Source organism: Haemaphysalis longicornis, unplaced genomic scaffold, assembly GCF_048455015.1.
Source record: "Haemaphysalis longicornis isolate Haplotype H1 unplaced genomic scaffold, Haemaphysalis longicornis Haplotype H1 scaffold_7, whole genome shotgun sequence".
NCBI classification, from domain to species: domain Eukaryota; kingdom Metazoa; phylum Arthropoda; class Arachnida; order Ixodida; family Ixodidae; genus Haemaphysalis; species Haemaphysalis longicornis.
Genome location: NW_027526422.1, coordinates 98,120,428 through 98,192,516, shown reverse-complemented (window position 1 = coordinate 98,192,516; position 72,089 = coordinate 98,120,428). Strand labels below are relative to the sequence as shown.

The 72,089-nt window shown below is 46.2% G+C and overlaps 2 protein-coding genes across 2 annotated transcripts in view; both read right to left on the bottom strand.

The window, feature by feature from the left end:
* Positions 1 to 12,608, bottom strand: part of LOC144146153 (scoloptoxin SSD14-like) — a 17,846-nt gene extending 5,238 nt beyond the window's left edge. Inside the window, exons 1-7 of the mRNA XM_077678119.1 lie at positions 12,419 to 12,608; positions 10,607 to 10,915; positions 6,192 to 6,314; positions 4,598 to 4,695; positions 3,742 to 3,931; positions 2,497 to 2,660; positions 268 to 472 (exon numbers count right to left, since the gene is read on the bottom strand). Of these exons, the coding sequence (XP_077534245.1) occupies positions 268 to 472; positions 2,497 to 2,660; positions 3,742 to 3,931; positions 4,598 to 4,695; positions 6,192 to 6,314; positions 10,607 to 10,915; positions 12,419 to 12,447 (1,118 nt within the window). The 5' untranslated portion in view covers positions 12,448 to 12,608. The remainder of the gene's footprint in view (positions 1 to 267; positions 473 to 2,496; positions 2,661 to 3,741; positions 3,932 to 4,597; positions 4,696 to 6,191; positions 6,315 to 10,606; positions 10,916 to 12,418) is intronic.
* An 11,949-nt stretch (positions 12,609 to 24,557) lies between these two features.
* LOC144144671 (scoloptoxin SSD14-like) lies at positions 24,558 to 70,132 on the bottom strand. Its single transcript, XM_077676199.1, has 11 exons — positions 69,865 to 70,132; positions 66,175 to 66,297; positions 43,065 to 43,162; positions 42,333 to 42,543; positions 40,864 to 41,027; positions 38,824 to 39,028; positions 35,511 to 35,586; positions 32,534 to 32,724; positions 29,699 to 29,936; positions 25,939 to 26,052; positions 24,558 to 24,860 (listed from the first exon to the last, which is right to left on the bottom strand). Exons 1-11 carry the CDS (start codon positions 70,020 to 70,022, stop codon positions 24,714 to 24,716), a joined length of 1,725 nt encoding a protein of 574 aa, XP_077532325.1. The 5' UTR covers positions 70,023 to 70,132; the 3' UTR covers positions 24,558 to 24,713.
* Positions 70,133 to 72,089: the final 1,957 nt, after the last annotated feature.

Genomic DNA, 72,089 nt, shown 5'->3' with positions numbered 1-72,089 from the left:
TCGACCGCCCATCGTTTGTACATATATTAATTTTACAAAGTTAATCAGTAATTTAGGATGAAAGTCCCTCCCATTATTTATGAGTTAACTTTCTGATTACTGAAAACAATAAAACAGTGGCGCTAGAACGAGCAGGCTGACATGCGAAACAAACAAAAACAAGTTTTTTTTTATTATTATTGATTGGTTGTTAGCAAACCATTTTTCAAGTCTCCTCGAAATTTATTTGGCTCAGGCAATTAGTTTTATCAAACCCTTCACCCATACCTATGCAAGGTTAGCCCATCGTCAGGGAGCAGGTCATCGGGTGATTCCCGGAATCCGTCCATGATACCGAGGATGTAGGCTAGCACAGCGCCGCTGGCTGGCGCTGGCACTGAGTACAGCGTCCGGCCGTCTTGGAAACTTCTTCGCACTGGCGTTTCCCACGAGACGGTGTAGCGCTTCAGGTCGCTCATTGCTAGCACTCCACCTGCAGTCAAACAGAGGGCTCGCTTACGCTTTGTTGGGTTTTAGCTCATTATTATCGTCATCCTGTCAATGCCTTTGCAGGGCAGATGCCTCTCCCATGTATCTCTAATTATCCCGGTCCTGTTCTGAGTGCTACCAATTTATCCCCGCAAACGTCTTGATCTGATCTGCCCATCTAACTTTGTGCCGCCCCCTGCCACGCTTGACTTCTCCAGGGACCCACTCTGTTATCCTTAACGACCAACGGTTATCTTTCCTTCGCGTTACATGCCCTGCCCACACCAATTTCGTGTTAATTTCTACTACTATGCCCTTAAAACGCATTTATTTCCTGACCCCATCCACTCTCTTCTTGTCCCTTAATGTTACACCTATCATTTTCGTTCCATTGCTTGCTGACTCGTCCGCCATTTAAGCTGAACCCTTTTAGTGAGCCTCCAAGTTTCTCCCCGTAGGTGAGTACCGGTAAGGTGCAGCTGTCATACACTTTCTTCCTGAGTGACAATAGTAGGCTACCATTCATTAGAATGCCTGCCGAATGAATGAATGAATCATTTCGGCTAGTATACATCAATTGGCGCCATCAGTTTGCTTTGGGTGTCGCGAAGGTTAGAAACAAAACATAAGCAACACTAAAGCTTCAGATTGCCTTCGTTTCAAGAAAGTCTAACCTACTCATGCTATCTTATCTTTTATAAGTTACATGCTTGGTAGGGAACATTTCGAACATCATTTCGCGCTTGTTTTCTCTGAATTTATGCGGCAATCTAGGATTACTACACGTCGACAATCTAGGAACACTACACGTAGAATCAAAGAAATGAATGATGATGTTGCATAGTTGTTTCTGTTATGTGTAAGCGCCTACGGTTTTTTATAAACCATCACACTAGTACTATTCTTGACCGCCTTAACTACGGTGCTGTGGCCGTTGTGTTCCTTAGCTTGTTTTTCACAAAACTGTTACTGTAAAATTGCCTAATTACTGCTACAGGCCTTTCCGAATCTATCTGCAAAATATTCGGGTGCATTGCTCACTCTTTCTATTTTAGATATGCGTGTATCAAGCGACACAGGCCACGTCAATACTTCATATTGTAGCTTTCTGTGTGTCCCTAAATTTTGTAACACCAATGATGAACAAAGTTTGAATTGGTTTTATTAAATACATTACAAATTTTCTTTATTTCTGTATGCCCATTCTTACTTCCCCCAATAAAAGTATTCTTCCCTGAGCATTTCTAGTGCTCGCTGAAGATCTTACGCTTGGAAATAGGACCGAAGTATTTCGCACGTATAGAATCCCTAGTGCGCAATCAGCTTGTGCAATATTTTCTTGCGATAGTAATTTTATCGCCCAGAACGTTATGCAGCCTGAGTAACACCACACTCACTAAACCAGGATTTCTTTTTAAATATCGACATTTGATATCGCATCCACAAAAAAGGTGCTATTGCATTCAGTGTCACAGCTGTGGCACCAACGTGCCAGTGTGCGTTTTATTTGAATATTACCAAACAGAAAGAATAATGTTTCTTGGCTAGGCAACGTTTGAAGTTATTGAAATTAATGGGCATTTTTTGAACACGCTCAAACAAGGTCAAAATCTCATATGTGTGAATATGACAGTCATGAACTACGACATCCTTCGTTAAAGGGTTTGTACCGGGATCATACTTTAGATCCATTAATATTTTCAATATTGCAAAGTGCATACGCCAGTATTGCTCGAGCACTTATTTATAGCGAATGAGGACTTGCACAGACATAACATCTGTGCCGCCAATGCAGATGTGGTGATGTGAGCATGCGCAACATAAATAGTTCCGTATTCCCTTAAGAAAACGTATATTATGCAGAGCGTTCGTATAGACTATCACTAACACACATTTGTACGGCTCTCTCAAACGCTGTAATGGCTGCTGCTCGATATGCGTATGCGAAACTTTTATCTGGCCACGTACCCACAACGGCTAAGCTAGATAAAGCATGTTTGTACAGTTCTTGTACTAAATGTACCTTACCGTTCTGCTGAATTTCTTTCACCGTCGCTTCTGCGAAGTCTCCCTTGTAGAAATAATCGGGGCCTTTGTCGGCTATGGCTTCAAGTGTGTTAGCGAGATCCGGCTGCACCAGCAATTCCCCTTCAGATAGCGTATCATTGGTTTCATCGTTCCAGAACACCTTTCTGAAAAATCGAAATATATTTTTGGACAGATCCCAAGCCTCAAGTCAGGGCTTTTCAAGTGCAATGTCATTCCGAACTTTTGAGTATATTCCAATTTAGCGCATCAATTGACTGGTTTTTTATAGCTTTTATGGTTTGCATTCTTTTAGAATAGGATAAAATACAAGTCATTGGAATGTATGATACATTTAGGTGTGTGCTGTCAGCAAACTAAAAAAAACTACGAGTCCTCTCTCATCTATCTTGAAAATAAATAACGTTGGGCTATGTTTACAAAAAAAAACGCAGAAAGCTCCATACAACTTTTTATCCGCTATAATTGCGCGAACAAAAAGCAACAACTAAACACATCTGACTGCCCATGTGAAAGCCACAGTGCCTCCTGCGCAGCGCCGAGGAAGCAGTGAGTGCTGTGCCACTATAGGAGAGTAGCAGAAGAGGTGGGAGAACTAAGCTCTGGGCAAGTAGAGGGGTGCCCTAACAGCTGCCACAGCTGCCTTTGCTCTCAAAGCTTTTTACGCGGCTCTGCGCATGTACAGGCGAAGAGCCGCGTAGGCTCTCCGCCTGTACATGCGCAGGCCTGTACATACCTTACACCGTAGGCTCCTTTTCATGGCCTTTCAGTCGAGAAACACGCATATTAAAACATGTCGTAGCCAATGGCACATGTGTGCCACGTCAATGGGACGGGGCCTTTGTCTCTAATATAGCCACTTTATGCGTAGGCATCCGGAAGCACAAGTCGAAGCCATATAGCTAACGATCTGCATCAAACCTTCCTCCCGTTTTACTGCGGCCACAGGCCATGAGTACACAAAATCTCAGCAGGTTTTTTCGCCCAAGCAATGCCTAGGCTATTACGACGTCGCAGTGAAGCCCTCGGCATTTCCTTAAATGGCTGAGGCTTATTAAAGAACACGAAAAACCTGCATCATTTACAGGGATTTTGATATTCCGGCTTTAACCAAATACTGTCATCGCGGCCGTAATGAATGGAGAAGCGCTTAACCTCATGGTAAGCAGCCGACCAAGCGGACATCACAGTGGCTGTGGGCCATGTCTTGTGGCAGGCAACTCTTACTTGAGGCTTTCTGAGAGGTCGTCCTTGCTCTTTTGCAGCGCAGCCGCCAGGTGCGGCCCCACGGGGAAGCCATGCCTGGCCAACCGGATGGCGTCGTCGAAATGCTCTCGCCAAGAGAGCGCCCCATGCAGTTCCCTCAGCAGCGCCTGGTAGCCGCGAAGCTCTCCTGGTACGGCCACGGACAGACCACCTGCCGATGTAGTATGCGCACAGATAAGGCAAGGACGTGAACAACTGAGTGCCGTACCCGGGATTCGTACAAGGAGGTCTTACTGAGCCTCCAAGAATCACTACCTCCGGAGTTTCAAACATTTGTTCTCCGCGGCCTTAACATATTGTTTCGTCCTATTACTACTAATAAAAATGCTACTACTACTACTACTACTACTACTACTACTACTACTACTACTACCACTTTTAGTTTTACTACTACTATTACTATATACAAGTATTTCGTAGCATTTCGTTTGTAGGTACCAACAATAAAACCAATAATTTCTCGGTTGGGGAAAAGAACCCTTGGAAGTTAGACCGCGCGCTCACAGATCTAAAAGGCATTGTTTGCCTGAATGCAGGCTCCCAACTTATTATTATACTACGTGAGATGCTCATATGGTTCAATGGAGGTAATAAACGTAAGTTGGCTGAGAGAAGAGGTCAATATATGCTAGTACTGCTTTTATTTATGTTATTTGGAAATTTACAACACCACGGAGACACTTAACTCAACAATACTATGCTGGGGAGCTACAAGAAAAGAGTGAGAACTAGTAACAGTTTCGCACAGTAAAAATGTAAATGGTGCAGATACTTATAGTCTAATGAAACAGTAGCAAGGTATGGCGGGCTTTATTGCCTCTGGTTGCCAAAGTCTTGTTGTCCACGAACATGTCCCTCGACGCTGCTGCCGGAGCTGATTCCCTGGCTATGAGCGTCAGAGCCTGTCTCGTGCACCTGAAAGGTAATTAGAAGATGTGAGTACGCATATTGGTATTTTGTTTCAGATTTGGCCTGGCTGGGAAAGGATCGCTTTGAAACATGTTTTGGAAAAGCACAGATACTAAGCACTGTTACCGGAATGTTATAACTCCCGCCAACTTTTCTATGGCTCGTCGTTTTTGCGGTATCCCTACTTCTCTATTTTTTCGAAGGGACGTCGTCGTTACAGAATAAGATTACACTTTTTAGTATTTCATGTTTTTGTTGATGAAGGAAGGAATTTGTTTTATAGCTTCTTTAGTTACGAATGCACTGAACACCACGTAGTTTTTGAATCTAATCACGAGACGTACACCATCCAACCAATTTTTAGCGTTAAATCCGATTGTTTCATCTGTTGTGACGGCATACACTTTTTTATAAACACTCAGCATTAGCTGATAGGGTTCATTACCCTACGGAAACGCTGAATTCACATCGTCGTTGCACTTTTGCGCGTAAATATTATCTAATATTTTGGTTTTGATTGACGCTTCTTTTTGTCTATCTAATCTGTACAACCCCTTCATTTCTGTCATTTGCTTAACACTCAGCCCTTTCATGGTTATACAGGGTGTCCCAGCTATTATTCACCAAGTTTTTAATAAAGAGCAATGGCGTTACTTGAAGAATTCCTAATCCATAATGCTTCTAGTACAGAGGAGTAGCGGCCAGTAGTTTTTTTTCTTTTCATTAGTGAGATGTAAATGATTAATTGTAAATCATTATCTAACTTTAGAGTTACTGCCTAATCTAGAACGTGTCAATGAGGCACAGGTAGGTACCCACGAGAGGCACCTGACTGCGGTATTTTCAGCAACGAACTGATTGTGTACTCATTTATTTTGCTCACAAAGAAACCCCGCGAAATAGGAAAAGTACCACGTTACGACGCCCCCGACCCCACCATAAAGTAGTGTCCTCGAACAGGCTGACTGTGAGTAAGTCAGAATGAAATGAAGCAAAGAAAGAAAGGAGAAATGGCGACCAATTTTGTGCCTTACCATCCACACATGCCTCGCGAAATTTGCTGCTGCTTGCATGCACGTTATCAAACTGATGCGCTGTCTCTTGGGGCGTGTGACGGCAAACGCAGTTGCATTCAATAAGCTTATTTGAGGACGCTGCTTTATGATGCGGGCTAGAGTGTCGTCACGTGGCATTTTTCATATTTCGCGGGGCTTCTCTATTAGCCAGAAAAAATGAATACGCAGTTAGGTCGTCGCTGAAAATACCTCGGATAAATGCCTCTCGTGGGTACCTACAAGTGCCTCATTGACACTTTATAGAAATTGCAGTACTTCTAGAGATAGATAATTAATCTCAATTAATAACAAAATCTCATTAATGAAAAAAATACTGGCTGCTACTCCTGTGTACCAGAAACACTATGCAATGGTGTTTTTTTCGAGTAACGGCATCGCACTTTTTGAAAAAGTTGGTGCATAATGGAAAACGTCCTTTATCAGTACCTGAGGTAGACGGTGGCAACAAATCCTCCCCCGATGCCCATTGAGTGCGGAATGGTCACCCCCATGCACAACAAGGTGGCCACAGCGGCGTCGGCAAGGTTTCCGCCCTTCTCATAGATATCTCTGAAAGTCAAAGAAAAAATGGGACTCAAAATGACAGCTGCCTACAAAGAGGGCTAATGATCGTAATGTCATTCTCTTCACACATATGACATCACCGCCGCAAACCTCAATAGCTTCAGCACTGTCATGAGAATCATCATCATTATCATAATGATCATCACCACCGACTGCCGCTTGATATTCACTTCAGGACTAAGAGCTCTTGCGTAAACGTACCAAACGCTCATATCTTGTTACACCCAAATTCTTCTTCTTCTCGACATTTTCTTAGCTTTTCTATCCAACAAGTTAGCTATCCGCCCTTGCTTTTCATACAGTTCATTTTGTGGCCGAGATTTTCGGTCTTTATGCTGTCCGTTTCCCCAACACATATCGTTACCAACTAAACTTTTTTGAAATTTCAGCTGAAGTGGCTTGAATACAAGTTAAGAGCACTGTGATAATAACACTTCTCTGCTGCTTTGGTGACCCGGGTTCAAATTACACAAGAACCCAATATGCTTTCGCTTTAAAGCGGTGGCCATTATTGTACCTTTCGCGTTGACGCCAACGCCAACGACTACGACTACGGCTTTTTTTGGTCATTGACGAGACAGCTTAAAACACAAGGCAGCTTGTCGTTAACACGTGACTAAACATTCAAAATCGCTTCACAGCCTTTGAGATGTAGACTGACATTCCTTTGGGATTCCTTCGAATTGATAACCTTCACTTCCAATGTGTACAGTTCAGCGAGTGAGTTTATAGCCCATACGGGGTAACAACACCATGAATAAAATAAGAACCAGTAGTCCTTGTACTGTCTATGACACTGTGGCCATTAGGGCATCGATGAAGTTGTACGCTGCATTCAGATTTTTATTAAGGTGAAATGAATAGTTATCTCATTAAATGCGAAATGCAACCGTGTTCGTTAACACCAGTGGTTCCAAAATTGCCGCTGCTGTAAAAGCAAAATAAATAAATACAAGCACATCTGGTTTCGAGTGGGATTTGAACCCACGTCTCCGGAGCAGGATCCATATGCATTACATATGGCAATAACGTGGCAATAATGTTGTCTCTACTCTAGCTGCTTTTCCGGGTAACGCTCAAAGCATAGGTGACGATTTCAACAACTTTTTTTCCCGAGTTTCTGCTGTTGCAAGGCCAGATGCGCAGCGCTGCACGCTATGAAAGTTTGTTCCAATCTGCTTATCTGCCCTTTTATCACACAACAAGAGCTTCAATCACTTTTAGCTGGCATCCACCCTAACAAACGCCCAGGCATAGATAAAATGTTGATTTCGGAACTTCGCCGGAATAATGACGTCATAAAAAATGTGCTGCTGTCTCTCTTGAACAACATTATTGCTACGGGAAACATACCAACTGGTATGAAAGCAGTGATAGTTACTCCTCTTCACAAAGGCGGGGATCGTAGCAAAATAGAAAACTATAGGCCGATATCTGTTCTATCATGCCTGGCCAAGATACTCGAAAAATATCTGTTTTTAATTATGACAGATGGTTTAGACACTCACAATGCTATCTCACCTCACCTAAACGGGTTTGTTCAAGGAAGAGGCACTCAAACTCTGCTTGAAAACTTTTCTGACTTGTTAAATATAGCTTTCAAGCATAACCAAGTTGCCTGTGCTCTGTTCTTAGATATAAAGAAAGCTTTTGACAGTGTACCGCACCTGCTACGTAAACTTTGCTTGCTTGGATTTACAGGACCGTTCTTGCAGTTGCTTCAAAATTTCTTGTATTGGCGGCGTCAATGTGTCTCCCTAGGAGAGTCCCGTAGGAGCTTTTCACCGATAAAGTCTAGGGTACCTCAATGCTCGATACTAAGCCCCCTGCTGTTTAATATTTTTGTTAACAATCTTTGTTGCAGTTCCACTCCGCTTTTCAATACGCTGGTGACACTTTGATAGTTTCCTCCGCTTCACACGTTCGTCACGCCATTGCACCGTTGTAGACTGCACTAACTCATGCAATGGACTAGTTTGCTGTTGATTTAATTACGGTTAATACTGTTAAAACACAGCTTGTGTGCTTCCACAATTCTTTAAAAATGTACTGGTTAATGGCCCGTTAATTTTGCATACGTCTTCATGTTCTTCTTGTACGTGCGAACCGTGAAGTATGTTTCGTCTGCAAAATATCTCGGAGTAATTTTTGACAATGACCTGAAATGGAACTCTTACCTAGCCCACGTCTGTAAAAAGCTGCGTGCGCTTTTGTGCATTATGTACAACTTGCGTTACTTCATGCCGTCATCAGTGCGGAAGATTGTTTTGCATGTGTTGGGCTACAGTGTTCTTTGTTACGGCATTAGAGTCTATGGTCACTGCGCAGCTCGATGGCAGCAGAAGCTGAATTTCATTCTATGCTCTCTGCTAAAATTGTAGCCTATTATTTATGCCTTCCCGGAAGTGCAAATATTTTCACGCGTTACAATTGCCCAATTTTGCAATGGTGTTAAGGAAAACAATATTGTTAAAGCATTTTTGGGCGGGTGACTACAAAGAAAAATACATTCCTACGCGTAGCCTTAGACCCAGAGATCTGTATCGGGTACCACGGTGTCTTACAAGGTATGGTAAAAGAATGCGGCGCTGCTATATTCCGTCGTCCTTCAATAAATTGCCACCCAGTGTATTTGAAGTGAGCAGTCGTTGAAAACTGACAAATCGCCTTCGTGCATTTTGCTGTCAAGTTGCCTAACTCCGCTTGCTGCTGATGCCCACCTCTGTTGGCTTGTTTTCTCAGTTTCCCGCCACTCTGTGGAAGAGTGTAGCCTGTAATGGCTTTACAGTTCACCATTTTTTGTATTATAACGCAGGTTTATGTTGCATCATCTTGAATAGCCGATTCTGTTACTTTTATATTCAGCTATGTGCACGGATTTCCGCTGCCTGCTAGGCGCTGCCCTTGAAGCCTATTGTAGCTTTGGCAGGCCTCTGACTTTGTACAGTTTTCTGTTCTGTGTGATAACAGTATTAATCTCATTATTAATATTATTATTAAATTGTATTGGGCCCTCACAGGAAGGGCAACAAGAATGAATTTACTGAACAAGAATAAATAAAAGAATTTACTGAATGATTTAACTGAACAAGAATCAGCCTGGTGCATGCAACTGGTCAGGTGAACGCGACGGCACGTGAGTAGAACGGAGTGAAACGGAGGAGAGCTGTGTCCGTGGGCAAGCGGCCCCGGGAACTGCAGCCAGTCTTCCTTCCGAAGCGATTCGCCCCAAAATACGAAGAAACGAAACCGAGGAGACTTAAACCCGATGTATAATCACTAGGCTTTCGGCTTCGAAACGTACACACAGAGTTGAACTCCCTGAAAATTAGGTTTTTCTTTGGGAGACCGCTGCCGTGGGAAGGATAATATTGAGCGGTTTCATACTACTAGCAATGCCAGCCTGGGATTCATTCCGCTAGCTCAGAATTTTTGCGCGAATGAGTGATGAGGGCATATTTATTTCAAAGACAATTGCATTTCTGCTTGTATCTGTTCTCATCCGGCCATCCGCCTTTCTTTGGTGTCACTAACCGCGATTTCCAGCAGCAGCTCCTTTGGTCTCGCAAACAGCCGGTGCTCCTGTGATCCGGGTTTGCTAATGTATATGCATGTATTCGACTGCTATTTCGACCCACTATCCTTTTTCTACGAACTTTGGGCTTCGCAGAAGACCAGACCTGTACTTTCTTCGACACTGCTCTCGCAAACAAAGGAGTCATTGCCGCCACAATGTTTTAAGTATTCCCGCTTACTTAATTGATTGATTGTAACGTTTAGCGCACCGACGCAACGCAGGCGATGAGGCGCGCCGTAGTGCAGGGCTCCAGATTAATTTTGACCTCCTCGGGATGTTTAACGTGCGCATAAATTTCGATCACACGGGCATTTTCGCTTTTCGCCTACATCGTAAAAGCAGCCGCCACGGCCGGGAAGAGAACCCGTATTCCCGCTTACGCAGGAGGATTTTGTGGAGTTCTAAAACGCACTATTTGTATCGCGAGTGGAGCAATACGTGTTGTTAGAGTTGTGCTTTTGTGCCTTCTTTAAGATGTTGTGCTTTTATCTTTTGCTCCGCATTTATTCGTATAGAGCTACGGTGGCCCTCGTTCATGGAGCGAGGTGGGTGACGAGGTACTTGGGCAACATTTTACTCCCCCTTTTGCTCCCTTCGTTTTCTTCCGTACACATAATGCATGCTTATTTACTTTATTCGTGTTCGTGCGTTTAAATAAACGGTTATCCAGACAATGTGCTCCAACCGCATTTCGCCTCACCTTGACACGTTGGCGCATGGGGCAGCGTCCGTGGAGACAGCCCAATGGCTGAAGTTGCCAAGTTCCGAGGTCGACTGTACAGTGTCGCTTGCCGGCGTCGTGTTGCACCCGATGTCGTCCAAACTGTCGTCATCGGTAGTACCAACTGAGCTTGTGGCTGAGTCCGAGGAGTCGACGGGTGCAGAGCTTGAGCTGGCTTCCGGTTCATCCGCCTGAAAACTTGTGATGCCTGTGTCGCTTGTTGTGCTCTCACCATTTGCGGACGCCACCAGAAGTCCAACGGCTAGACTTGCAGCTAGGCAAAGGTACCTATGAAAAAGTCATGCACTCGTCCGTATAACGACGACAATGGTTGGACTCGAAGCTTTCTTGCAATGGATTCTTTGTTTGGACAATCCCACTCTGCAAGTATGTGGTAACCTAGAGGGACGCACGCCTTTTCGAGAATATCCACAGGAACTTTCCAGTGTGCACTCCGTAGGCCTAACGGTTGGGTTTTGGGTGTACGACGCGAATCGGTGCATCCTACTCAACGTTTGCTTTGACCATGTCGAAATGGAGCAATCGCGTAGACGAGGGTTACATAACGCGACGGACCCAGGTTCGATTCCGTCCACGCGAAGAGTTTTCTTCTGTCACTTCACTAACGATCTTTCATCAACATCGTCATTAAAAATTGGCGTTCCTGCAGAGCGTATTGCCATACAGTGGCATCAATGAGGACACTGAAGCTTCGCTTTAATAAATGACAACGTATACAAATGTAAAAACTGAACACTTGCTTCAATTTTGGGTAGCGTATAAATGGTTGCGCAATGATACTCCCTTGACATGAAGATAACTCAGGTAGGTTATATCGCAGCTGCATGCCAACAAAAAAATTTTTGTTTTGGTGCGTATTATCCCGTGCTTGTATTGGAATAGAAATCTGTATGGCAAAAACACTGTAAAAACCAACTAGGCAACAATAAATGTAGCCGTATATGACTTTTGCAGCAGGCGGAAGAAAACACAATATAGATGACAGCAACCAGTTTTTGCGTTCCTTGCCCCGTAATTTCCACTGTTTTAGTTTCCCCCGTAGGTTCCTAGTGTGCCAAATGCTTATTCCGACCAGTGGCACCCACAAAAGAGAAACAAAACAGGCCGAGAACATTTGCATGCCTTGGTTGCAACTACGTTAGATACGGTATATTGGGTGTTATTTCCGTCCTCGTGATTCGCGCGCCTCGACGCAGTTGCAACGCCGTTGTTTTAATCCGAAAGGCCATTGCCAAATATTTTCTGGTCAGTTAGTGGCATGATATTCCGAAAACAGGTTAAAAAATTCACAGGTTCAGTACCGCTGCTTTATGAATAGTGCAACGGTAGCATAACCTGCACGTTGAAATATTGTTGAAACACGATCAAATAGACGAGGGTATGTAACACACATAAGCAGCAGTACCTGCGGATCACTGACGCGGCTGGACCATACCCGAAACGAACATGCGAATAAAAAACTGCGCCGTATTACCAAAACCTACGTAATATTCCTTCTCTTGTACCGCTACTAAACAAAGTATACACAAAATACGAACAATGTACGCGTAGCCAAAGAAAAATACCGTTGCAATTTATGGAATGCCTGTTGAAAGGACGATTTCAAAAATACTACTGAAGTGACCCTCCAGAGTACATAAATCGAATAAAGATTGATTTCCTGACTGTGTAATATGAAGAGAGTATTGCAAGAAATCGAACAAGCGCAAAGGTACGAACTCAACAACTTTCATTGATAGTGTAAACAAAAATAACCTTCGCCATACTTACGTAGGAAACTTGTTCTCCGTTGAAACCATCTTTGCTTTTCCGTATAATGATTTCCTTTTTTCAGAACCCAGGAGCACTTTTTAAAAACAAACGGTGCCTTGGTCTCCTTGCTTGCTGTATGACCCGAGAACCCGGTGCGTCGTTGTTCTAAATAGAGTGATGCTGTGGCAGCGGGCTATGCACAAACAAATGTTGCCATAACCGCAATATAGATAAACTGTCCGCGCTACAGACGTGCTTTGCCGAGATAGTGACACCCCAGCGGCACTCCGGTGTCGGGCATTGGTCGGAGTGTTTACTGCCTAGCTCACTCATATATGTGGAGGATGGGCGCAACTGTGCCATAACAGCTACCTCTTGGGCGGAAATACACCAAGAAACTTCTTATTGCGAATCCGGATATCAAATGACATTATTTGTTATATAGAACTTAAGGGGCTCTCTTGCTGAATATGAGTACACGAGGGTGACGCCGGCCACGGCAGTTCTTTTCCATGAAGCGTAAAGACGAAAATGTCCGTGTGCCGGGGTTTTGGAGCATGTTAAAAATCTTCAGGCAGTCAAAAGCTACCTGTAGCCTACACTACAACACTTCATAGCCGATAGGAAAGCTTGCAATAAAAGTTTAAAAAATTGGTTGCGTATCTTGTCGCTCCACTGCAAAGTCCATGAAAGACGACAGTCTTGTGCCGCCTCTGCAGCGACGCGGCACTCTCTCCTCGCTCTCCCTCCCCTCCCCTCCCGTCTGGCTCTTCCCAACACCACAAGAAGGAGATGACAAGAGAAAATTGTTTTAGGTGGTGTGGATTTTACCCTGCCCTCTCCCTCATTGCAAATTTTCTACGACACAAATTTTCTCTGTTCAATTCAATTTTCTCCGAGTTCTCGCACGCCATCTGGTCGGAGTGCGCAAACTTGCCTCAATTTTTAATGCGTTGTTCTTTTTTAGATGGACCCGCCGCGGTGGCTCAGTGGCTAAGGCGTTGCGCTGCTGAGCACAAGGTCGCGGGTTCGATTCCCGGCCGCGGCGGCCGCTTTTCTGATGGAGGCGAAAAGCAAAAACGCCCGTGTGTACGAGATTTCGGCGCACGATAAAGATCCCCAGGTGGTCAAAATTAATCCGGAGCCCTCCACTACGGCGCGCCTCATCGCCTGCGTTGCGTCGCCCCACAACCAATCACCACCACCTTTTTTAGATGGGGCGCATCTCTTGCTCTGAGGCATGTCCCTCCTGCGTCGTCGGCGTCCGTCCGCACGCAACCTGCGCATGCGCGACTCTCCTCCGTTCGTCTCTCCCACAGCTGTGCGCAACACTCTCACTCCGGCGCATTAGCATAACGACAGCTGGCGCGCTTGGTTGGCGCGCGCTTCGCTGCGTTAACGCTGCGTTAACAGCTGCTGCGGTGCGCATGTGCGTGCACGCGCGACTCTCTCCCGCGGTCTCCTCTCCTTTAAGCGCTCTGAATATAAAGCGGGTATCGCTCCGCGACGGTTCAGTCAGCGCTCGCTCTCGTTCTTCTCGAACATCGACGATGAAACCAAGATTCGACCACTGCTGCGGCAACCACTGACTGCGCACTTTACTGATGATAAAGTCATCATTCTTAAATGCAATAAAGAGCTGGGTGGTGGTCGCTAAAACACGTGTACTCTCTCATTTCGCGTTTGCATGCGCCGCATCACACCAGGGTTCCCTCGCGGGGAGATGGGCGCAATTTTTTTAGCAATCGTCAGAATCAACTTGCTGTGTATTGTTAAATAAAACAAAATGCTGCCATAGTTTTATATAGAATACTAATAATCTGTCTGGTATGGCTGCATTCTGTCTGTAAATGTGCCAATATGTATGTGCTGTTTATTACGTTTCTGATTTGTCTGAAAGTTATAACTTTAAACAAGTGCTAGCTTGTTCGTAATTTTATTGGTTTATTCTATTTTCTATGACTATATTGTATTATGCTATTTTAATTTTATTTTATTAATCTACAGCCTATAGGAGACCCCGTGATTAGAGGTATTCTTTCCCGCCCCCTTTCCCGATTTTAATGCGTCGAGTGTGTTTTTTCTTTGTATGATCTACGCATTGCGTAATTAACTGTTATTGTGTATATGGCTCTTTGCACTGTGCTGCCATCAATTCCCCGCGAGGGAACATCATCTGTCAGGCCGTGGCCTCTAGCTCTGTGATGTGAAGTGAATGGACCTGAAACTTTAAATAGGCCTGAGATTTTCGTGGCGCTCCATAAATTGAACGTGTATGACCAAAGCCAGCGGTTTGGTAGTTTGGAACTGTCTTGCGTGTATATACCCATCGTAAAAGAATTATTGTACCTTTTGGCTGTGCCGTTGAATAGAGGGACAGACAGCAGACCAATGGACAGATCGACAGACATAAAAAATATATGCATTTGCGGAGCTCAGGACAGACTATCGCCTTTACAAATGACAAAAAGACGCAGAAATATCATATTCCGCGTTGGTGCTGTATACTTAAGGTGCCGGAGAATGGAAACAACAGGAACCTTTTTTTTTTATTATTTGCGAAAGTATGCCCATTGGCATAAATACTATGCTACAAGTATAGGTTTACTCCCGTTTCGCGAACAAACGCAAGGAGGGAGCGGTGGTGGGGTCCCCATATCCACCGATGAAGGTCAGGTGGTCTGCCAGGGTGGAGGCCTGTGCCTCGAAGCTGTCGTGTTCTGGCCGCTTACAATGAAGGGCACGTCCACAGCAAATGTTCTGTGTCGGCATCTTCGGCAGGAGCCGTGCAAAAGGGGCAGCTCTGGTCGAACGGGGCATGGTAGCGTGGTGGCCACTCCCGGGTAACAGCGGGAGAGAGGGCTACACCAACACGAAGTCTTCGCAGCAAGACCTCCTCCCAGCGAGCGAGTCGGCTAGGGAGGTCCGTTCCACACGGTGGAATTAGAGCTCGTGTGGCGCGACGAAGATCTTCTTTCCTTTGTAAAAACTGTCCTGGGGTATCTAATGTCAGTAAAGGCAATGGCCGTGGAACAAATGCAGTGTGGCAGGCACCATCCGCCGCAATGTGAGCGGGAAGCGTTTTGTTTTTGTTCTGTTAAGTTCATTTTCTCCCATTTCGAAAACAACTGGATCTTTTCTTTTTGTGGGCCGTGTTGCAGTACCTTTCTCTCCGGCGAGCAGAAACGTTTCAGATGTTCCGTTGTGGGGCTAGTGTGGAAAGTATCCATTGTCGACCTGATTGCATGCTTGGTGCACACACTTTGAAGCACCAGCGCCACTTCAGCATGTACTATAAATACAGTTCAAGCCGCCTTTGTTGTTTTTTTTTTACTTTTTGGGTTTCAGCACACATTTCTTTATAGCTAGGCTGCAGACCTTTCTGGCTGCCGACTGCGGGCAGGATTGTGGCCGCACTTCGAAAGTCTATTTTTCATTCCTTCTATGTGGAAACACCCTGAGTCAATTTGCCCCGACTGATTAGAAAGCGTTAATTCGGAAATATGAAGCTTTTATTCATTATGTGGCAGGTCGCATAGTTTAGCCTTGATTGATTGATTGTAGGGTTTAACGCGCCGACGTAACGCAGGCGATGAGGCGCGCCGTAGTGGAGGGCTCCGGATTAATTTTGACCACCTGCGGATCTTTAACGTGCGCAAAAATCTCGTACACAGGGGCGTTTTTGTGTTTCGCCTCCATCAGAAAAGTTGCCGCCGCGGCCGGGAATCGAACCCGCGAGCTCGTACTCAGTAGCGCAACGCCTTAGCCACTGAGCCACCGTGGCGGGTGCATAGTTTAGCCTTATTTATTTTACTGAGACGTTTCCTGGTAGGCCTAGTAGAAATTTAATAAATTCCTAGGTATTGTTTTTTTGGCGCTATCAGAGATCGACTGCTTCAATTGTTGGGGCCGTAGTGCTATTTTATTACCTAATTGAATTGAAGTAACGTGTGTCATGCATAAATTACTGTTCCTTTCTCAAAATATAAACTATCGTGTTAAGCCTGTTATGGGTTAGAATTGTATTGTATATTCGATTGCGGTGGTGGTGTCTGAACGGGGGACAATTACTAGGAAGGTGCGTCTTAGTGCCATATAACACCCAGTATCTTTCCCGCACACTGACCTTCGTGAATTTGCATTTTGCGATGTGCCGTTCATAGTAGGGTCTCCTGGTCTCAGGCCACACACCTTCAAAGTCAACATAACGTCCTCCGTCCTTACGGCCCCTTCGTTATACGACGCAAACGTCCGGTTTCTTGCTTTCTCCTTGAGGTCATCATGCCCTTATCGCAAAGGAGAGTTACGTTGTACAGCTCCATATAAACCTGTAATCCACTGAAAGTTGTGCTGGCAGTAGAATAACGGCCCTCCCGTTGTAGTCGAAGCTCCCGTTCCTAAAGCTTTCTTACTGCTATTTTTGACAGTGGAAAATGCCTGCACTCCTCCCGCTAATGTTGTAAATGCTACTTTCCAGACAGGCATGCGCAAAAGCGTAGCCCGATTAAAATGTATAGTGTCCTGTTTTAGGATAGCTCCGACATCAGAAATTTCTGTTATTCGCAAAAAGTTGAACAATTATGATATTACAATATTTCTTAACTTATTTGTTCTAAAATATGGATACAACTGTCACTTCGGATCACTACCGGCTTTATAGATAGCGACCTGCCCATGCGCGCCGAATCTGCGTGCCGAATTTGTTACGCCTCGTTTTTTTTTTAGTTCTTTCCGACACCACTGCACTGGCTGGCGCTGTATTTAATCCCGATTCCTCCGTTGTATGCGCGTTTCTTTGGCCTGCCATCGTTGTTATTTAGTCTTTCTATCGGTCCGTTGTGGTCAGTCTTTGCATATTCCCACTGGGAGAGGTACACACTTTCTGCGGGCTCGACAGCGTGCTAAAATAAGTTTTTTAATGCGAAATTTCACTAATTAGGCACTGATTAGACTGATGAAATCGCGCACGCTGCCGGCGTCAACCGAACACGCACCCACAATGATATCGTCGGCAAAAAAACTGTCCACAGCTGCTGACCCTTTGCTAAAACGTTCCATGGCGTTGCACACGTTCGATAGGCACGCGCATATTCTAAAGAATACAACCCAGAAAAATATTCAGCGTGTTTTTTCTACAGCATGAAACAGAAATAATGAAATGGAAGATTATATCTTTTAGTAACCGTGCGGAAGACCGGACAAAGAAAGGTACAGACGACACAAGGGCTGGCGTCATCTGTACCTTCCTTTGTCCCGTCTTCCACGCTGTTTTTAAATGATATAATGTACCAACAAGCCCTTCAGTCGGTTCTTTTGCTCCCTTTTGAACAGGAAGAAGCGCTTTGCGCGCACTGTTTCATATAGCGCATCAAAAGAAAAGGGAAAAACAGGTAGAAATACTCGGAGCGCGGTCAATTCCGACTGGCTTACGTCGCATAGTACAAATATAACAAAAAATAAACGAGCATGCGACAGAAAATTTGGTCTTCGTTGGCGTTCACCTTTGTAAAGGCAGTATTCCAGCACCATGATTAGTGATTATCGAAAAGGTAGCTGCAGTGAGTCTGATGCCCAAGTTGCAGGTTATATTCAATTTAGGCAGGACGCTCGGCAACAAGCCTAGCCAAAACAAACACTTTCGCGAAAGAATATGAAGAAAGATCGTGAAATATTTTTGCACCGTACTTACAGTGAACATATCGTAGGGGATGGTATTAATTGCGTACAGCTGAGCAAGCCTGGCAGGCGCACGATAAAGCTGATTTGTGTTCACAATGTTCCGATTGCTTCGGTACGGGGATAGTGGTTCAAAAAATTATCCCAACGATAACTATAGTTCTAGCCGCCAGCACTGACCGGGGACGGCTGCCGTACCCAACTTTGCCACGGGCTTGTTTGTAAGCCACCCCGACGGAGCTTCTACAAGCTTGGCACCCCAGTAATGGCTTTTGAAAACCCCGCAGTCGCCGGCAAGGTTAGCCGGCGATTAGTGGTCCTTCCGCTTGAAAGCATGACTGTGCTTCGACGCACAGAACGGCCGTGGTATGGTGTTTATACAAAATCACGTCTTCCCTGTGAACGTTTTCACGTGCAAAGACGTGCTTCACGTAAAAATAACGCTCTTTGAAGTAAATCGGAATTTGGCAAAGTTTCCGCATCTTTAACTAAACGGAAATGCTCAAACATAAAGAATGTTATTCGAGCAGGCGCATAGGGTAGCCGTATGGTTTGCTTTTTTACGTTGATGTTTGCATAGCCTATAAACAGTTCTAGGATTAACCGGGAATTATCGTTGCTGGCGGGTATTATAGGAAGTGACAGGTACAACCAGCATTTTTTGGTATGACCACTGCCCGTTATGCGAGAGGTCGCAGGGCCTACTCCGAGCGAAGCGAAGCTGGCAAGTTTGGGAATAGAGTTCCTGTATATCGTTCCAACTCTGCTTCCCTAGGGGAGCTATATACAGGAACTCTATTTGGGGATTTAAGTTAGCCCCACCTGGCGGAGCGCGCCATCCCTACACGGCACTGTTTTGGCAAGCTGGCTGTCCCATTGTTGCCGGCTGCGGAGGGCACGTCGCTATCTATAAAGTCGGTCGTGCTCCATATGAACGCTGGTGCATTTCATATCGCGGCATGTGGACATTACCAGTGAAATTTTGCATTAAAGCGTTAGGAATTGTGCTTTTGGGAAAATGTGCTAACAGATGCGTGCAACGTTAGGTCTGCATCACCAAAAACATGTATTTACTCAAGTAATGTAGTGAGAAAATAATAACACGCGTTGATGAAGGAGGAGGACGAGAAATAAATGTTTATTTCAGGTTCGTTGGTGCTGCTGTTAGGGCGCCCGCCCGGTGTGGGGCGTACCTAGTCTGGGACGCCCTGGCCTTGGCTGACAGTCCAGGCCCTCTTCACCAGTATGCGCTGGGTCCCAGGGCCCGGATTTTTCAGGCAGTCCACCCACTGCTGGTAAGAGGGGGAAGGGTGGGGTGTAGGCGTGGGGTTTGTCCGCACTCCCACACTTGGTAGTATAGGGTGCCGGGCAAGAGACAGAAATTACAGGTGGCCGGGTATATGGTGGGGTAGATCGCGTGAAGAAGGGTGCGATGAAGATAGGAGTTTCTTTGTATTCTTCTCAGGCTGCTGGCTTCTTGTCTCGATAACTGGAGATGTGGAGCCAGGAATATTCCTCGGCTTTGGTGTAGTGGGCCAGAATATCTCCATATTTTACGAGAGGTTCTGTTTTGGGGGCAGCAGGCGATGTTTGTCCCTCATAGATAATGTTCGGTGTACGTGCGCGCGAGCAGCGGCATGGGCCGCCTCATTACCGCCGAGGGATGTGTGTCCATGTACCCAGGCGATTTCTGTTTCGGGTAGCTAACCCCTGATTTTGAGGATGCGGAGGGATATTTTGGAGATGCGTCCCGGTAAAAATTTCTCTTTTGTGCGCCTAGAATTTGCTGTTTTTGCTTTGCAAGATTATAGCAACTCCGTGTGCAGCTAAGGGTATTGTAAAAAGTAGGTATTGCTGTTAATTCTGACACAAGCTGCATTGCAAATGCAGATCAAAACTATGTGCAACAAGAGTAGGATTTCGTACATCGTAACGTTGAAAAATATTTCGCTTGAATCAACGTTCAAGAACCTAGATATATAGCAAGCAGATGACCGTGCTGTCATGTAACCCAACCCCAGGGGCAAATGCGCTGTAATAAGCCATTTTAAATTGAGTACATTCATGTACAACTCTTTATTGAACAAAGAGAAAATATAGCAGATTGTGAATCCTTTCACGACAAGATAAATCAGAGCTACTTGGCGCTGTTTATGCTGCAGAAGGAGTTTAAACGATTAGGGAGTTCACAATTTTGATGTGTACTAAATACACACCGTTTCAAAAGAGAGAGCGAGAGAGAATAAATTTATATATTGAGAAGATGCTTATGTTATGGGTCTCGCCCGAAAGAAGGCATCCCTAGAACGTGATTTTTTTCGTTGCACTAGCTGTCCTTCCTCTGGTCACAATATTGAACTGAGTATTCTGGTCCTGGAGAGCCAGGAAAGCCTTGCACGTCTTGACGCAAGGACACGGAGGGGTATAATCTGGGTTTATATGGGCATAAGTACAAATTAAGGGACATCATTGAAGCTATGTGCGCGCCTCTTGCTTGGCATGTTTCTCTTCATTTATTTCGTTTAAAAGAGTTCTGATAGTTGAGAGATGAGAACTCCCAGCATTGCATACAACTTGGGTGTCTTGGGACAAAATTCGCGTCCGCGCTTTCTGTGCGCATGATTTTTCGTGGCCCGAAATACCACTACTGCCATCTATGCACCTTCCATAACAGTGACCCTGAAGACAATGTACGTATAGCCTATACGCCCCAAGCACGGCCTGTAGGGGCACCACTGAAATCCCTCTAGCGGCCCGTTTCGAAAGCAGCCGCGGGAGTCCGCGTCCCGCTCACCAGTGCCGCCGCAGCTTTTGCGGCCCGTTCACGACTGAGATTTACCGTTTGCGGGCGTTTTAATTCCATGTGTATGTGGAGCAGTCGCTCTGTTCGCAAATGGGGTGTGTTTACGAGAGTGTAAATGTTTCTGAGGCGATCTTAGTGTGGTATATTCAGACAGTATAAGCGCCAAGTGTGTGTCACAGGACAGCGTCGTGGAACCGGCGTATGATGGAGCCCACTGTAGTTACACTGACCTGAATTTACTAGCCGTGTCTCTGGAACCACCGGTTCCTCAGATGTTCATGCTACGGCTATACACCATAATTTAAATCGGTTTTGTGCGCTTACATAATCAGCGGAGCACTCATACCTGACAGCACGCCAGTTACGTTTGCCGATATTATACCTCAGATATTGATTACCACCATTTACAACCCAATCTGTCTTAATTTCGGGAATATTAAACAAAAGTACGATGGACAATGCATAATTATACTCGGGGATCAGCACACGACAGAGTCGTCTTGTCGTGAGGTGAGCGCCCGCAAACATTCATCTGCTACATATATCCTCAGCGAGCAGCGCGGAAACGGACTTACAATATAATCCGCGTACGCGAATAAATGCTTCTTCGAAATATCGTCATATGGCACAGGGAGCCTACAGAATAAAGCAGAAACTGAAATCAGAGGGACTTATCACATACCACAATTCTAACACAATTCCAACATCTTTCATCGCTTGTTGAACAGCCTACCCTGTATACTTCCATAAATGCGTCCGCCGTACGATCAGCTGTTCGTTGAAGTAGAAAAACAAAATGAAAGTGAACGCGAGATTTGCGTGTGGGATTACTAAAACGTTCATTGCTTGATTCCGCTCCACATTTGTACACAGCGTCCCCCCCCCCTTCCCCCACCGATGCCTCGCGAAATAGCAGTGCATTTCGCGTACAGTTGGTCTACGGAACCCTACCTAGCTTAAGTTTCTACAAGCGTCTTTAGCATGTCAGAAGCTCCACTGTTTTTTTTTTCATTTTCGTTAGAGCTATTATGTTTCTTAATTCCGCACTTGCACAGTATTTATTTTTTCGTGGTTTCATTACTTGCCTTGGTTCTTGCTATATGGCGTGTGTGGGCACATATTTAACGAATGACAGACTTGGAATATACTTAACATTTTCGCATGGCTTATATTCTTATAAAAGGCATAAGTTATTGTCCGGGATTGAGTAATCACCTCCCCGAAACATATTTTCCTGCGAAGCCGCAGTCGTTGTCCACGCTGCAAAATGAAGCCAACCTCTCATTGGGCCAGTATCAGGTCTAAACGAGGTGACAGTAGAATTCATTTGTGCCTGATGTTTTGGAGGTGACAAGGGTGGTATGTTGCTGCCGTCGCCGACGCCCGGAAGAGCGGCGACGAAGCGCGCAGAACCGCGTCCCCGGGTAGCTTTTGCAGGCAATCGCGTACTCTACGAAGACGCAGCTGCTTTTAATCTTTCTTGGGCTACTTAAACCCAGAAATTTTGGTCTGTCTGTATGTATGTCTGTCTGTCTGTCCGTCTGTCTGTCTGTGACTCAATTCAGCCACCTGGCCAAAGTAAAACAATGCCTGCGCAATAGTCTTATATAGTCAGAGCTAAATGTGCCCGTCCAAGTCCGGTGTAATGTTCATACTTGTCAATATTGTTGAAGAATAACAAGACATTACGCATATATAAGACAACAAATTAATACAGAAGTGATAATTGCAGCGTTCCTTTATAAAAAATCGTACATGTTTGATTTTGGCGACGAGATTAAATACTTCATCAACTGAAAAAAAAATATCACTCCTCCGTCGCCTGCTGTCGCCCGCGCCATATAGCTTCTGGCGGCATTTGAAGAAATCAAGTGGCAAGAGTTACGAAAGGTTCCACTAGATAGCTTCCACGTTCTGCTCGGAACGCACGTGGACTAGAGAAACGCGGTTCTATAAACGTTGAAGTAGGGCGCCTCGATTCACACGCGTCTTCGCCGTACGGCAGCGTTGGCATCGAGACACCCGGTTTGGAGCAGTGGAACGCGGAAAATTTAAAGTGATTTAAGCAAACTTTTGGCGTCTTTACCTTGGGAGGAGCGCGACGCAACAGGAACAACCTGAGAGGTGAGCGGGAAAGCGAAGGGAGGCATTTACTTGGCAAAAGTCGATAAAGACTATCGTCTTTTGACTACATTTGCAACGAAAGGAGCAGATACGCGGCCAATTTTTTAAGTGTCCTAAACGTGCGATTTGTCTATAGACGTCACCATAACCAGTTTTTTTAGGGCATGGAAAGGCGAAAAGAAGCAAAACAGAACCAAAACACTGCACGAGTGCCACGAGCCCCTATCAGCCACGCAGCGCAAGTCCCGTCAATGCCGCGGAGAAGCGGCGGCAGGCGGCGCAGCGATCGCGAAGCTCGAGGCGTATATGCAAAACCTGCTCAAACTGGTACCACTAGTGGCAAATTTCACGGATCTCAACATCGCTTAGAGCACAGGTAGCCATGGTACGATTTAAGGGAAAACACAAGTTCACAAACCGAAATTACAGCGTACTTCTTTTTACATAAACATCCATGCCGGATTTTTTTCTTGAAAAATAAATTAGGTTAACGAGAAGACTCTACTCGGCTAGCTTTGCGTTGCAGTGTCCCAAGCGGCGCCAAACGCAATAAAAACGAAACGTGCGCAAGAAGACGCTGGCTTGCTCAAAATCGGTGACGCCGTGCGGCCGCAAAACATCAGAAAGAGAGCAAAAGGAAAACAAATCTTATAGGATGCTTAAGCTTCGAATTTAAGAGCTCATAGTGGACAACCGAGCCGGGGAAGACGTATATGCGTCATTCGCCCTCGCAGAAGACGCCGGCTCCGAAGAGAGCGCTGCAATGGTACATTGCTCTATATCCATCGGCCCTGTGTTTTTTCCTGCCAGAGGCGAACGATGAGGTCAGAATTTCAAGTTTACTCAGCGGAGATGGAGGCGGACAAGTACATTTCACTTCCGCAACGCTGATTGTATTCGTCATGGCACCATCGACCAATAACGATATTCGCGTGTGACGGTTGCCAGCGTCTTTTATGGTCTACAAACCACTCTTACCTCTCGCGTTAAAACTGTCTTTTTCGCGCTCTAGTGAGCGGCCACGAAAGGTGCCAGAAGGAATCACAAAATTCAGCTGGAATAATGCAAACAGTTGTGCTCGACTCCAACCTCACACACATGGTGAGCTCCTCCCGGTTACCCGGAAAGAAAAGCGGTATGAAGGCGATACACCTATGAGTGCTATGCAGTATGCGAACATTAGCGAATAAGGAGCGCCGGCCAGTTGAAGACCACAAGTAGTTTCGCTGTATAGGTACCACTTTACATCTCACTGTCGCGGAAAATGTGGAACGTGAACACAAATATCACACGAGGTATCAAAACACACTGAGTGCAAAAGTAATGTAGAAATATCAGTCTTGGCACTACAAAAATGATGTACAAATTGAATGTCCTCACAAAAGAAGATGTTCAATTTAGCCTAGCCTTCGGCTCACTGATTCATGCTGAACGGCCTCCACAGCAGCTTCCATCGGGTGGCAGGAGCGCGACGCCGCGACGTAGGTGGCGTAAAACAGTACGCAAGACTGTTCGTAGACTTGAGGTGCTTGTTGTTGGATCAAAGTTCCGCAGTCCATAGACAGCAAAGCAATGGTCATTTTATTTTCGGCGGGAACTTGAACTCTTCCGTTTAGTATGGCTCGTTTGGTGGGAAACCTGACATTAGCACAAGGTGGCGTTTTTATTGGGAAGAGTGGACGAATTTAGCCACATAGGCTGAGGTTTTAATCAGACACCGTTCACCGCCCCGTCACTTCGGCAGTCAGCGTTTGCGAACAACCGGCCGCCTTTTCGCGACACGCCGTGCACGTTACTGAACGGCCCTTCCACCGTTGTGATGTTGTGGCCTTTGACCTTCAGATCCATGGCGTACACCTGCAAGTAAGAAAAAGTAAGAAAAATTGCGTTGCGGGCTTATAGCAGAGCACCTTGGACTGTTTCATGTGGAGTACCCGTTCGATATTTTCTGCTCGTGCAAATGATAGTGTGTTAGTTCAGAAATGTGCTTGCACTACCTTATTATATTACTGCATCGGGTCGTGTGTCGTGGTAAAGAGAACTTAATAGTCATCACCATCATCATCCACAACAGCGGACTAGGTTCGCTGCAGCACGGAGGCCTCTCCCGGCGACCTCCAGTAGCTCTTGTCCTGCGCTGCTCAAGTCTAATCTTTTCCTCCGAATTTCTTTATTCCGCCTCCCCATCGCGTTATTGGCGTTCCCCTTGATCTAGACCTGTCTCTCGAAGTCCGCTTGTTACAATTATGGTCCACCGTTTGTCATTTCGGCTAATTACGGGGCCCGCCCAAGTCTATTTCTTTTTCTGTTTGAACTACACAAATGATACCCTGCATACGACTTTGCTCGCGGAATGAGGAAACTCATATCATGTCCCTGAGTGTTACTCCTACCATTCTTTTCGTGCCCCATCGAGCTGTCATATGTTTTCTGTCAAGTTGTTTATTAAGGCGACACGTTTCCGCTGCATATGTCATCACCGCCAGGAAGCATTGGTTGTATATTTTTCTTTTGAGTGATAGAGGTAGCTCACTTTTGATTATTTGGAATTATTTGCCAACTGCAAGCGAGCCCATACTTATTTTGCGCCAGATTTCTTTCTTGTGGTTGGGATCAACAAACACAACCTGTCCGAGGTAGTTATAATTTTGTACATGTTCTGACGTCTTGTCACATATGATGAACAGGACGCTCAGTCTAAATAGAGAAAGCACGCAATGGACGTAACAGTTTTCAATGCACAACAGATACTATTGGGCTTTAGTGGGCGTTGCCTCTGGCTTCATGTCATTTGTTTCGTAATACTACAGATATACTGAAAGCATTTTAAGGGTAGAAGGTGCAGATACATGAAAAAGCTCTACAATGACACAAAGAAATGCGTTGATAATAATCGAACAAGGTTCGCCGAGGAGTGTGACTCGTGCACACTCACCTCTGGGAAGGTAGGCTCCACCATAAGGTTGTCGGGAATCAGCTGGTCGTGCAACCTGGCGTAATCGATGGCGTTCTTGATGCTGTCGTCCATCCACAGCGTACGCATGCTCACCTGTGCCGGAAACGAAAACGTGTGATGTGGTGCCCGTCCCGGTTACTCTAAGGGGCTTCTAAATGTAAATACCAAATTGTTAGGGCAACAAAGTGGCGAAACGCCCATTAGACCACTTACTATTCTTTTAAACATGAATTCCAATGTACCATGCATTCAAATACAACTTTATCATACACATGTAACGGTAGTAGCACCATTATCATCTTCATAAACCTGACTACCTTGTAATCAAGGCATGAGACATTCTTCATAGGAGTGATGACAGAGATGATGCGTGATGACGCCAAAATAGATTCCTCTCTTCCGGCTCTTCACGGTAATGACCGAGATGGAGCAGTACAATCATTATCCCTCCGCCCAAGGGGAACTGTACCTTCTCTATTAGCTTGTGTGAGTCCCCTCATGTCAGAGGCAACACCGAGCAACTCACACAAACGAGGAGGTGTGCTTGCCTGGGTGATGCGAGTGTAAGCATATTTGAATACACACATGAGGTGTCTTCAGATCTGATTCTTCGATACTGCAAAGCATTCTCTGGCGGTTAATGGGAAGAACCATTGGTTGTTGACCATTTACTGTCGTCGTCTCCTGACACGGGGGCCTTTGCCTCTTCGTGACACCTAGACACTGTCACAGAGCCGCATATCAGTAAAATTAGGCGGGATCTTGGTCTGTTTTCAAAGTTTAGCCTTCGGTATGGAAGCCGGACATCTTCTTGGTTTAAGGCCCTTTCGGCGCAAGAGCCAGTTAGTGGGGAGCTTGAGGAGAGAAAACGAGAGAGACCAAGCAACCTTGCCTCCAGTCCGAAGTATTTAGGTGTCATGGGAGCAGGCTTTCAATGCATCGTTACCTTAGCATACCAGAACAATTTTTTCTTCAACTGCGAAGATTCTGGGAAGGCTGTATAGCTTTCCTTTGTAGCCGTATGGCTGAATTTACGTGGATGTCAAACTTTCCTTTACTTAGCAGAACGGCACCGGATGTGTGATGAAGTGCCGGTGGACGAGGAAGAAGAGGAGACCGAGCGCGAAGCTGCAAGGGCGTGCAAAAAAGTCGAATCGGGCCGGTGATCAGTGGACGCCTGTGACGCGCTGGGCTGGAGAGCGCGGCCCTGTGATCGTGTTCGGGTGAGAACCTCGGTCGCAACCGCTGCTGGGTCTGTGAGCCGTCCGCCGCTGATCACGACAACCCGTGAACTGGTGGTGCCTGGATCTGGTGACACGCTGGGCGAGAGAGCGCGGGTCCGGATTCACCTGGAGGTGGAACCCTCCGCCCACACCCGCTGCTACGCCATCGAGCCGTGATTCATCGCCAAGGTCGACGATGCCTGCCCTACGTCCGGTTCCTGGATGCGACGTGGCCTAGTTCCGGTCATCGAGCCAGCCGCGCCGTGACGTCCCCATCGACCCCGCACGCGTCGGGACTTCAACACCCCGAGGGGCTGCGACAAAACCCCGTAGGACGTTTCTTTCCTTTATTGCGGACATTTTCCCGTTAGCCTCTTGCCTTTTGTAACGTTTATATCTTTAGCCTCGCGTCTGTGCTTCCCTCCCCTGTCTTCTGCTTTTTCTTGCGTCATGCATAAAGCAACGTTTGCTCGCGCACGCACTGGCCACTGACTCGTGACTTTCACGCCAATCCTGGGCCCATTCATTACAGGATGATTGACGGTACCCAGCCGGCGCTGACATAAGGCTCAAAGACACGCTCATGAGCCAGCGGAAGCCGCAAGGTACCGTTGTCGAAAGTGGTGACACAGCAACTAAGTGGATGGCAGGCCGTGCGCAGAATGGCAGCTTACGAAAACCACCGGCGTGTCTTCCATAGGGGATATAGGCGCTGACGAGGCTGTCCTGCGCTCGGCGTGACCAGCGCATATGCGCACTACCTCGTTTACAATCCTGGGCACTAGAGTAAGCTGCAGCTTTGTGCCTAGGGTGGCACCCCGCTTCTTCGTTGTCAGCAATTTTGACGGCTGCACCTTCATGGCAACTATATCGCACGTTCAATACATTCGGCAGTGCACCTTGGTCCGGGTAAGCGTCCAAAGCGACGCGTACGAGGTAGTTCTAAAAAATCCCTTACAAAACGATGGAATCCGATGTGCTTATGGATGTTTTTAATGCGATCATTTTGTGATTCCGTAATAAGCCTTCGCTTTTGTAAAGCCGTTCATCGTTGCATGTCCGGCGACAATTTGACCTCTTTCGTAGTTGCTCATTGACGAACGCTTGCACAAAGACAAGCAAAGCAAACAAGCACAAAGACAAGCACAAACCACAAGCACTGACAAGCCAAAACAAGCAAAAACAAGCACAAATCAAACAATTTTCAACCTCAAAATTGTTTGCTTTACCTCATGTAATTTTAATTATGATATGGTCTCACCAGACAACAAAGTCTGTATCTCGCTTGCGCCGTTTTCAACGTATATAAAGTTTTTCGGAGTATGCCATGACCATGAGGCGCCCGCCTAATGACGTCAATATTTTTCGACTTCTGGCTAATGCTTGCAGCGCCGCCACCACGACCAGCTTTAGAACGAAGGCTACACTACAACTTTCTAGGTCATTCAACGCGTGGCAAGTGACCTTCAGCCGCCGGCAAGCATTTTGCGCCTCTTTCTTTCTGCTTCGTTTGCTCAGAGCTTCACTGCTGCAGTTCCACGGGACTTTGCGAAGGTTCAGCGAAGGCGGGTATGTCTGTTCGAGCCCTTCAAACCAAGCGAACAACCGGACAAGGCGGGGTTTAACGTCTGCTTAGCCAGCGCTTGGTCGCTGAGTCTTGCCGTCGATAGAGCACTGGCTAGACTGTTTGTGCGTAATCTTCAGCCTACGCGAAGGTATGAATCCAATCATCCAGTAGGTACAGCTAGTTGGCAGGCTGCCAGATTTGAAGCAAAGGCAAACTTTCACGAAACACTGCGCACAGTCTTCTTTCGCTCGCAGCAACTCGGTTTCGAAGTGGTGAACTTAATCCATTTTTAACTCTGTGGTATTTTATTTATTTATTTTAATTATTTGTGGAATACTGCAAGCCAAAAAGACCTAAGCAGGAGGGGCACAAACGCAACCACAAAATTAATACATGAGCGACAGAGCTTGACTAAAATATACCTGCGTAAGTGGACAGGGAGTAGAATAAAAACATGAAATCAATGTTATCAAGAAATATTCAAAGTGGGGGTCAAGATTCATGGAATTTAACATTTGGTTCATCAATATCTAAGGTTTGGAAGTAATAAAAGTTGTTCCATTCTGTTACTGTTCTCGGGAAAAAGGAAAATTTAAATAAATTTATTCTTGCAAAATACGGAGTTAAAGATAGGACATGGTAATGACGAGTTCGCCTAGTCGAAACTGGAGCAACGTAATGTGATGGGTCTAGCCCACGTTTGTTGTCAATTAGTGAGTTAAAGAATTTTAGACCGAGAAGCTACCGTCATGATAAACGCAGACTGCGAAACTATGTGTATCTTACCATGGGAAAGCCTGTCGTATCCGCATGTGTAAATTATATCGGGGTACGTAGACTTCTCTGAACAACTTGGAAGCTGACGAAACTTGATAGTGTAAGCGTTATAGCTCGAGTTCGTAATTCATATACAGAAGTAAGACCGGTGCATTGTAAGGGCTGAACATACCAGAGCCACGGCCGTGGTTATCTTTGAACCGCCTGAGCCACCAACGACCAGCTCGACATTTCCATTCGGGTCTAGCACGATTGCAGGACTCATGGACGATAGAGGTCGCTTCCCTGGCTCGATGACATTCGCCTCTGTGGCCGCTAGGTCCCAATAGTTGCTCTGGCCCGGAGACGAGAAGTCGTCCATTTCGTTGTTAAGAACCACACCGGACGAGGTCCGCACGTAGCTGCCGAAGCTTCCAGGCGGTCAGCGGAAAAGAAAAGCGCAGCCGTTTACATTGCGACAAATATGTACAGACCTCCTGTTCAAACGTTCACTTCTAGGGATAGTTGGCTATAGGACGATAAACATATGGTGTGCCACTTACTAAGAATAACTAGAGATCCGATCATTTACCTGCAGAGTTGATGGTGATGTTATAATCAGGGACTGGATCTTTAGGCACACTGAATCTGGGTTTTAGGTGTCTATATTGGCCCTGAAAAGTGTCATTTAGGCATATATAGGCGTCAAAAACTCCACTCTAGGCATAGATAGGCGCAATTAATATTTACGTCAGCAGCGTATTTTAGAAAAAAAAATCTTTACTGGCAATGAAAACAGCGGACAAATGTTATTCTATGGGAAAGTAATTTATTTTGTTCATTAAAAAGCCTCATACAAGGGCAGCGATTTTCATAAATTTACGTAAAATTTCGGCGATTTAGAACTAAAACAATGGCTTAACAGCCACTCAAATCCACCATTGACAATATTTTACGGCATGCAGTTGTACCTCCTTTCAGTCGACATTTCTGCGCAATAAAAGGAGAGTCAATGTCCACTAAAGTTGACGAAACGCTGACTGAACAGACTTTGGAACGCTGTATGACCTAATTGCGTCTGGACTATCAATGCTTTCCGCTCAGAACCATTGGACGTTATTTTAGCACAGAGTGTCCAGGAACTTCATGGGATATGTCTGGGACAGATTTAACATTCGGAATGGCTCTGTCAGCTACCCGTACATCGGGCGTGGCGGCGGGCCTGTCCCGTAACTTCGAAATGAGCTCAGAATTCTGGAATAAACTGGTGCCCAAGTTTTAGGTTGCTAAATGCTTTCTGCTTAGAATGTGAAATAAGCGCACGAATATGTGGTATTACGCACAAGTGTAGCCTGGTATAGAAGAGTGTTGGATGCGACGTCTTGTATGCCGCAAAGCTGTGAATAACCCAGAAATGTTTGTTGTAAAAGCCTCGCGGCCTGGAGTAGCAACAGGCTGTGGTAGGGAAATAACAATCGGTACCAGGTTTTTGACGACAACTCGCAAGAATACCGGGGACACAGTCCTTCAAAACGGATGAATTGCATGAAGAGCGCCGTAAAGTGCAGCAACTCCGGGTAAAATATTGAGTCATCCTGTCCTCGAGAACTGGATGCCTAGCAAAGCTGCCGGGAATAAGACCACTCAGTGGCTATGCCCTTTATAGAGATAAACAACATTAGACAGAACGCAAGAGTATTTTCCACTAACCCTTAGAGTATCGATTGTAAACGCCCCTGAAATTTACCCGTCGCGGGATGATGGTTGTTGGGACCAGACTGAAGAAGTGGGGAGATTCTCGCCCTATAACCTCTTTCTCCCGTTCCTCATTCGTTCTGCACGTGCTTCATCTTGCGGTCTGGTGGTGTACCTGTGATCGGCTGCTGGTTGTGCGCGTGTTTGTGGCGTCACCTTGAAACTTTCGTGTGTCGGAAGTTTACGTGGTTTTCTTTGGTCGGCATCTTTGACCTAGGCCATTACATGCGTTGTTGTGTCACCTTCTTTCCCTTCGTTGGATGTGTTAGTGCGTTAGGGATGGACAGCGCATGGCGACAATCGTTTTCGGGCAAAAAGATACCCGGACACACGGCGACACAATAACATAGAACAAACATCTACTGCTAACATCCGTCAGCGACTTTGTCTGCAGTGCCGCTGTATTTCAGACTCTGGCGACCCAGTTTAGTTGCTCGGGGTAACCTAAGGACGAAGTGGCGGCGCCTAGTGCATGGCTTCTCGTGTCTGGCCGGGTTTGGCGCAGTGCGTAGATTCTCCTCGCGAACGGCACGAGGCAAACTACATACAAAAGTGGGTAACATGCACTTGGTTGCGTCATCTTGGAGTGCATCAACACTTTTTAAAACCCTGGCTTAAGTTTGGTGAAACAACCTGTATTTAAACGAGAAAGGCATTTTTAGGCCCGAAACAGTTCATATAGGCCCCAACCTCAGAATAGGCTATTATAGTCACAATAACGAATTGCTTAAAGTGTTTTCTTTCGTTTAGTTCAGGCTTATACGCCAACTAGGGTTGATACGAACTTAAGAAAGAATAGTCATTTTTCCTAAAGTTCTGGCCTCTACTTATAATAATTTTAATTTGAGTAACTAGTATATCATTTGAAACAATTGTTATTTTGAAACAAAAGGCTTGGCGAAATTCTCAAGAGGCGAGAGAGAGGCTTGCGTGCCTTCGTTAGTTATTGTTTTCCGTAAATTGTGACGTGAAACCTGTAATTATTTAGTATTAGTTACTATGGAGGATTTCAGCATGGTCAAACGTGCACACCGTCTCCTATTCTAACTATATTGGTGCGGATTTTTGAATGAATATGCGCAACCAAGCTACCCCCTGCTTTTACACGGATCCTAATTGCTCCGTAGACAATCGCAGTTCTTAAGAACGGCTATACTTTCCTTTTCAGTGCCCCTGGCTTCACACGTGTGCTAGGGTGAACCTACTGTGAAGCTGCCAAACACTATTGGTAAAACCACCATGCAAGCTGCAGGAGGCAACCTATAAGACCTACTATGAATTGATGGTGCTGGTGATACTTAGAGCACCTTCGTCGTCCCACAGCGAAAGGTGCGCCGTTCCTTTACTGGCAGGCAAATTCTTCTCCAGTAAACCGTAGTGCTCAGGGTCGTGGAACGTTCGGTCGTCGTCGATTTGCCACCGCGTGAGCTGGGCGTAGTCTGGCGACACCAGCTCCTTCACTATCTGCAATTTGACCGTTAAATTCGGCCCATATACTACATTATTTTCATGCTCTAGGCAAAAAATCCCACCCGAAAAAAATAAAATGCAAAGTATGCATTACGTTTGTGTAAATTCAATGTGCAGAAATTTTGCTAGGGGAAGGGTACTGCGTGTTGTTTAGGGCGACTGGTAATAATAGTTTATTGGTTGATCGTCTGTGTTTCCCGTGCAATGAGCAAGATCACCAGTGGCGTATTTAGTCTTTCTGTGTGGTTTCAAGGGTGTAGCCCGGGACTGAATCGCTGCTTCGGTGTCCTTACTCGCTATTGCTAATGCGAAACCATTTGTTAACTCCGTGTGTGGAAAATTCAGCGCCTACAGACCAAAGAAAGGGCCCGCGAAATTACCGACGGCGATAACAAAAAAAAAGGCTGCTGATTACTATACTCCCTGTTGCTAAATTTGGGCTTAGCGCGAACTGTAGTCTCCTCAATCACGGCGCATAGCTGATGCGTCTCCGGAAATGATCGCGTGGTCAGCGAACGCACGGCGGCGCGTCGTATCGCAACGCGTTGCCGCCGCCGATCATGTTGTTGTAAGTCGTGCTTGAACCTTCCGCGCCAATATCACGATCCTTGCGACGTGACGTGAAAAGAGCTCGTTTATCGAAAGGGAAAGGAGCAACGAGGAAGACGTTGAAGTACTTATGTACGCGCATCACGCAGTGTTTGCTGGGTTCTGTAGCGCCGCCTCGGCATACCGCCCTTCCCCTCTCTCTTTTGCCACACTTTCCTCCTCTGGTTTACTTCTGCCTCCAGTGTGTCCTTCGTTCGTTCGGTTACGATGCCGACGAAGCCGCGAAACCACAGTAGCAGACGCTTCAATGTCGCACAACAAAATAACAACTGGAGCTCGGAGAAAAACCGAATTTTTCTGGGGAGCTCACAGAAGCAAAGCAGGGTAGTTAAGTTGAAAAAAAAAAACTAGCTCAATTTGGGTTTTAAAATCGAGTCGGGACCGACCGGAATGGGATACCAGAACAGATTCCTACTACGCCACAGCTCAATTAGTCTAGCTGACCTGGATTTTCTGAATGCGTTGTGGCCTTCGACAGAGAAACGTGTGTGAAAGACCTACACTGAGGCTTGCATGAGCAATTCCATTATGCTAATTACAGACGCAGCAATTGAATTGCACGGTATGTTCCTGATAATGATCGTCCTTGCTTGGCGATGCGAACGCGGGTATGTGCGAGTTAAAGGCACAAAGGTAAGAGTATGGTGGTAAAAAGGGAGGGAAAGTTTTGGAATCGGAGACTAACGCTTTCGATTCACCTCATAAGGAAACGTCAGAGGTGCTCGTAATATTTCTAACAGAACCTTTATCCCATTTGGCTGAAAACCTGTGTGCTCAGTGTAAGAGGGAAAATATTTGTTTACTAGAAAACCTCATTGCGCTGGTTTTGACGGGAAACGTTACTATCACCGAACCTGGGGTGGAATTGTGGGGTGTGTCTGGTTTGACAATGTCCATTTCGCGTCCCTTCCAGTCGTGACGTAGTCACTGTTTCAACGCCTCTGACCAATGAATGTGTGGCTCCACATCCAGTCGTCTACTTTCAGCCGATCAGGGCTCGCTCAAACTGGACCCTTTAAGATGGCAAGTTGGGCTAGTTGGTGCATATTAAGATTCATGGTGAAAAACAGCGCAAGGAACACAGGGACAAAAAAAAAATAGTGGATGACGCACAGCGCTGTGCGTCGCCCACTCTTTTTTTTTTTTTTGTCCCTGTGTTCCTTGCGCTGTTTTTCACCATGGACCCTTTAAAACGGACATCAAATGAACAAAACTGACAATTCCGCCCGTTGATTGATTCATTTTTTTTTTTGTAACGGTAGTTTCAGACAACGAGAGCGAAGAGCGTACTTTGAAATGGGTTCAATTTAGGAATACTCTGTATTCTTCGGCGGTCATGGATATATAAAATGCAAGTAAAGATGCATGTGTGTGTAGAACATATCCGACGCACTCTTCTGAATGCCGCCACTCTAAAGCATAACACAATGCTTCTTGCCAGCTAGCAGATATATATGATTATGCATTCAAATGCGTTTAGGGGCCGTTTGAGACCGGCGTCTTTTACGTCCAGAGCGTAGACATTGTCCGGAAGTTTCTATACAAAGGAGGGGTGGCAGGCGAGTTCAGCAAAAGGGATATCTGGGAATGTTATAGTGGCTCAATTTATTTCAGAACACTAAACTTACAGTTTAAGCTCAATTTTGCTGTACCCGATTGAAGATGACTCTCGTTTTAACGAGCAAATTGAAATTTCCTCGCGCGTTCCGATAGACTTAATATCTACGATATTTTTCAAGGTTGCCGGTTTAACAAGACAAATTGCCCGTATCAGTAACTTTGTTAGATCAAGTTACACCTGCCTAACGACATCTCCCCCCCCCCCCCCCCACACGCCTCCCCCGATCTGTATGACTCGCGAAATAATGCTCCTCATCGCTTTCGTAATCTCGAAGAGATTTCTACGGAATCGTTTTGTTGTTTTGCCGCTAACTTCCGCAGATGCCCTCTCAGAACAAGGGTGCGGAAGTCAGCTGTACTCTTTACAGACATCCTTATTCCCTTATGTATATTTGCGCACCGATAATGGACCAAATGATATTTCTGTCGCGAGAATACAAAAACGTTTGAGCTTGTCTTGAGCCTACAAGTTGTCGTCTCCGCGCTCTGTAACGGTATCAAAACAAGCTTTTTCTATGCTTGTTATTTACGCAAGGCCGTTTTACACGTACGTCTGCAACGGCAACGAAGCGGGGGTCTCCAAGCCGGGCTCTCTTGGCGTAGGCGAACTTACTAGCCTCGACAAACCTGCAATATAAAATAGCATGCCTTATCAAACCGTACGCCGAACACATGCCAGTGGTATGACACGTAGTAAATGTATACATGTCAGAAGTATACGCACCTACTTTATGTGCGCCGCGCGAGTAAGCGAAAAACACACACTTTAAGGCTGCGCGACCCCCCGCAATGGCTCGTTTTATTATCCGTGTAGGATGGGTGTTGGTGCGAACAATCACCTCTGTGTGGTATTGGATCTGCGTTCTCAAAAGCATGTGTCCTGAAAAGCAAGGTCGGGCTGGCGTTGAAACTGGCGTGCTAACTCTCGACATTCCGCTAGCCGTACCAGGCAGACGTCTCAAATTTTAATTGAGGTAAATCGACACCTGTCTTCTGGAGAGCGACTTATTCATGAGCGCAAGCAATGCGCTCCCTATTATTCGCAGCGGTAGCTACTATGTACTCGAGGTGACGATGTAAGGGGGGACGATGGCGTAGAAGCCCCTTTTCCACTTCCGCGTTGACGCTGAGGCGAAAAATTCCCTTTTACTGCACGCTCGACAGGCAAACAGCGGCGCCCAGAACGAAATGGAGTGTGGTGAGGTGGTCATTTTGACCTTCTGAGAGCTGCCTTCGGTAGTGCAGTCCGACAGAGATGCGGTCTGCACACTCTCAATGACGCCGGGGTGCATTTCTGAAATCAGCGAGAAACGACAGGGGCAAGAAGGGGAAGCAGCGCTCATCTTGCTCATCTTGCTTGTTTCCGCCTTCTTCACTCGTTACTGTTATTTCAGCCTGCTTTCCAAAATGCAAGTGAACGAACTCGACCAATTCGCTACCCCGCCATGGGGCATGGTTTCTGAGAGAAGTGATGCCTGAACTAAATAACTAAGTAGCGCTCTTAAGAGTAAGAGCGATTTCAGTTTACGGCAGAGCTAGAAACGCAACTTCTGGTAGTGCGCCGTGGGTTCCCTACAGCGCCAGTTTCAAGGCCGGTTTTGAAACGAGGCAGTGTCTGAACATCCGGAGAGAAGGGGACCATTTGGCGAAAGTGAAAGACTGAGCTGGCCAAACCCACTTGAGGGCTTCTAATAATGGGTGTAGGGCGTTGTCATTTCGCCCGTACAAATAAAGGTTCATATTTCGCCCCCTTCTATGGGCCTTTGTTTACTTCATGACAGCCAAAGGCTATGTCTTTGTACAGGCGAAACCTTAAAACTCCTGCCCTAGTTGTTAGCTGCAGAAAACTTCTAGCAATGAAACAGATGCTGCGCAGAATATTTTTTTTCGTTCATAACTGGCAAGTCATGCCCCGTTAGCAAGTGGACGGCTCGATGAAAACTGTAATTGTACAGCCAGGCTGCAGTTAGGTGAACACGCGTTGCCTATGGTCCAACTGGAACTCGCTAGCAGCAACATGGCTGCCCACGATGGCAGCGATGAGTGTAGGGACCGATTTTTGCCTGGTGCACTGCCTACGACCAAGCCACTGTTCATTACACAGACAGGCGTCGTACAAGGCACTGCTGAATCACGAAGCATTCTCCAAGGCGCACCTTTTAAGGTATAAGACTCCTTATATGTTATTTAGAGCCGTGGCGCCTGTTCACAGCACTGTGGCGTCATATAGAATATCGTTTATTATCGTTATGCGCCTTTTCCTTCTGAAATATCTTTCATGTTAACTAGTTAAGGAGGACACCAAACGGAACGCCTCGAAGCGGTTTTTGATACCAGCCGCACTCAATCTTGCTTTCAATGTTTATCTGCCAAGCAGACATAACAGCGTTCAGCTGTTCAACAAGCTGTTCAACAAGCTGTTCAACAAGCTCAAGGAGTGCATGGCGTCAGCGAAAAGGAGAGTAGCCTTGCTGCCGAGTAAATCCCCACAAGATCCAGGTTGTGAAAATCTAAATCGTCGTTCCCTTCCCCCTTCCGACCGAAGGCAGTAGCCATCATCACAATACTAATAAAATCACCGTCAAAAGCCTCAGCATGTTCACTGCAGGAAGAAGTCCTCTCCATTCACTTTCAAACATCTCACACATCGCTTCTGAAACTTGCCCGGTACAACCACTTATCCGTTCTGCCGAGGTTACAAGAGCGTATTCCAAACGTTACGGGCCAGTGATAGGCCCTCAACGCTGACCAGCACCCCCAACCCAACACTCTCACCTTTTAAGGCGAGGCTGGTTAACCCCAGCTCCCACAGAAGGCACTTTAGGTGAAGGATTCTGTGAAACATGAAGTTTACTTCCTTCCTTCGTTCAGTGCTGGCTCGAACGCAGTGCTGGCTCAATTAGAATAAAAAAATCAGTGCCGTTCCACTATGTGAAGAAGCATAACCAGCGAAGCTGGGCGCAGCCCAAGGACGTTGCGCGTTCTGCTGCATATACTTAACTGACGCACTAGAATCAGTCCAGAATCGAAGGGCTAGATTCGTTCATTTCTCATATTCACCCAACGTGAGTGTTTCATCTCTTAAACAAGAATCTGGTCTTTTAAACCTTAACATTCGTCACCGAGTTGCCAGCCTCATTTTGTTCCACAAGTTCTATCACAGTCCACTCGGTCACTCGGTCCACTTGCCTCCTGCCGCATACCTTACCGCACCACTCACTCATTTAATGTCGCCCGGCCCCGTGCCCGTACCACAACATTTGTCGCCTCCTTTTTTTTCGCGCAGCCTCCAACTGGAATGGCCTTTCTGCTGATCTCGCCACCATAATGCGCCACTCAACATTTACACAAAATGTCACTCGCTTCTTTTCAATTTGAAAGCTCAAGCGTGTTCTTTTTTTATCCCCTGGTTCTCTCTTTGTCGTTTTTTTTTTCTGTTTTTCGTTCTGCATAGTGTTACGGCTGGTAATATTGATACCGATCCTGCATATGTATTATTTTCGTTTCTGCAGTGTTACCCGTGTTCGTATCTATACCCATCCTGCATATGTATTGCATTTGTTGTATCTGTTTCCCACCCCTTATGTAATACCCCCTCTAGGGGGTCTTTAAAGTAATAAAGGGATGTGATGTGACGTAATGAGAGGTACTTCTTCCCTGCCTCGAATGAGCTATTACTACAGACGCGAGGCTGTAGCTGCGTCATCTATATACCCAGATAATTACTTTCACCTTACTTCTAACTCCTAGCCAACTTGTTTTTTTGCGCATGCGCATGTGATCGCGATGGAGTGTATTAGGTGCAAGGGTACTCCGGATTTTCTTATGCGTATAGTTTCGCTAAAAATGTGAAAGGACTATCACCTGTGGAGCGTGAGCACGTCATCCTGAAGTTCGGCGTGGTCGTCGGTCCTAAAGGCGTCCATGATGGCCATGATGTAGGAGTAGATGGCGCCACCTGCCGGAGGTGGTGCGGAGTACGCGACTCGGCCGTCCCGAAAGGTGACGTTGACTGGGCGTGTCCAAGTTGGCTTGTAAGAGCGGAGGTCTTCGAGAGTCAGAATGCCTCCTGTATTAGGATGCGATAAGGAAGTATGCTTCTGCATTATGGTTGCGTTCGTAGTCACAATTTTTGAAATAGATACGAGCGAAAAAAAAAACCAAAGTAAATGAGGATTTAATAATTGTTGTGTATTTTATTTGCATTATACGTGGCGTAATTTTTTTTTTAGTTGATTGATGATTGTAGGGGTTAATGCGCCGACGCAGCGCAGGCGATGAGGCGCGCCGTAGTGGAGGGCTCCGGATTAATTTTGACCACCTGGGGATCTTTAACGTGCGCCGAAATCTCGTACACACGGGCGCTTTTGCTTTTCGCCTCCATCAGAAAAGCGGCCGCCGCGGCCGGGAATCGAACCCGCGACCTCGTGCTCAGCAGCGCAACACCTTAGCCACTGAGCCACCGCGTAATTTTTTTTTTTACTTTTCGTATGTTTAGTTTTTATACTGAAAACGATTGTTGAACAATGGACGAGCAGTGACTCTCGTCGGTTTCTCGAGGCGTCTATTTTTAACCCACTAGCCGCAAGGAGCTTGGCTCGCATCGAAGCCGGGGTCGGTGGCTTTACGTGAAAAGCTCGATTACTCGACAGGGTTATAACGAATACAAGAGACATGGAAGAGCGGAAAAGTTTCATCCGTCGCAGGTTCACCGAGCTGCGCTGTAATCCATACATCATTGTTCATTCATCTGTACAGAAAGTGCATGCAGCCGTCGGCTGCTCAGCCACCGGGATATAATTGATGTGCTATGGACGCGACGCCGTCTACCAGTACGGGGGGTAAGTGGTGTTTTTATTCCTTTATAACTGCAACGTTACCTCATAATTAAATAAGCGTCAAAAGCGAAGCCACAACACTTATGCGTAAAAAATCAGAGTCCTCCTACCCTGAGAAGGGGGAAGTCCAGCGAGACTGGCGGTCCTGTTAGTATAGTCTTAGCTATATGGGGGATTTGAAATATTGAATTACAAGGCAAGTGTTCCGATATCTACATCACAGACTAAGGATTCAAACGACAGTTGGGTAGAGCCAATGACGTCTTATTATAGCGCTGCTACGCCAATAACAGCGCAGGATGCAGTGCGCCGCACAGGTGACTGTCGAGGAGCGCGCGGCATTGCGGAATGACAGGGGGAAATAGACACTGCGCGTGGTGATCAGAGTGCCCGACTTGGGAGAGAGGTGGCGGTGGCAAGAAGAGTATAAAGTCGGGCTGTAATCATCCTCCCTCATGCTTTACCGCGCAACACGCAATGTTGGAAAGCCAACATAAAAAATGCCAAGTTTAGACCGATGCTATTCAACTTGGCATCACCTCCAAATAAAACAGAATTGCTTGTAAAACCTTTTTTACGAGATATTTAAGGCATATTAAAGGAAAATATAGAGGACCCAAGACATTTTCTTATTTTGTAGTAGTTCTTTCGTACGCTGAACACACGCCAGTGGGTAGAACTGGGGCGCGAACTGGGGTGCCTTGATGCTCGCTTGCTCGAGGCACCCGACACGCCCACGAGACGGAGCTGCCCGTAACGACGAGCAGCGTGGGCCCCTTGCAATAGTATATCGCTATGCATGCCCACCAAAGGATGAACCAAGATTCCTAGTTTTCGTTCCACACGGGCGCAAGAGCTAGGGATTAGACATATAAATATTTCGTGTAATAAACTTTCTGACCGAGATATGAATCGCATAAAAAATTGAAATAAAGCAAGGCTAGGACATAAAACGTTCGTGAAAAAAATCTTTGAAACTTTCAACTCTTGTCTTGCCTTTTGGAGGGCAGAATTGGACACTCAAAGCTCTATTAGCATTTGCTACGATGAAGTTTGGGCCGCATACCTTGTTCCGCTATCTCCCGCACCATTTCTTCGGCAAACCTGCCTTCGTAGAAGTAGTCAGGTCCGTAGTGCGCGATCTCCGCCAACGTTCTCGCCAAGTCCTTCTGCACAAGCAGCTCCCCTTCTATCAGGGGCCGCTTTTCCTCCGCGTTCCAGAAGGGCGCCCTGGAGTACGACAAGTGTCGGAGGGACAAAGCCGCTGGCTCCTTATAACGCGTAGCCAGAATCCAAAGTAGAGTTTTTTTAATGAAGGGGACGTTATCATTTTGATGACTAAGTACTTCTCAAGCCCTAAATGAATTTAGATATTTTCTCTTACATTTTTGTCCCGCATTAGAGGAACCGAAAATATATTGATTATTGTTCCGGAGTAGCGTTCAGAAAACAACGACTACATTTTTCTGGTGTATAGAATTTCAGGTTTTTGTCCTACACAGCTCGATAACTATCCGTTCTGGCATCTGGTAAAGTACTCCCATAACGTCAATGACTACAATGGAGAATAAATTCAGTAAGTACATCCGGGGAATTACATAGCCCTATACATCCTGAAAGCGCTTCCTGCCACTATACATGTGAATGGCATTGACTTCAATGAATCTTAATCCGGGTACTTCCTCTGAGTTACGAATAACCGCGCAGCTGCAGCATAGAATAATATTAGTAATAATAATAACTTCTATTTACATCAGATGACGTAAGAGACCACTAGTCAAAGCTGTATAAAATGCATTACTTCGTAATCTCCCCCATCCCAATTTCCGGCATTTATAGCCGTTTGTCCCGTAGACAACTTCTAACGGGCGGATTTCTTGTTTCTATTTCAATCAATCTGTTGTCAGCCGTTTTGGAGGACTCTGAACTCAGCTTTATTCGTCTTCTAATCAGCTTGCATATTAAAGCCTTCTCCACGTAAGCGACACTCGGAGATTCCTTTACGTGCATTTTTAAAGAGACGTGTGCGCTCGAAGATGCCGTTTAAATTAAGTGAACCGTCTTTCCCGCCCATGTGCTTACGTCAGCTGTGACGACATACCGGCGTATGGCAGGAATACATTCAGCCCACTGTTGGTATGTTTACCCCGTGTGACCCTACTTCAGCAAACGAAAAGTCAATATTAACCATAAAAGGGCAGAAAAGGGTAAGTTTGAGCACTGAGTTAGCATGTAAGAACATCCCAAACCAACGGACGGGAGGTTATTTGCGGTACTTGGTGCGGCGTACGCAGACGAGGCACTGCATTATCTCACCTACAACGCATTAAACCCTAACGAATGCTCCAGTCCTCCGCTAAATACTCAAATATATATTTTTGGAGTTAAACATCAAAGTGCACCCATAAAAAAAATCTCTCAACTTGACTTCGGTGTCTTTTTAAGGTTACCTATATGCTTTGGGTGCTGCCAAGATAAGTTTAAAAGAAAGCCGGCGAAAGCGCGACATTCGTTAGCCTTAGGATCGTTTCGCACCAGCTAGGGTCGCAGGGCCCATCTGGACATGGGAACAGGCCCGGCGATACGTGGCAGAGGCTGTAGGCAAGTCCGTTCGACACTGGGAAGCCCTCACTGGCGAGGCGTATGGCGTCCGTGAAGAGGGCTCTCCAAGGCAGCCTGCCTTTTAGGTGTCTATGCAGCTCCGCATATCCGCGTAGTTCCCCAGGGATGGCAATGGCTAGTCCCCCTGCACGAGTTTGGAAGGGTGATTAGGTTTCCTGCAATATAACCAGTTCCACAAAAACATTCGAACGAAAAGGGAGTCCTTAGAGCCTTGTCTTGTAATACGTCCTACCAACCAATCACATCATAAAATTGTTGACCTTGCTTCGGCTTGTCTGGCATCCAGAGGCCATGCACGTTCCCATTGGCATTCATTCATTCATCACCTCAACTAATTAATTACAAAGACTACAACAATACTCTGTAGTCATATTGATTCATATCCACTTGGAGGCGCACATGGTGCTGCTATGATGCTTGTAATGCCTGCTGCATTAGTGCTGGGTTTGGTCAGCTATGAGCAGGTTTTTATTCCTACAGCACTTCATGCTGTGGCTTGGTGGCAAGAAATATTATGAGTACTTTGCTGCGTTAAACCATCATCTTCTTCTAATTTCCTGAGCGCAACAGGTGTCTGTCTATTTTGTCTACTAATGTGTTTTCCCTTTTCAATGGGGTTTAGGTTGATAAGAAGCGAAGTCTCACCGTGAACGCTAAGTGAGGCGTTCTGGCTGTACATGTTTTTCGTCGCAGCCGCCGGGGCAACTTCGCGGGCAATAAGAGACTCGGCTCGTCTTCCCCTCCTGCGATTACAATGATGGAGACGATAAAAAGTTCATACTTACGATGCCGGTTCATTGCAATGCTGCAGAGGACCACATGTTCAACTGTTCACCAATGAAGGGTAAGGGCACCAGAGTGCGCTAGAAGAGATCCTTGTAATTTAGCAATATTTTTGGGACAAAGGAAACGGAAAGGGAAAAATTACGTCTCACTCACCATAGAAAACTGGGGCGCTTTTTATAGCCTTGGGAAAACCGCCCCCTAATGCGCGGTGACACAGCCAACATCGTATCTATATCCCGACGGCCAATCAAATCACGCTAAGATAAATGTCTTAAAGGTTCACCGTTCACCGCTTCGCTTTCAACGCGAAATCATTACGAACAGCATGAGGCAACAACCCTTCCCTTGAACAAGGGATGGCCTAGATATTCCACACTTATTCATTTTTAAAAATGTGCCCATTCCAGATGGTTATCCAGCGAAGCTGTAGCTTTTTAAGTACTGCGTTACTCCTTAAATGGTTCACTGAAGTCAGTTTCATTAAACATTGCATGGTTGTGGTGTATTCGTTTGTACGCGTTCCTGCTCGCGACGTCGCTGGTCTTAAGCTGACTGCTGCACGGAAGCATAGGTCGGGAAAACAAGGAACTTACTCAAACTCAGTTCCATTTTTTCCCTCCACGCTGTACTCATTCGAACTCAAACTCAAACAGTTGTTCAGGGCACAACATCACTCATACTCACTCATCACATGCTAATTTCTAATTGTACTCACTTGTACACAAACTCTCTAGCCCTCACGAGTACTCGTACTCACTTTATACCCATTTGCGGTCAATATGGACTCGTACTAAATCTTTACTCCCGAGTACTCGTACACAATCTGTACTCAATCGTCATCTACTCCTTTTTATTCAGTTGTACGATTAATCAATTTGTACTCAATTGCACTTGTACTCAATCTTCACTCGTAATCATGTGCACTCACTTGCGCCCAATCTGTGCTGACATTTACTCATGTTCAAAAGTGATCCTAATATTTTGATTTTTGCAATCAACTACTTTTATTTGCGCGCTTTACTACATCTATGGACTCGACTAAGCCAGAGCCAGCGAGCCAGAAAACGCTTCCACCCAGTACCAGTTGGTTACCCTGGTCCTTTCCCACATTTTGTTTATAACTAACCTTTTGTGGTTGCCGATTCTGAACACCGCGAAAGAGTGGATTCAGCGTGCGTTGTGCAACTAGCAGCCTCCCGGGACCCTCCTTCGCACAATGGGAGCGAATAAAGTCCTGCAAAACCACCCATGTTTGCCCTAGCTTTCACTATGGCAACCCCGTGGCGAGAGGTTGCCGAGAGTGGCAACAGCGTAAAAAAGGCAATGGAGAGATCCGCAGTTTTCCGCCTTAAACCCTCATTTTACCTTCGTTTAAAGGGTGCCGCGAAATGAATGAGACTCGTGCACGCAATCCACGACTCGAGTGCGTGATCAAACTCACAATTTGTACTTGCGAGTACAGTACTCAAGAGTACATTGATTGGTTATGAGGTTCAAAGCGCCGACGCTACACGTTGTGATCTCCGTAGGGAAGGGCTACGGATTTTGACCACCTCGGAATTTTGAACACACGGGTGTTTCCGCTTTTCGCCTCCATGAGAAATGCGGCCCCTCGGCCGGGGTTCGCACCCTCGTCCTTGGGCTCAGCAACACAACGCCTTACCCACTGAGCCACCGCAGCGGGTACTAGCCACTATAGCTGGATATAATGAAGTTCACAAAATTTCTCAATTTTTCGTTACATCCAGGTTTTCGTTACATGCAGGTTTCCAGTTCAGGTTCGCTTGAGTGAAGCAGAAACGAAACCAAAATTATGGACATTCGTGGGGCTGTACTCATGCTTCAAGGCTTTATCTCACAATAAAAAGCTGCGTGATTTGCGCAAGCTGTTCTTCGAATAGCTTAGTCACTAAACGGCACTACAAAAAAGCAATGTCACTTCCCCCATCCTCAAAGACATAACTTAAGTAACACTTTTGCCCTTTGACCCTTTGCGGTACCTTAACGCGTTTCAAGAACCGCACTTGTGCTCAAAGGGCGCCTTTTTATCAATTTGATGTACTTGAGACCCTTTTCTTCACTAAAAATTGGCGAGATGGTGCTAGCTGGGATACTGTACCGTGTGGCGAAGTTTTTCTTTCTCGCTGGCGGAGGCGGCTTTTAAAATTGTGAGCTCGTCTCGAAAAGGTAAAACTTCGTTTTGTAGCAGCAGAACTGATCATTGACAAAGGGACACCACAGATAGCAGTGGAGATGCCGGACTACACGCCGACAGGTGGCCTAGCACCTACCCAACACTGCGCTCACACGGTGAAACGCGCGGTAGTTTGCGGTTCGGGCGAAATAATCTAAATTAGTGCATTCATCAAGCCCCTTTGCAAAAAAGGTGCAAGAAACACTGACTAATCAAGTATCTACATAAAAGTGTAGAAAACAATGACTGATAAGCTCAGCGGGTTAGTTACATCAAGGTTAACCGTCGCAAAACCTTCGTTACATAGAGGCCCCTAACACATGGGCTTCAACGGGGCTGGCAATGGAGAATTGAAAACCTTGATTAGATCCACGAATTCGTTACATAGACGTTCGTTACATCCACGCTTACCTGCACTCGTGATTACTGTACTCACACGTGCTGTACTTGTGAGTACTGCACTCGCGAGTATATGCACTCAAGAGTACTGTGACCACGAGTACTGTATGCTGGAGTTTGTTTACTCACGTATGTACTCGGTCGTCATTCTAATCATACTCACTTTTTGCTGGGTCTGTACTCACTCATCATCGTACTCATTTGTGGGTTTGAGTACAAATGAGCACAAAGTAGTGTACTCTCAATTGAGTACACCGACCTATGCACGGAAGCACGTTTGACACGTGGCCTTCCCATTTACAAGTAACGTCCGGCTGGCGCTTGCCGTTGCTCCGTTTACTCTGCTCCGCCCACAGCGCCGCCCAAATGTGGCCGCCGTTATCCCCGCTTTATCTGAGCTTCACGAAGCAGCTCGTTGCGGGAAAGCTCTGCTTCCAGAGAGATGAACCCAGCCAATCTCTCTCCCGTTACTTCTAACTCCTCTATAATCTGTTTTTTTTTTCTTTTTTGGCTTGCGTATGGGGTCGCGCCAGATTCTCCTTTCGCATAGACATATAACGCTTCGATTTAAAAACTATTTCTGGAGAGGGAATCTAACCCACGCATGCGCAGTGACAAACAGGTGACGTATTAAGAAGTTTGCGCCTATGGCACATTGAGCACACATGTCGAAGGCAGTTAGGTGTGCTTACCAGCTTTAAAAGAGAAACAAATTCGACTCCCATTGTCGTTAATTTATTGCTATATTGCACGGGTGCCGCGCTCGTCCTATCAAGCTACCGTATTACACATTTGTAGCTTCTCAGTTCGGTGTTCCGAATAGTCTTTAGTGTGGCCACATGTCAACTGAAGGGGATTGGCCAATGACAATCACAGCTGCCACCAGAGCGGTATCCTGCTTTAAAGACACTGCTGAGCGGGTTATTTTTGTTACAACTAGCACCGTCTCGTGGTTAGCTTTTATTATTTCCGCAGTTTTTTTAAGCATTGGCTTTGCATTTGTGTCATCTAGTGCCCCGATTGGTGGCATTTCGCCCGCGCGAATAATCTCAGACTTTCACCTTTCCTGTAACTTTCAGCATCATGCCAAAACAGTACGCATCACATCAGCCCTGACCATACAGCAATACAACAGACAAAACGGCGCGAAAAAAAAAACAGTACACAGCAAAATGGCAGGGCGACGACATACATCAGCAAGCACGTGCGGTTGTTTTCACTAATTATATACTTTACCGTTCAATGATATCTCTGCCCGGGTCTGCAAACTGCAGCTTTGGCTCCAGGAAATGGCTCCATTATTCAGCACGCGCGCCTTTGCCCTCAATTTTTGGCATGGTCACAGAATTTGTGCTAGCTGCGGAGCGGCAGGTGTTGCCATGCCAGGCCGAAAGCTGCAGCGAAGCAGGACGGCAAAGTATCACAAAAATCTCCAGAAATTCAGTGAATTGTCTATTAATCCGTAGCATTCTCATGCCGCCTGTTTCAGTGTGAGTTCTCTGCAGTCAGATATTACTATGAGTAGCAAAACACGTGCGACCTTTACATTCTTTATAAATTTTCATTTGTTTCTTATCGCCAACGATGTAAATGTGTATTCTTATAGAAATGAAGTGCCTTTACTTCGCGAATTATGTTATTTTTACGAATATGCAAGGTTTACTGGCGAGTTGGCCCATTTACGCCATTTTTATTCGTATTTACAACGTTATTTGGCGTAGTCGTTTATTACTTTTAGGGTTGTCGGGGAGATGTACAAGATGCATGTATTGATTTTGTCGTACCATATTTGTGAAAATTTGATTTTTTGTAAGTTATCGTTTTCTCTGGTTTTTCAAAATTATGCCCTATCAATAATCTACAGTTACACTATTTGAACGTTTGTAGGTGTTACTTCTGCCAAATCTGCATTTTTATGGGAATGCAGGGCGTTACACGGTTCTGCATTTTCGCAATATGTTATTTGCATTTGGAACGTCTTTTGGGGGACGTTTTTCGTTCATGCTTCGGTTTTGTGGAGAGGAGTATAAGGTGCAGATTTTTTTATTTTGATGGATAATTTTTGTAAAAATCAAAGCTTGTCTATGTTTCTGATTTTTTTTTGTTTTTCAAACTTCTGTCCCACCAATTATCTCCCTTTGTGCTTTATACAATTAAAAGTGTTACTTTCGCCAAATCTTCATTTTTGTGGAAACGCAGGGCGTTACACGGTCCTAAAAAATTGAGGGGACAAGCAATAAAAAGAATGAATGCCACACAACCTGACACGTGCCGCTCATGGTCTACGAGTCAAGCTGCAGAAATAAATCGCATCCCTAGGAGAAGAACACGTGAGCATTTGAAACACCAAAGCCGCAACGCCATGGTGAATCCGCGGGCGCAACACGCCGCCGATCACTTGAACACCTGGGAGTCGTGCGACAAGACGCAGCCCGTACGTCTTGTCGTACATGTGCTATTACTGTTTGGTTGAATACTTCCATTGATTTGCAGACGCAGTGTTACATCAGTTGCGGATACAGTCTGAGACATACGTCGCAAGTATCGTACAATCGAGTCACAGCGTTACTTCCCCGAAAGCAGTGTCATCTCACAACATGGCGCTACCTGAACGTCACGACGTAAACAACTGAGGCACGAGAGCGTTAACGGAGCACAGAGCCGTTTGCTTGTGCGGGGAATATTGTTGCGTAGGCAAGAGGCTAAACCCTCTTCTGGCATGGGCACTAAACAGAGTGCAGGATTGGGAAAATTCGTAATCAATCTTCAGACTACCACGCAGCATGAAATAAGGACTAGTAAAAAAGAGTCTAACCACACCCCTATGTATCCTTTGGCGTTGTAGACTGCCGATCTATCTTTCTGTATTTCCTCAACGAGCCCCTCATTTCCTTACTATATTATTCTGCGAAAGCCCAGAGAGGGTCTCCGTTCTGGCAGCCTTGATGCCTAGGTAGCATAAGAGGGCTTCCGCCAGTTACCCGCTCATGACCGGCTGTAGACGTTCGAGTCATGCCACAGGGTTGAAAAGAAGGTCCACTTCTCCCCGTGTAGTCATAGTGGCACTGGCTACCACCCTCAAGCGTCAGATACACTTCTAGTAAATATAAATAGCCCAGAAAGTGAAGGAGAACACAGTCTCCCCGATAGCCGAATTGGTAAGGCATTCGGCATCTAATCGATAGGCGTGGGTTCGGTTCCCACTCTGGGCGCGTGTTTTTCTTCCTATCTTCCGTATATTTAAAAAAAAATGTTAACTTCATGAACCATAGTTAAAAAAGAGTCCAACCACACCCCTATGCCTCCTTTGGCGTTGTAGATAGCCGACCTACCTTTCTGTATTTATCATCATCATCATCATCATCATCATCAGCCTATCTACGCCCACTGCAGGGCAAAGGCCTCTCCCATTATTCTCCAATTAGCTCGGTCCTGTGCCAACTGTGACCAATTTATCCCCGAAACTTCTTAATCTCATCTGCCCATCTGACTCTCTGCCGCCCCCTGCAGCGCTTGCCTTCTCTAGGGATCCACTCTGTTACCTTAATGACCAGCGGTTATCTTGCCTTCGCATTACATGCCCTGCCCACGTCCATTCCTTCTTAATCTCTACTAATATGTCTTTAACACGTGTTTGTTCCCTGACCCACTCCGCTCTCTTCTTGTCCCTTAATGATACACCTATCATTTTACGCTCCATTGCCCGCTGAGTCGTTCTCAATTTAAGTTGAACCCTCTTAGTGAGCCTCCAAGTTTCTGCCCCGTAGGCGAGTACCGGTAAGATGCAGCTGTCATACACTTTTTTCTTCAGCGACAATGGTAGGCTGCTATTTATTATCTGAGAATGCCTGCCATATGCACCCCACCCCATTCTGATCCTTCTAAATATCTCTGCCTCATGGTTGGGATGTGGGGTCACAACTTGGCCTAAGTGGATATATTCGCTTACCACTTCCACTGCCTCGCCACCTATCTCAAACCGCTGTGCTGTCCCGAGGTTATTGATCATTACTTAAGTTTTCTGCATATTAATTTTTAGGTCCACGGTTCTACTTTGTTCGTCCAGTGCGGAAGGCATGCTTTGCAATTCGTCCCCCGGGTTACTTTGCAAGGCAACGTCATCAGCAAATCTGAGGTTACTGAGGTATTCTCCATTAACCCTTACTCCCACCTGTTCCCAATCCAACGTTCTGAATACTTCTTGTAAACATGCTATGAATAACATTGGAGAGATTGTGTCTCCTTGTCTGACACCCTTCCTTATAGGTATTTTACTGCTATCCTTATGGAGGATGATGGTAGCTGTGGACCCATTGTAGATATCCTCTAGTATTCTTACATAATGCTCATCTGCCCCTTGGTTCCGTAATGCCTGAATGACTGCTAGGGTTTCGACCGAGTCAAATGCTTTCTCATAATCTATGAGGGCTATATGTAGGGGTTCAGTATACTCAGCGCACTTCTCTATCACCTGATTGATCGTGTGAATATGGACCATTGTTGAATAACCTTTCCGGAACCCTGCTTGTTCTTTAGGTTGACTGAAGTCTAAGGTTGCAGCAATTCTGTTAGCGATTACCTTGGTTAGTGCCTTGTAGACGACTGACAGTAATCTGATCGACCTGTAATTTTTCAAGTGCTTCATGTCGCCTTTCTTATGGATTAGGATGATGTCCGCGTTCTTCTAAGATACCGGTACCATAGCGGTCATTAGGCATTGCGTGTACAGGTTTGCCAGTTTTTCAAGTACAATTTCTCCGCCATCCTTCAAGAGGTCTGCTGTTATCTGATCCTCACCAGGTGATTTGCCCCCTTTCGTTTCTTTCAAAGCCTTCCTTACTTCTTCGGTCGTTACTGGTGGTATGTTTATCTCCTCTGAACAACTGTCTCGTTCGGCATTATCCTGGATGTCCCGGCTACTGTGCAGATCCCTATAAAACTCCGCGGCCACTGTGACTATTTTATCCCTATTTGTTATTTCATTGCCTTGCTTATCCTTAAGTGCATACATCTGATTTTTTCAACGCCAAGACGTCTCTTCACTGCTTTCAGGCTACCTCCGTTCTTTAATGCGTATTCGATCCTCTCCATGTTATACTTCCGTATGTCAGCTGTCTTACGGTTATGGATTAACTTCGAGAGCTCGGCTAGTTCTATTCTGTCAGCTGCAGTAGAGACCCTCATGGTTTGCCGTTTCCTGATTAGATCTTTCGTCTCCTGTGAAAGTTTACCAGTATCCTGTCTAGCCATAGTGCCCCCGACTTCTACTGCACACTCCGTGATGATGCGTGTAAGGTTGTCGCTGGCTTCCTGTGTCGTAAGCTCGGCTTCCTCGTTAAGGGCGGAATATCGGTTCTGCAGCGCGATCCTGAATTCTTCTAATTTACGTCTTACTGTTAGCTCATTTATCGGCTTCTTTCGCACTAGCTTGTTGCGGTCCCTCCTCAAATCTAGCCTAATTCGAGATCTTACCATGCGGTGGTCACTGCCCCTTACCCTTCCGAGTACGTCCACATCCTGCACGACGCCAGGGTTATCGCATAATATGAGGTCTATTTCATTTTTATGCTCCCCATTCGGGCTCCTCCAGCTCCCCTTCCGACTCTCCCGTTTACAGAGGAAGTTATTCATTATGCGTAGGTTATTCTGTTCTGGAAACTCAACTAGTAGGTCCCCCCTGCTATTTCTACAGCCCAGACCATAGTTCCCAACTGCCTTGTCTCCAGCCTGATTCTTGCCTACTTTAGCATTGAAGTCCCCCATAACTACGGTATACTGTGTTTTTACTTTAGCCATTGCCGATTCAACATTCATAGAGGCGTTCCACTACTTGGTCGTCGTGGCTGGATGTGGGCGCGTAGCCCTGCACCACCATGTACCTCGTATTGAGCCTAATTACAAGCCCTGCTGCCCTTTCGTTAATGCTATAGTGTTCTTTTATGTTACCAGCTACACTTTTATTGACTAGAGATCCCACTCCCAGTTGTCTTCTGTCCTCTAGGCCCCGGTAACATAAGACGTGTCCATTTTTCAGCACCGTAAAGGCTTCGCCTGCCCTCCTATATTGCATCCCATTTAATGCCCTCTAATTCCTCGAACAACACCTCGAGACTCGCTCCGCTAGATAAGGTTCGCGGGTTAAGCGTTGCCAAGTTCAGATTCCATTGGCGGCCTGTCCGGATCCAGGGATTCTTAGCACCCTCTGCTGCGTCACAGGTCAGACCGCCGCCGTGGTCAGTTGCTTCGCAGCCGCTGGGGACTGAGGGCCGTGGGTTAATTGGCGTATTCATGGGAGGTCATGGCCGTTACTGCACCAGGGTGGCCAATCCGGCTCTGGTGAGGGAGTGCATTACCGGCAATGGTCGCCGGGGTCAGGCCGCACCCAAAGCCCTTTTGTGCAGTTCCATCAATACGCGGATTTTTCTTCTTTTTTTTTATCCGGTGGGAATTAATTGTCCGGCACTGGGATTCGAACCATGGTCCTTCTGCACGCGAGGCGGATGCTCTACCTCTACACCATCGCTGCATCTGTTGTGTATATCTATCTATCTATCTAGCTATCTATCGATCTATCTATCTATATATATATATATATATATATATATATATATACATACACACACACACACACACATATATATATATATATATATATATATATATATATATATATATATATATATACAGAAAGAAATGCCGGCAGTCTACAACGCCAAAGAAGGCATAGGGGAATGATTAGACTATTTTTTTACCGTTAGTGACGTTACATTATTTTTTGTTATTAATTACATGAGAAAGAAAGACAGAACAACACGCACCCAGAGTGGGGACCGAACCCACGCCTTTCGATTAGTTCTCGAATGCCGTGCCAATTCGGCTACCAATTAATAACAAAAAATAATATAACGTCACTAACGGTAAAAAAATAGTCTAATCATTCCCCTATGCCTTCTTTGGCGTTGTAGACTGCCGGCATTTCTTTCTGTATTTCCTAACGAGCCCCTCATTTCAAAACCATATATATATATATATATATATATATATATATATATATATATATATATATATATATATATATATATATAAAGATATATATATATATATATATATATATATATATATAGAACAAGAAAACCGCGGAAAGCAAAAGGGGGAATGCGTTAGGTCATAGAAAGAAATGAAGAATTTTTTGAGTCAGAGTGAAAGTGGTGAACAAAATGCCCGGCGGGCATTTTTTCACCACTTTCTTTCTGACTCAAAAAATTATTCATCTGCTTCTATGACCCACCACAACCTCCCCTTTGCTTTCCGAGGTTTTCTTGACTGCCAACCCTTATTTCCTGTCATATATATATATATATATATATATATATATATATATATATATATATATATATATATATATATATATATATATATTTATATATATATACGGAGTAGTAGAACTTTGAAGATGGTAGAGAACACAAGAGAAGAAAAACTTCGAACAAAATAAAAGCACGATTGTGGCCTACGTTTCAGCAAAGAGAACTTGCTTTCCTCAGGGCAATCTCTCGCCTGGCAGGCACGGTTTATATAGGGGTAGGACACCCAGGCGAAAGGAAAGGGAAAGATGAAAGGGAAATTGAGCAAGCTGATTGGTTTGGGAGTGTGTCGGAGGAGAGGTTGAGGGGCCAAGAAGGTTGTCTAGTTTAAGCCGCGAAGTAGGTCACACGGAAGTCAGCTTGTGGTTGATATTCGTGGAATGTTTGGAGAGAAAGGATGAGAGGGTGTTTATTGACCCGCCGCGGGGTATACGGAAAGGATCTCAGAACCGCCGGAAGCAGACCAGGCGGTGAGGGTGGGGTCCTTATCAGAAACTATCTGCAAGCCTAAGGTCAAAAGAAAAGATAGAGACGGGGGGAAACTAACTAGGTCAAGAGAAAAAAAAAGGAGAAAAAAAAACAGGGTGGGAAACCACATAAACCCACACACAAAAGAAAAAGCAATGACCCGGCAACTGAAATGGCACGTGTCACCCACGGCAACATTCCTGGAACAGGCCTGTCCTAGAACTCAAAAACGAAAAGATAAAGTTAGAGTGACGTACGGGGCACAAGACCACGCGGAGTAAAAAAAAAAGAGAAATGAAATAAATAAAATTGAATTCCAAAAGCAAAGGTTGGAGGGATGAGGGCGCGTATTAAGCTGGACGCTAAGGAATGAAAAAAAAAATTAGGTGACAAGGTACAGAGCAGAGTGAACGGTCATAGCCTTTGGATGAGGAATATGCACGAAAATGCCTAATGCTGTATTCCCGGTGAATATCGCAAGGATTCCAAGTTGCCCTTTGACGCATTAATTCCAACAGGTTCCATGGAGTTGAATTTGTGAATTAAGTAGGATTCTCGGTATTTCCTGTCCCTAGGAGACTTAAAATTTGACTGAAGTATATATAACTTAAGGTCATCAAAATTGTGGCCTGGTTGGTTGAAATGCTGCAGGACAAGCCACCAGGCTTAGAAGAGTATGCAGTGGTGACAGTGACTACGTAGAGCACCTAGACAAACTCAAGGCCACCCTTATGAACAGGAACCACCCCAAAAGATCGCTCGATCAGGCGTACCAACGTGTGTCTAATCTCAAAAGGAATTGCGTTCTCAACAAACAGCCGCAAAACGAAAGCGCCAGGCCACCTACCCTAATAACTAAATTTTTAAACGCCCTCCCAAACGTAAACAATATGCTGCGGAAGTACTACCCCATTTTAGCCGGTAACAACCGACTCAAAAAGACTTTCCCGGAAGCACCAAGGGTTACCTACCGGAGAAACAGGAATCTAAAAGATATTTTAGTGCATGCTAAAACAGGGCCTTCAAAGCAACCAGTCATAGCCAGCTGCTCCCGCCCCAGATGCAAGATTTGTAGGCACCTGCAAACAGACTGCGTTGTAAAAAGCACAGCCAGTAATTATGTCCACAAGCTTAATTCAAGTTTTACGTGCACTTCATCCAACATTGTGTATATGTTGGAATGCTCAATGTGCCACAAACAGTATACAGGCGAAACGAGTCAACCTATGAGCCTACGGCTTAATGGTCACCGGGCAGATACTCTTAGCAAATCCTCCATAGCTGTAGTGCAGCATTTCAACCAACCAGGCCACAATTTTAATTACCTTAAGTTATATATACTTCAGTGAAATTTTAAGTCTCCTAGGGACAGGAAATACCGAGAATCCTACTTAATTCACAAATTCAACTCCATGGAACCTGCTGGAATTAATGCGGCTAAGGGCAACTTGGAATCCTTGCGATATTCACCGGGAATACAGCATTAGGCATTTTCGTGCATATTCCTCATCCAAAGGCTGTGACCGTTCACTCTGCTCTGTACCTTGTCACCTAATTTTTTTTTCATTCCTTAGCGTCCAGCTTAATACGCGCCCTCATCCCTCCAACCTTTGCTTTTGGAATTCAATTTTATTTATCTCATTTCTCTTTTTTTTTACTCCGCGCGGTCTTGTGCCCCGTACGTCACTCTAACTATCTTTTAGTTTTTGAGTTTCAGGACAGGCCTGTTCCAGGAATGTTGCCGTGGGTGACAGGTGCCATTTCAGTTGCCGGGTCCTTGCTTTTTCTTTTGTGTGTGGGTTTATGTCGTTTCCCTCCCTGTTTTTTTTTCTCCTTTTTTTTCTCTTGACCTAGTTAGTTTCCCCCCGTCTCTATCTTTTCTTTTGACCTTAGGCTTGCAGATAGTTTCTGATAAGGACCCCACCCTCACCGCCTGGTCTGCTTCCGGCGGTTCTGAGATCCTTTCCGTATACCCCGCGGCGGGTCAATAAACACCCTCTCATCCTTTCTCTCCAAAAATTCCACGAATATCAACCACCAGCTGACTTCCGTGTGACCTACTTCGCGGCTTAAACTAGACAACCTTCTTGGCCCCTCAATCTCTCCCCCGACACACTCCCAAACCAATCAGCATGCTCAATTTCCCTTTCATCTTTCCCTCTCCTTTCACCTGGAGTCCTACCCCTATATAAACCGTGCCTGCCAGGCGAGAGATTGCCCTGAGGAAAGCAAGTTCTCTTTTGCTGAAACGTAGGCCACAATCGTGCTTTTACCTTGTTCGAAGTTTTTCTTCTGTTATATATATATATATATATATATATATATATATATATATATATATATATATATATATATATATATATATATATATATATATATATATATATATATATATATATATATATATATATATATATACAAAATGCATTACGAGGGTTCTGGCTTCAGCAGTCTGAAATGCCTTTGGCTATCCCCGACTTCCGACCACGTCTTACGTGCGGCCGCTGGGAAAAAAGACGTTCTACGTCTTCCCGCGGTGGTCGAGGGGCGGCGCTAGTTGACCGGGCTCTGAGCAGTCGTAAATACAAAACCCCGCGGTATAGTCGAGAGGGGAGTCGCCGCGGAACTAGCTCAATGGTAGAGCACCGCACGCGTTATGCGGAGGTTGTGGGTTCGATTCCCGCTTCCGGAAAAAACGGCGCATTTTTTCTCGACTTGAATTTTCTATTATTTATTCCTGCATAAAAAAAAGGCAGTCATACCTCATTCGGCACTATAAAACATTGTTAGAACGCCAAACAGCACTGGCAATAAGGACTGCAACTTTGATATGTGTCCTTACGGAATCCCTCGTCCCGTACGTCTCTGCTCTACAAAATGCATTACGAGGGTTCTGGCTTCAGCAGTCTGAAATGCCTTTGGCTATCCCCGACTTTCGACCACGTCTTACGTGCGGCCGCTGGGAAAAAAGACGTTCTACGTCTTCCCGCGGTGGTCGAGGGGCGGCGCTAGTTGACCGGGCTCTGAGCAGTCGTAAATACAAAACCCCGCGGTATAGTCGAGAGGGGAGTCGCCGCGGAACTAGCTCAATGGTAGAGCACCGCACGCGTTATGCGGAGGTTGTGGGTTCGATTCCCGCTTCCGGAAAAAACGGCGCATTTTTTCTCGACTTGAATTTTCTATTATTTATTCCTGCATAAAAAAAAGGCAATCATACCTCATTCGGCACTATAAAACATTGTTAGAACGCCAAACAGCACTGACAATAAGGACTGCAACTTTGATATGTGTCCTTACGGAATCCCTCGTCCCGTACGTCTCTGCTCTACAATATATATATATATATATATATATATTTATATATATATATATATATATATATATATATATATATATATATATATATATATATATATATATATATATATATATATATATATATATATATATATATATAGGCAAAACAACTTCGAACAAGGAAGAAACCACGATTGTTGCCAACGTTTCAGCAAAGACAAGAGACTCGCCTTCGTCAGGGCAAATCCTCGCCTGGCTGGCAGGGTTTATATAGGGGAAGTGGATTTGAGAAAGCGGATTGGTCTGGGAGTATGTAGGCGGAGATATTGAGGGGTAACGAAACTTGTATAGTTAGAGCCGCGAAGACGGTCAGAGGGGAGTCAGCGGGGGGGTTGATACTCGGGGAAATTCTTGGAGAGAAAGGATCACAGGGGTTTCTTGCCCCAGCGCGTGGACTACGGAAAGGTTCTCAGAAACGCGGGAAGCAGAAAAGGCGACGCGAGGAGTCCTTATCATAAGTTATCTGCAATCCCGAGGTCAAAAGTAAATGTATGGAAGGAAAAAAAACTAGGTCAAGGAAAAAATAAAGAAAAAAACACACAAAAAAAACCAATAAGCGTACAACTGAAATTACACGTGTCGCCAACAGCAACATTCCTGGAACAGGCTTTTCCTGAAACTCAAAAACGAAAAGATAAAGTCAGGGGGACGCACAGGGCACAAGACAAAGCTGAGCAAAAACGACAGGAAAATAAAAATAAAATGGAATTCCGGAGAAAAGTTTGCAGGGATGTCTGCGCGTACTAAACTGGAGGCAAAATAATGAAAACAAAAGGAATTAGGTGGCCACATAAGAAGCAGAAGGAGGGATCATATTCCTTGCAAAAGGGAAAAGCAAGACAGTGCCTAATGCTGTATTCCCTGTGAGTATCGCAAGGATTCCAGGTTGCCCCTAGACGAATTATTTCCAGCTGGTTCCATGGAGTTGAATTTGTGAATTAAATAGGATTCTCGGTATTTTCTGCCCCTAGGCGACTTAAAGGTTGACTGAAGTATATACAACCTAAGGTGATCAGTATTGTGGCCTGGTTGGTTGGAATGCTGGGGTTCTGCTATGGAGGATTTTCTAAGCGTATCTGCTCGGTGACCATCAAGGCGTAGGCTCATAGGTTGACTCTTTTCGCCTATATACTGTTTGTGACACATTGAGCATAACATATACACAATGTTGGATGAAGTGCAAGTAAAACTTTAATTAATCTTGTGAACATAATTACTGGCTGTGCTTTTTACAATGCAGTCCGTCTGCAGGTGCCTGCAAGTCTTGCATCTGGGACGGGGACAGCTGGCTATGACAGGTTGCTTCGAATGTCCTGTTTTAGCATGCACTAAAATATCCTTTAGATTCCTGTTTCTCCGGTAGATAACCCTTGGTTATTCCGGGAACGTCTTTTTAATTCGGTCGTTACTGGCAAAAATGGGTTGGAATTTCCGCAGGATATTGTTTGCGTTAGGGAGGGCGTTTCAGGAAAGGCCTGCTCCAGAAATGTTGCTGTTGGCGACACGTGCCATTTCAGTTGTGCGGTATATATATATATATATATATATATATATATATATATTTATATATATATAAGGGTTGGCAGTCAAGGAAACAAAGGGGAGGATGTGGTAGGTCATTGAAATAGATCAAGAATTTTGAAAGTACGAAAATAGAGAAGCAATATATATATATATATATATATATAAATATATATATATATATATATATATATATATATATATTGTAGCGTTGATTATGGACGCGATTGATGTAATTCTCACAGGCGTTCATGCAAGGACAATTCCCGTTGGGGATATTCGGCCTGGTGCACGCCCGACAACGAGGAGGCAGAAGCATCGCTTGGCGCACGGGCCGATCGAGCATCGCGTCGGACATAGCTTGCTTGGAACAAGGAACCTCGGCTTCTCCGCAGGTCTAACGGCTCGTTAGTGGTCCAATAAACCACGCTTCAGTTTGGTGGAGAGGCGAAAAGCAAAAACGCCCGTGTGTTCGAGATTTCGGCGCACGTTAAAGATCCCCAGGTGGTCAAAATTAATCCGGAGCCCTCCACTACGGCGCGCCTCATCGCCTGAGTTGCGTCGGCGCGTTAAACCCCTCAATCAATCAGTTTGGTGGAGTGTGCGGGTTCGTTCCCAGCGTGACTCTACCTTCGCATTGGCAGACTCCGATACCACATCCTGGAGTTACGCAGCAGACGGCTACAGTCCGTGAGGGAGCTGAACACCGACCGGGACATGGCACCCTCCTCACCGCAGCCCATCATGTGTTCGGGTGTGCTTCGCCAGCGAGACCCCCCTAACTTCGATAGAACGGATGACAACGACGTGGAGGAGTGGCTGTCGCAGTACGACCGAGTGAGCACACACAACAGATGGTACGATCACATGAAGCTTAATGACGTTGAGTTTCATTTGGACCACCTAACCAAGAAGTGGTTCCACAACAACGCAGCCACCATGTCTACCTGGGCTGAATTCAAAAATCGTATTGTTGAGATCTTCGGCCGTCCCGCCCTGCGGAAGCTTCTTGCTGAGCAGCGTCTCCGCACACGAGCACAGAGTCCTGGAGAGACCTTCACAAGTTAAATCGAGGATGTTGTGGACGTATGCAACCGTGTTGATTCAGCTATGGCGGAAGCAGAGAAAATTAAGCACCTGATGAAAGGAATCGATGATGATGCTTTCCAGATGCTGTTAGCGAAAGATCTGCGAACCGTTGCTGACATCGTCACCCAGTGCCGAAGCTACGAAGAACTCCGCAGACAGAGGGCGCTTACCCGGGGCCCTTCTGTCCAGGGAGAGCCGCTGTCGAGCTTGACAGAGGCGGGGGCCGACGCATCCTTGATGCGGCAGCTTCAACAGTTTGTTCGCGAAGAAGTCGCTCGGCAAGTGTCACTTCTTACCCTGGAGCCTGGATCCACGATGCCACCGTCTGTTCCTGGCCCATCTCCACGATACGGAGTGCCTCCGCAGCCTACCGAAGTGACTCCTTCCGTTGTCTCGCCGACGCTTCCAGCGCTTCGCCACATGATCAAGGAACAGGTGGCTGAGGCACTGCCCCCCACTCTGTATTATGCGCCCCTCACGTATGCCGAAGCCATGGGGAGACCGGTACAGCCAGCTGGGACGTCTTTTCGGGCCATGCCGCCAACCCCGCCACGCTCTGCGGTACGCAGGAATCCGCCACCGGGGAATCCGTGGCGCACGGCTGATAATCGCCCCATCTGTTTCGCATGCCGACTTCCAGGCCATGTGGCCTGTTACTGCCGCTGCCGCGTGTCCACGATGAATGATGACGTTAACCACACTTTTGGCTCTCCACACGGGTCTTCGCAGCTAATGACCGACGTGCCACCCAGGTCGCCGTTACCTGCCTCTGGTTACAACGATTTCAGCCGTCGTGACGCCGATAGCCGCCGTTCAAGCTCCCCACGTCGCCGCTCACTATCGCCTATGCGACGTCGTTCAAGCCCGACTGAACAGGAAAACTAGCCGCCGCACTTCCGGAGGCAAGAGCTGCGCGACTTTCAAACTGTAAAGGCCTACAAATGTAATCGACGTATCTGTTGAGGGTGTAAGTACAGTCGCACTAGTCGACACAGGCGCAGCCGTCTCCGTCATTACCGCCGATATTTGCCGCTCGCTTAGAAAAGTTACGACGCCACTGCCGAAATTTTCGTTATGTACCGCAACTTCGCAACGTGTAAAACCTTTGGCAGCCTGCACGGTGCGTGTCACGATCCAGGACGTCGTGTACCCCGTCGAGTTCCTCGTGCTGCCATCCTGCACCCATGACGTCATTTTAAGCTGGGACTTTTTATCTCGCCATCGCGCAATAATCGACTGTGCGCGTGCACAAGTAGAATTTGATTCTCCCTTGGACACGCCTTATGCCGACCCTCAGTCCACTGCCCCTGCAAAGCTCACCGTGGCTCACGACACGGACATTCCTCCCCGCTCGGCTGCTCTCGTACAGCTCTGCTGCTCTTCCATTCCCGACGCACCTGTTTTTTTTTACGCCGTAGCCCTTATTTGTCCACCGAAAATCGCTGCCCCTGCCATTCGCCCTACTGACAGTTCATGCTGGCACGAGCGCCATAGTAGTCAACAACGAGTCATTGGAGCCCCTTCGTCTCCTGCACGGTGAGGTCCTTGGCTGCGTCGAAGTTGTTGGGCCACAGCTTGTCACCGCCGTATCAGACGACTTTCCGTCATGGGTTCCAGTGGCTGGACTGTGTCCTGCACCGCCAGCACCAGACCTGTCACCTCCTGACATTGGCGCTTCGATCGATCCTACCCTCAGATCAGACCAACGAGTGAGGCTCCTCTCTCTGCTATATCGGTTCCGCTCTTCTTTTGACGGCGCAAAGGCACCGCTGGGCCGAACATCTGCAGTTGCTCACTCCATCGACACCGGCTGGCATGCACCACTGCGCCAACGACCGTACCGTGTGTCGCCGAAGGAGCGCAGCACTATTGACGAAGAGGTGAACGATATCCTCAAGTGGGGAGTAATTCGGCCCTCCAACAGTCCGTGGGCGTCCCCCGTGGTGCTTGTAACAAAAAAGGACGGTTCCATCCGCTTTTGCGTAGATTATCGCCGTCTGAACAGCATAACGCGGAAGGATGTCTATCCTTTACCACGCATCGACGATGCCCTCGACAGTTTACAAGGCGCCGAGTTTTTTTCTTCTCTTGATCTACGGTCTGGATATTGGCAAGTACCCATGGCGGAGGCCGATCGCGAGAAAACGGCGTTCATCACTCCTGACGGCCTCTATGAATTTAACGTCATGTCGTTTGGCCTGTGCAACGCTCCTGCCACATTCTAGAGGATGATGGACATCATTTTGCGCTGCCTGAAGTGGAAAACGTGTCTCTGTTATCTCGATGACATAGTCGTTTTTTCTCCCGACTTCGACACTCACTTGAGGCGCCTGGAGCAGGTTTTGACTTGCCTTGCCAATGCCAGATTGCAACTCAACATGAAGAAATGCCACTTTGCGGCGCGAAAGTTGACCATACTGGGCCACGTTGTGTCGAAGGAGGGAATTCTTCCCGACGCCACCAAACTTCGCGTGGTCGCCGAGTTCGCTAAACCGACCACCATGAAGGCTCTACGGAGCTTTATTGGACTATGCTCGTATTTCCGCCGCTTCATTCGCAACTTTGCCGCCATAATTGCGCCCTTGACGGCGCTTCTCGGCAAGGAAAGCGGTATTGGCGCTTGGTCGAGGGATTGCGATGAAGCCTTTGCAAAGTTACGGCGACTCCTCACTTCCCCGCCTATTCTGCGACACTTTGACCCGACCGCGCCAACAGAAATCCACACGGATGCCAGCGGCGCCGGAATCGGTGCAGTGCTCACCCAACGAAAAGCTGGTTTTGACGATTATGTCGTCGCCTATGCCAGTCGCATGCTCACAAAAGCAGAGTTAAATTATTCGGTCACGGGAAAGGAGTGCTTGGCCATCGTATGGGCGCTCACAAAGTTTCGACCATATTTGTACGGTCGTCCTTTTGACGTAGTGACGGACCACCGCGCGTTGCGTTTGTTGTCGTCGCTCAAAGACCCGTCTGGCCGCCTTGGTCGCTGGGCTCTGCGACTTCAACAGCATGACATCCGTGTGCTGTACCGTTCCGGCCGGAAGCATTCAGACGCTGACGCTCTGTCCCGCTCCCCCCTACCGGCGGAAGACTCGTGTTCCGTTTCTGTTGATGCCGACCTGTCGTCCCTCGACATCACGGACATGCCAGCCGAGCAGCGCAAGGCCAGATTGCCAGGTTGCTTCGCTTATTGACTTCCTCTCTGGCGTGCCCTCTGCTCAAGAATCGCGTTCGCTGCGCCGACAAGCTGGCCACTTTGCATTCCGCGACGAAATGCTCTTCAGGCGCAACTACGAATCAGGTGGTCGCAAATGGTTACTGGTAATACCTCGCCATTTGCGCACGGGCATATGCGCATCCTTCCACGCTGATCCCAGCTGCGCTCACGCCGGTGTGTTAAAAACGTATGAGCGGCTTCGCCTACGGTATTACTGGCGGGGAATGTACACGTTCGTCCGCAAGTACATCCGGTCATGCATCAACTGTCAGCGGCGCAAATCCCCCCTACTCCCACGGCGGGCCCGCTGCAGCCGTTGCCGCGCCCAGAAAGACCGTTCGATCGCATTGGGATAGACCTTAACGGTCCCCTACCGTGCACAGCTGCTGGCAACCGTTGGGTCATTGTGGCAGTGGATAACCTTACGGGCTATGCAGAAACCGCTGCTCTAGCAACAGCCACGGCACGTGACGTCGCGTCCTTCCTGTTACGCCGCTTCATACTTCGCCATGGTGCTCCTCGAGAGCTTCTCAGTGACCGAGGTCGCGTCTTCCTGTCGGAAGTCATCGAAGCCCTCCTGCGGGAATGTCGAATTGTTCACCGAACTACGTCGTCTTACCACTTGCAGACGAATGGTCTCACGGAACGATGTAACCGCACTTTGAGTGATATGCTTTCGATGTACGTGGCGTCGGACTATTCTGACTGGGACGTCATACTTCCCTTTGTAACGTACGCCTACAACACGGCCACGCAGACGACGACGGGATTCTCACTTTTTTTTCTGCCCTACGGACGGGAGCCGGCAAGCACTCTTGACACAATTTTGCCGTATCGCCCAGATCAGACCGAGTTCGCACCCATTTCGGAAATAGTCAAGCATGCCGAAGAGTGCCGTCAGCTCGCCCGCTCGCTCACATCTGAACCTCAGCAACACCAGAAGTATTATCTCGACGCTTCCACCGCGGCTCCCACCTATAGGCCTGATTCACTTGTCTGGCTTTGGGTCCCATGCCCTACACCCGGTCTCTCACCGAAGCTTGTTGCAAAATATCATAGACCCTACAGAGTCGTGAAGCAAACATCCCCAGTGAATTACCTCATCGAACCAGTTGCGCCTGCACCCGACCGTCGACACCGTGGACGCGAGATAGTTCACGTCAACCGGCTGAAAGAGTATTACGATCCTGCGGTCTCCTCGTCACCATGAGTCGCCAGGATGGCTTCTTTTCCACCGGGGGCGAATATGGTAGCGTTGATTATGGACGCGATTGATGTAATTCTCACAGGATATACAGTCAAACTCCGCTACAACGAAATTCACGGGGATCGCGAAAAATTTCGTTGTAGCGAGAATTTCGTTGTCGCGGAATATCAGTAAATAAAGAAAACAGGGCAGGCGTCTAACTGGCGTCGTGAAATCTCCCACCTACCTTTTCGCCCCAATGTTGCCAACTTGCTTGGAGCTCGCTCCGCCAAAAATAGCACCCTTTTTATAGCACGTAGTTTATATCGTAATTTGCGGTCACAACGCGTCTCGCGGCGCTTAGACCAGCGTTGTAATATGCGCGTCGTACTCGTGGAGATCCGCGCAAAAGCAGGCGTCGTGAAATCACAGCGCGGAGTTTATATTTTAATTTGCGGTCACGAATATGCACAGGATATGCACGACACTCTGGGAGCATTTTACTTCCAAAACGTGAAAAAATCGCTGATTTTTGACTGTTTGCGCTTTCGCGCGAGCAACGGGAGAATGCGCTGCTCACAGTCTGCGAGGAGCTGCATGGCGACATCATCGTCATGGGCGCCAAGGAAACTACGTAAAACGTCCAAGGAGTCCATGACCTGCGACGCGGTCACTGACGTCGGGACCGTCGGAACACCATGCCCGACTTCTTCGTCGTCGGATGAATCGGCGGCGGCGGCGGAGGCGGCGCGAGCACTCTTGAGGATCTCGGCATCACTCAACTCCTCGTAGACGATCACGTCCGCGTCGGCATTTACGTAGTCGCTCAATGCTACGTTCTCTGGAACAATGTCGGCTTCGTCGGGAGCTGCCCATGCTTCGGCCGTTTCCTCCTCCTCCGCCGCCGCCGCCGCCGCCGCCGCCGCCGCCGCTTTTGAGCGCCGTCGGCGCCGGTAATCCGGACATCGAGAAGCGGCAGCTTCTCGATGTCCGGATGTTTGGAGAAAATGTTGTTACTAATAATTTACATTGTTAGAACTTATCAAAATTAGTTAGAGTGGTTCAGTCTGTTGCAGATCGAGTGACTTGTGTCCCGGGAAAATTTCGTTGAACCGGGAGAACAATAAAAAAAGTGGTTCGTTGTGGAGGGAGTTTTAATACATTGGGGCCTATGGGATGCGGGCGGGGAATCGAAAAACCTTCGTTGAAGCGGGAATTTCGTTGTAGCGGAGTTCGTTGTAGCGGAGTTTGACTGTATATATATATATATATATATATATATATATATATATATATATATATATATATATATATATATATATATATATATATATATATATATATGTGAGGGGTGGCCGACTGTGGAACCGATGGGTCGCGCGTCGCAGCAACACCGGCGTGTGCCTGTGGAATCAGCTTTGCTCTGGGGCAATTGGTGACGCTGCGCCGGAGCCGCCTGATATACATGTGTCACACAATGCGTATACCGTGTGTGTGTCATTGAAGCAGCAGTAAGCATGATAATCAAGCGTATCCTAGACAACCAGGAAAGCTAAGAATAACCAGCTGAACCTTAGCTCATGCTGCTATATGCTGGCATAGCCGACCTAAGCCATTGCTAATTTTTTTTTAATGTCAGTTGGAAGTAGCGTTTGTAGATGTTGTCCTTCTTCGTATCTTGTGTCATTTTTTGCGCTTTACTCCTCAGCTTAATGTTGCTTACCACTGCTGGGTAGTGCCCGCTAGACCTTGATAGCTTAGGCGGTCCTCTTTTTTTTATGTAGTGTGTGTTCTGTGTCATATTTATTGCAAGGACAATATTATTATTATTATTATTGCTACTATTAATATTGTCTACTGTAATAACATTGTCATCATCATTACGGCAAATCCCCTAGAACGCACCCACGAACCCCCGTGTGGGTAACCGCGTAACCATAAACTGCGCCGCAGCTGTGAGTACAGAATATCGAGTACCCGGTGTCTAGGGGGGGGAGTCAGTTTCGAAGTTACAGAAAGTAGGATTAATTTGTAGTTTTAGACTTTACAATTTTCCCCCGGCCTTCGTCTTCGCTGCATCTTTGTGTACGCGCACCACCGTACATGATCTCCCCGCGTGCCAAGCATATGCTCGGATTGAACGGCCGCACTGGTAGCACAATGTTTCTACTCACCGCAGATAGGAGGTAGCCACGAATCCTCCGCCAATGCCCATCGCCTTGGGTTGGACGACACCCATGCACAGCAGAGTGGCCACGGCTGCGTCGGCCATGTTGCCCCCTTTCGAATAGATGTTCCTGAAAAAGTTGCAAATTTCACTGGCGAAGCTTATTCTGGCAAACCTCGACTGGTTCGTGCGGCAATTCCTGGCGTCGCATTTGATGTCGCCTCTTTATTTAAAAAGTTTTCAGCGCCCATTGCAAAGGTACAAAGGGGGTAAACAATAAATCCATATACACAAGGCCTTCTCAGATGACTACGACTGGTGGTATTGCATGGCAACGCTTTTTGGCTCCTCGCAAAAGCTTCAGCATATTTGAGGCGGGTCATATGTACAAAAACAAAAATACAGAGTCCTTCCAATGAAAAACTCCTTGTATATTAGTTTTTACTGAAACAAAACAGCCGATATAAAAAGCTGTGTAGAGAAGAGGTGGTGAGACTGAAACAGAACAGAAAGAAAAGACGCAGAAAATGACGGCCTGTCGCTGGAACAAGAGCCGTTTAGCATAACAAAAACAAAATATAAAGGCCATTTTTGGACACCTGACCCCTCCCCTATTATGTGGAGAATGTGAAAGCGTTTTGGCTAAATTGTGGAACGGATGTGCCGGTATTGTGTGCGCCGCCTCGTTTTACAGCTGGTGTTGGCGTAGACGGTTAAGAGTCCATCGCTGCGTATGCCGCATCCAATAGTATTTGCAGAACAAATGTCGCGTGAAAGACAGCCCTTTCATGTTATGCACTGTGAGGATTTGGGGCTTACAGTGGCGCGTGTCCAGTGGTACGTACTTACACTCTCACAAAACGGTAATACTTTATCTCTCAATCTCTCCTTTTAATAATTACCTTCAGTTTTGTCGCGAAGTTTCCGTCCTCCTTCGGTTAATACGACTTTGTTCCCGTGCCACTTACCTTATTATCCGTACATATACTCTGTTAGCGTGAACGTGTATTGCTTCTTACCCAATTGCTCCTCTTGCAATTAGCGTGTTTAAATTTCTCCTCTAGTACTGAGTGCACATCTCTTAGAAACGTTTCTGAGTCAAAGTCCACCACCTTTCCACTAAGTTCACCTTTTGTCAGGTGGAGTTATGGAGCTGGGTCTGTCCAGGGGTTCCGTGCTCGTCTCGTATTCCGGAACGGCCTGTTTCGAATCCCACCCCGAGCCAAAACTTACCCCATTTTTCTTTCAACTCAATTGCTTGCCTTCTTTATTGGAGCTGTTCTACGAATTGCGGCGTCATTTCGAGCATTCATTGAAGTGCTTCTTATCCGTTGAGCAGTCGGCCATTTGGCGTGTTGTGCGGCGGCCATTTTGTGTGCCACAGCCGCCGGATTTTCGGCAAACATAGCTGCGTAATGCTTTCGCATTGAATAAGGATGCCGGCTCCCACTCTCCACCCGACCGCCGAATACAACTCTGTACGGGACGTTGAAATCGCGCAGATGCGGTTGTGGTCTAGTTTTAATTGAGGAAAAATAACGAATGAAAAACTGTCCGGTGCTCCAGTGGACCGCATTGGCTACTTTGATTCGCCCCAGAATAGGGGCACAATCCGCTGCGGCTACTGGCTATGTCGCTGCTGGCTATGTCTCACTGTTCGGCGGTTTAGGCAGCTGTGGGCGTGGCCCTGTTTGAGTTTATTCCACTCCGCCATGCGTCATCATTCTCTTGGGTCAGGAATGCGTCGACGTTGGTTAAAGCTCAGTAAAAACATACTCATCTGTTCCGGCTGGACTCATCATCATGACTTGCTGTATCAAGCAAAGCGAACGCTGCCTCGAGAGAAGTTTCTTTGCGCGGTTAATTATTTTTTTCGCAAACATAAAAACGACAAGGGAGCACCTCCTATATTTAATGTAGAAGTACCGAATTGATGAAACAATAGACGAGTGGAGAGGCGAAGCGCTGAAAAAGAACACTTGCATGTACTTCAGTTGCAAGTTCAGTGCTCCAGCCAACGACTGCAACGTCGTTTCACATAGAGGTAACAAATAGGCCTCAGGACAGATGATTCAATCACGTACTTTTTTTTCCTTTTGTTGCAGTGGACTACAGTTGTTACTTAGACTACAGTGACGCAAATTTCAGAGGTAAAGAGAACTAGCTATTCTAATCTGTGAATGTAGATGACCAGTGAAGCTGTTTAGCCCTCAACCCGAAGGTGACATAGAATCTTGATGAAAACTACGAAATCATTTATTGTGAATAATTGAAAATGAAAACGATGAACTCGGTATAAGGATATGGAATTTTAGTTGGTAAAGTTTGATGAAACAAGAGTAGCACCCGTCTTCCGTAAACACTCTCCTTCCGTAGATGACACCAGACGGGAATTCTGAACCGTTTACAACTTCGCTGTAAACTAACTAATCGCGAGACGTAAATGACGCTCAAAGTAATGATAGAGTTGTCTGTCGTCTTAGCGGCCAATTGTCATATAATTATTTTTGAGAAATGTTCGACAAAACAAAAATACAGCCGTATTCTTCTGAGTATTCCCGAAAGTCTTCGCTTTGCCGCAAGGCGTTTTGCCCAGCCCAAAGACAAATTCACGGAATCTTACTTATATAAAGGTTCACTGTAATATATTTAAGAAAGCACGAACAGAGAGTATTAGACAGCGTGTGCCCATTTATGACGTCTTTTCAGGGCCTGGTTTGCAAAATAATGTTTAAAAAATTGTAATCTTCTAGGAAATAAAGAAAGCGCGCAAAACTCCGAATAAGGCGTCTCGCTAATAGCGCCAGAGCCGAAGGTGTTGGGCGCTCTTAAAATAATAAAAAAAGAAATAGCAAGGCTCCTTCATGTTGTAGCGGAAACTATCCTGAAGTCTCACTTTAGCCAAGAAACGGCACGAAAAGCGGTCGCTCCTATCGGATGCATCATTTGATTTTGAAACTTGCACCGCCAATTGGGAACATGCCGCAAACCTTGTCACGCGGTCTGAGCGAAGCTTTCGATAAAGGTTAGTTCCATTCTCTTTTAAATACTACGGTAGTTAATTTTAGCAAAGAGACACCGCTACCCAACCACCAGGCATTATAATTAAATATAAGGGGAGCTTTTTTGCCTTCCCCGAAGACTGACGCCCAAACATTGTTCTCAATTTGATAAGCACTGCAACAAATCATGACTATCGGAATTTTGGTTGTACTGTCGTGTCTGCAAGCTTTTGCAATATGTCTTTGTGAAGTCATTGTTACACTCAACAGCACTATGTTACCGCCAAGGAGCATTGTGTATTTCCATCGAACGCACATATCTTCCCTGAAGGACACACTTCATGTCATTTCCTAATACACATGTTGAATTTCCACTAAATATAACTATAATCATAACCTTTGTACCATGTGGTCTTAGCTGACTTGTCTTAGGACCATATGAACGGAAACTTTATTTTCGTATGCTTGCCCATTTACATCTCCCAGGGTCTGCTGCCCGGAACGTCCGATTTGGTTAACGACTGCCAGCTTGCGCGAACGACGCAATACATTAATGGTTGCTATACATTATACGAACGCATTTAAAAGATAACCATAACGCGGAATGAACCACCAGCAATGTCTGTATTCTCGTTTAAAATCGCTGCAATTGTGTTCGAAAAGTCTGTGAAACACGCAATAGGTTCAATACTCACCCCGGCACCGTGGCGCACATTCCTACCTCCGTCGACACGGCCCATCGGGTAAAATTTCCCAACGTGGAAGGCTCGCGCTTCAAGGCACAGTCACCTCGAACACGGGCACAGAGAAATGCAAGGAAGCCGGCTGCCAGCAGCCAAGCTCGCTGTGGCATATTTATCCTACAGTTGTGGTAACAGCCCCCCGTGCGAGCACTGCAAGGGCAGAAGACAAAATAAGGTCGGCCGGCAACGAGCCCGCATGCCAACGGGTAACAAACACCTGCGAACGAGTCGGCGTACATTACACCGGGGTACCGGATAAGGGGAGTGTGTTTCATTGAGTTTCAGTTTTCTGTTTCGACTAATTAAAGTTGATTTTCTTGCTTCTTTTGCTGCCATTTGAAACGCTCTCGGCAACTGACACGTGCTTTGACGGGCAAAAAGAAAGATGACGCAAAATGGAACAGCTGTATTCGTGAAGGTTGCACTAGAAATTGTTATGCGTGGGTGTTAATTGAACAGGACAGAGTGTTCACGAATTTTGAGTGAGCGTAAACTTTCTACCGCGCATGGGTTTCCAAGTAAGAGTTGTGCGAATATTCGCTCCCCCTCCTTCCCGAATATTCGCGCTCCCGAAGATTCGAACCACCTCCTGGGCCCTGGCGGTCACGGCGGCCCTCTGGCCCTCCTCCACCCCCAATACCTGATCTCGACGGACAAAATAACATCTTCCCCTCTCTCTCTCTCTCTCTCTCTCTCTCTCTCTCTCTCTCTCTCTCTCTCTCTCTCCTCTCTCTCTCTCTCTCTCTCTCTCTCTCTCTCTCTCTCTCTCTCTCTCTCTCTCTCTCTCTCTCTCTCTCTCTCTCGAATGTTCAATATTCCGGAACGACCACTTTCACTTTAGTTAATTTTTTTTTGGATGGAAACCCCCTTTCTTAGTTTTGTAACTTCAATAATTCCGCAGGTAATTTTCTGACGGAATTTCGAAAGCTGCCAACGTAGAAATTGTGGGGTTTTACTTATGTGTTGGGTTTGTATTTTCATCCAATGGAAATTAATATGAATATGATAATGTAACTTTTTGATGTATGAAGATAAGAAAACATCACAAGTAGAATGACCCAGAAATAGGCGGCAGTACGACGAACCAAGTCGCTCCATATCTTCAGCCATTTGGAGAGTCATCGTAGGGGTCATGCTAAAACTCAAAGCTGCTTGAATATATATTTCCGAATAACGTCAGGCAGCCTGTCCTGTAGGCTTATTTGAAGGCGGGGATTAATTCGCTTTCTGTGGATTGACGGATTTATGAGTGATGGAACTGCATAACGCTTCCAACCCGTATGACCGACGTTTCTATAACCAAACAGTTCTTTCTGTAGGATAGACAAAAACCACAAAACAAAACACGGTGGCAGGGCATTCACATCCACAGTATAAAATTAATCCTACACTTTTTTTCAAGGACAGCAGTGATATCAAAATGTCTTTTTTTTTTTAAACTGAGGCCGTACATAGGCGATGCTTGGCGTATTCATTGCCACTTTTTTCTGTATCCGAAGAGATTGTTGTCAAGCTTGTGCACAATTTCGTTTACGGACGCCGATCGAACATTTTGTATGTAATTACACACATCGTTCGCAAGCCCAGTGCAAGTGGCATCGGATTCCCCTAAAAGGAAACACACTGTCAATTCACGGAGATGCATAACTCAGTTAACTCGGGAAAATAAGGTGGTAGTGTTCCTTGCGTCACCTGTTTTGTAAACTTGGTTTCTTTTAAGTAGCTACAATTCACAGTGGATATTGTTGGGTCAGTTAACAAGCGAAAGCAGTCAAATATTCAGCTAATGGGGGGAAAACCGGAGACGTATTTGGCCAAGACTGCCTAGAGCCCCACCTACGAACGCTACCGTTAAGCAAGGAGAGGGTGCAGGATTGGAAGACTACGTTGTCAACGCGATACAAACTATAAAATGCTGGGTGGCATGACAATAAACCAGCATGAAGCACGCTTTATCGCGGTACCAGTTAGTTCCAAAACATATTTATGTGTACATTTTTCATCAAATTCTCCTTAGCAATTCATGGTTGTTTTCTCTTAAAGTGCGTTTTTACATTCCTTACATATATATATATATATATATATATATATATATATATATATATATATAGATAACTAGCGATAGTACCTAGTGACGCCCGGGTGGGCGACTATACTAATGACACTCAAGGACATAA

Coding starts and splice junctions, on each gene's coding strand:
- LOC144144671 (XM_077676199.1), bottom strand. CDS start 70,022: ATGCCACAGCGAGCTTGGCTGCTGGCAGCCGGCTTCCTTGCATTTCTC. Junction 29,937..32,533: donor ACCAGCACCATCAATTCATA/GTAGGTCTTATA, acceptor ACCGCCTGGAAG/CTTCGGCAGCTACGTGCGGA. Junction 26,053..29,698: donor TAACCACGGCCGTGGCTCTG/GTATGTTCAGCC, acceptor TTTCCGGCACAG/GTGAGCATGCGTACGCTGTG.